The following is a 72,089-nucleotide window of genomic DNA, read 5'->3' as shown; positions in this document are numbered from 1 at the left end:
GAATAAAATAACATTTTTAATTCGCTTTTGGCCATTTGCATTTCCTTTTTGGAAAACTGTTCAAGTCTTTTGCCCAGTTTTTAATTGGGTTTCTTATCTTTTTTTTTCTTTTTGAGTTCTATGATCTTTTAAATGACATGGAAATCAAACCTTTATCAAATATATGGTTTCCAAATATTTTCTCCCATTGAGTAGACTGCCTTTTTACTTTCTGGACAAAGTCTTTTGAAGAACAATAGTGTTTAATTTTGAGGAGGTCCCATTTATCTATTTTTTCTTTTGTTGCTCGTGCTTTATGCTTTAGGTTTAAGAAGCTACCACCAACCACAAGTTTTGAAGATGTTTCCCTACATTTTCTTCTAGGAGTTTTATGGTTGTAGCTTTTATATTTAGGTCCTTGATCCATTTTGAGTTAATTGTTATATAAGGTGTGAGATAGGGATCCTATTTTTATTTATTTATTTTATTTGGATATGGATATCCGGTTCTTCCAGCTCCATTTCTTGAATAGCCTGTTTTGGCCCAGCTGGGTGGGTTTGACAGCCTTGTCAAAAATCACTTGACAGTAGGTGTGAGGGTCTATTTTTGAGGTCTCAGTTTGGTTCCATTGGTCAATTCATCTATCTTTATGCCAGGACCATATGTTTTAACCACTGTAGCTAAGTAATATGCTTTAAAGTCAGGAGGTGAGAGTCTTCCATCTTAGTTCTTCCTTTTAAAGACATTTTTGGCTACTGAAGGCCCTTTACCATTCCAAATAAATTTGATAATTTGCGTTTCCATTTCTGCAAGAAAGGCTGTTCAGATTTTAATTATCCATACCTCCTGGTTGTTTGCACTCACTGTCTGCTCCTGTGCCCATTCATTGTGTGCTTGTCTTCTTTTTGGGAGACACTGGGAACTGAATCTGGGACCTCCCATGTGGAAGGTAGGTGCCCAGTGGCTTGAGTGATCTCTGCTCCCTGCTTGTTGTGTTTCTTATTGTGTTCCCTCATTGTGTTTCTTTGTTGCATCATCTTTTGTTTCATTTTGTTGTGTCAGCTTGCCAGGCCAGCCCACTGCATCAGCTTTTTATCTTGCTTGTCTTCTTTAGGAGGCACCAGGAACTGAACCCAGGACCTCCCATATGGTAGGCAGTTGTCCAAATGCTTGAGCCACAACTCTTTCCCACACATACCTTTTGAAGGCTTGTTGGATACAGGGTCGAAAATATCACTGATATTGACTCCCTTTTAGAATATCAGAATCTAATAATAAATGGAATTCTAATCCAAATCCATCTCACAAAAGGTCCATTAGACAATGTGCATATCTGGTGGCCATTTTGCTAGTTCCTATATGTATATTCATAATGGTAGAACCCTCACATTTGTTCTTGACCTCTTAAATTGGTCTATTTTAACAGGAAAGGTCAAATAGAAGTCCTGAAACTGCCCTTCCCTACCCTTGTCATTATAGTAATTCAACATAATAATGCATTTTGGGGAAAATGACAGAGATTAGTGCCACTTTCAAAACTTAATGGATGCAGGAATTGTGGCTGCAATCATATCTCTGTTTGATTTACTTGTCTGATACTTGTAAAGACGGGATAGATCATAATAGATGTTAGTGGATTGCCACTAACTAAATAGTAGTCCCAGTTAAAGTCACTTGTATGCAATTTTTAGCTATCAAAATTTTAGATGTATTCTTTCCATACTCATCATGAAGAACATTGACCCATCCTGGTCAATGTTAATTCTTTCACCCTCTGCACAATATTGCCTGAAGGAAACTTAACAAGCTGGATATTCTGTAGAAATTACTTTTAGCCAATCTATTAATGGCAGTATGTTAATCAGAGCAGTATATTAAGCAGCAAGAAACTGCAAGTATTCAAAATGCCTTTGTATGATACATGTAATCCAAAGTAGAAGATATATTCCACAAAATTGAAAGGGCAGCCAAATTGGTAATGTTGTTAGGGATTCAGTGGTATGAAGCATGCTGAGACATCCCTTCCAAAGTAATGGACAAGGTATTGTACTCTGTGTGTCCTACCACTAAGAAAGAAGCAAAATGCCTAAGTTCTTTTGTTGTTGTTGTTGTTTGGTTTTTTAATGTAACACTTGGGAATATTGCTATGACAATTTGTCAGATAACATCTAGTTTTGAGTGGGATTCAGAGCAAGAGAAGACTGTAGCAAATCCAGGCTAGAGTGCAGACAGCTCTGTCACTTGGGTCATATAAACTATAGTATTGGAGGTACCATATGATACTGGAGGTACTGTGGTAGAAAAAGATGATAATAGAAAAGACCCAATAGAAGAGTTGCAGTTCAGAACCCTAGGATTCTGGAGCAAAGCTATGCAATTTTCAAGAATAGTACACCATTCATACAACAGCTCTTGGAATATCCTTGGGACACAGAGGAGACTGAGCATATGAGCATGGGAAATTAAGTGATCATGTAGTCAAAGTGGCCCATCATGACCTGGGAGACTGTCAGACCCTCCCATTCAGAAGGTTGGGCAGGTATAGGAACAATACATTGTCAGATGGAAGTAGTACTTTCTAGAGCCTTAAACAAGTCTGGAGGCATATATATGTTGCACTATTACTTAGGCACTTATATCTTAGCTCATCCCTATGTTGTACTCATGATGGATGCTTTAGGTTGCTAAAAGCAGCTGAAAGTAATATAACAGAAGTGAGTTGGCTTTTACAATAGGGGTTTATTGGCTTGCAAGGTTACAGTTTCTAGGCTAAAAAAAGTGTCCAAATCAAGGAATCATTAGGTGACACTCTGTCCCCAAACACCAGCTGTGGGTGATCCAGGACTTGTCTGTCACATGGGAAAACACATGGCAGTGTCTACTAGTCTTTGCTTTCTCCCCCAGGTTCCACTGCCTTCAGCTTCTGGCTACCCCATCTACGGCTTTCTCTCTCAGTTTCTATTGGTTCTTCTCTGAGATCCTGTGTCTTTTCTCTCTCTGTGTTTCTCTGTATTCATCCCATTTACAAAGGACTACAGTAAGAGGATTAAGACACCCTGGGCCATACCTTACTTAAATAATCTAATCAAAGACTCTTAACTGAAGTAATCTAATCAAAAGGTCCCACCTACAATAGGTTCATGCCCACAGAAATGGATTATCTCTAAGAACATTATCTTTTTTGGGGTCCACAAAAGCCTCAAACATGACATGGTTATGGAGGCTTTGAACTGTATATACCATAGAAAATCATATTCTTAAATTTGATCCATTCCTGTGGATATAAACCTATTGTAAGTAAGACCTTTTTTTTAAATTGATTTTTTTTATCCCCCTGCCTTGTGGCTTTTTTTGCTTGCTGTCTGCTCTCTGTGTCCTCTCGCTTCACACTTTTCTGTGTTTTTACTTGTCTCCCTTTTTTGTTGTGTCACCTTGCTGAGTTGGCTGACTGTGGCATCTGCAGGCTGGGCAGCTCTCTGCAGCATGTGGACAAGCCTGCCTTCACAAGGAGGTCCTGGGATGTGAACCCAGGGCCTCCCGTATGGTAGATGGGAGTCCAACTTATTGAACCACAGCTGCTTCCCATAAGTAAGGCCTTTTAATGAGGTTAATTCACATATGGCGTGGCCCACAGTTAGTCTTAATCTTCTTACTGGAGACTTTATAAACAGGATAAGCTGAGAAAAAGAGAAAGCCATGGAAACAAGAAGGTGAAAGCAACAAAACCAGAAAGAGAAGGTAGATAGGAGAGACCATCAGATACTGCCATGTGCCTTACCATGTGGCAGAGGAGCTGAGGATCACTGGCAGCCAATATTCAGGAAGAAAACATTCCCTGGATGATGCCTTGATTTAAAAATTCTCTTGGCCTCAAAACTGTAAGCTTATAAGCTAATAAATTCCCATTTTTAATGCCAACTCATTTTTATCATATCTTCTTTCAGCAGCCTAGCAAACTAAAATAATGGGCATTCCCTAGGACCAGCTAACAGAGGTAGAAAACTATCAGAACTTAGTTCACGGATCAATTGATTTGTCGTAATGGTACAAAATGAACTACTTTCATATAAAGGCACATTCAGGGATTACTCAGAAATATCCTAGTGAGGGGAACCTCCCAATGGGCATAACTTTAACTAGTATATCTGATCATCATCTTTGTGTGGGGAGACAAGAGCCCCAAGATATATATGGGCAGAGGCAAATGGCTTAGCTGATTGGACAGGGTCCTGGAAGGAGCAAGATTGGAATATTAGGGTCAAGGAAATAAGGGAAGAGACTTGTGGATAAACCTGTGGGAATGGACACAAAGTGTAAAAAAATTTTTAGGCACATCAGAGCACATTCACTTTCGAAGAGGACTAAAACATCAGGTAGACAGGATAATTTTGTTTTTGAGTGCTAAATGGACCACATATGCAATGCCTAAACTATTTGATTATTTTTCCAATTCAGGGAGTATAGTGGGGGAAAAATAAAAATGCATGTTGTAGTGATAAGGATATAGAGAACAGAAAACAGAATTTGAGATTTCTCAATACAGTGAACTTAGGCAGGGTAAGTTTTATTATTTTAGATGTCAGATTTAGACTGTGGTAAATTTCTAATTTTTTCCATATTTCAGTCAGAAGATTTCAAAGAGGTATTTAGGGTTGGTTTTCTGGCTTCTAGGTTCTAAGGATATATATTTTAAATATTACAATATTCTTAAGGCGATGTCAAAATCTTTCTTCATAATCTTTTCTAATCCTTGTAACTTTTAGGTCTGGTAGGAAACCACAGAGATCTAAACTGGACTTTACAGGATGTGATAGGCAGAGTAATTTCCCACCCCCACCCATTCTCTAGAGATGTTCAGGTCCTAATCCCCAGAATGTGTGAATATATTACTGTGACAGTTTGTTGTTGCATGGACCCCAGAAAATTATGTCTTTAGAGTTAATACATTCTCTTTTTTTTTTTTTGGGACTCCAATGAAATTTATTTGAAAGACTAAAAGTAAAAATAAATCATGAATTTACAGACTTAATTTTCCTTAAAATTCACATGAAACTAAAAAAGAAAACAATCCTAGGTTGAAAATGATCATTCTTGATGATACTGTAAAACCATTTGGGACATTACTGAAGCTCATTTGTTTGCACAACTTTGGGGATAACATTTTAGAATAAAACTACAAGGCAACAGACATTCAAGGGTTCAAAGGAATGAGTGTCTTATTCCAAAAGAAAGATGACAATAAAACTTAAACCATAGGGGAGTTTCTCTCTTCATTTCTCTTTCATTGATAAAGAAAAAATTTTTTAAATTACAAAGGTCAGAGTGTCCTAACTTTCATTTCTGCAGTGCTTATCTGAAACCTCCCCATGTGTATAAGGACATCCTTATGAAGTGAAAGACTGCCCAGAATCCAGGACCCAAGTTTGATTCTGCATCCTCTAGACTCCTGGACACAGAATTTAGGGAGCTTCCCATCAGATCTCTCTTCTCAAAACAGAGTGGTCTAAAAACACAAGCCCTTATGGCTGAGAACAACAAATAGGTATAAATTTCCATTGCTTTGAAGTGTGGAGTCACAGAATCTTTTCTGGTTTATGGCATCATCTCTAAATATGGGTGTGAACCTATTATGGATGAGAGTTTTCAGTTAATGGCCTTTTGATTAAATTACTTGGGTAAGGCATGACCTAGGGTAGGTCTTAATCCTCTTACTGGAGCCCTTTATAAACAGAATGAGTATAGATAGAGACACACAGAGAAAAAGCCAGAGGAGCAGAAAGAGAAAACCAGGAGAAAAAAGAGCTGAAATCAACAGAACGTGGAGACAAGAAGCCAAAAGCTGAAGCAACAAAATCGAGAAGAGAAGAGAGCAACCAACAGATGCCTCCATATGCTGGTCTTTTGGGAGAAAGCATTGCCTGATGATACCTTGATTTGAATACTTTTATGATCTTAGATCTGTGAGCTTCTAACCTAATAAATCCACATTGTAAAAGCCAACCCATTTCTCGTACATGATTTTGGCTGCCTTTAATAAACTAAACAGATTTTGGTTCCGGGAAATTTGGGTGCTATGATTGCAAATACCAAATATGTGGGGACTATTTTATAAATGGTAAGGTGAAGATTTGGGAAAAATTCTGAGATGCTTGATAGAAATGGCCTGAATTGCTTTGAATAGACTGTTGGTAGAACTATGATGCTAAAGGTACTTCCAGAGAGGTCTTAGACAGAAAGGATGAATGCATCATTGCAAACTGGAAGAAAGGTGATCCTTGTTTTAAAATTGCAGAGAACATGGCAAAATGATGTTCTAATAGCAGATGGAAGGCAGAATTTGAAAGTGATGATCCTGAATATATATATAGCTAAGGAGAATTCCAAAGTAAATGTGGAAAGTGCAGCCTGGCTTCTCCTTGCAGCTTATAGTAAAATGCAAGAGGAAAGGGATGAGCTGAAAACTGAACTCCTGGGCACAAAGAAACTAGAAATAGATGGTTTGGAAAATTCTAAGCTTCGAGAAAATGAGTCCCCAGAGAATAGTTCTTCATGTGAGGACTTACCTGAACGTGGAACCAGTAAGTCATTTCAATGCAAGTAAGGATTGGAAATGCAGTTATCCAGAAAGGATTTGTGGAAAATCCTATTGTCTGATAGTTGGGACCCCTGTGTGCTGCATGTGAAACTGACAAGATTTTTTTGTGAGATCTGTATGAATGAAGGAACCACTGCCAAACTGGACTAAAAGTGACAGTAAAGGGACAGAATGAGGCAAAAATGACTTCAAAGGCAGAACCATGGATGATGAGTTCTGGACCAAAGACATTTTCTGAGACCAAGAAAACAAGCCCACCCATGTGTGGAAAGGGTGATTAAGCCCTGGCAATTGAAGAGGGCAGGTCTTCTACCCTATTATTCAGGAAGAGTGCTGCTGTCCCAGTCTTCTAAGAAGGTGAAGCATATTCCCCAGGGATTGGGGAAAGTCTGGCCACCACCATATTTTTCTGAGGGGGTTGAGTCTAGGCCCCAGAGATTGGAGAGCATCTGACCAATCACCCCGGTGTTCTCAGAGGGTGGAGCCTAGAGTTTGAGTTTACCTGCCACCCAGATGCTTGATGAGGATGCGGCTAAGAACAGGGCCACTGAGCAAACCCTGGAAAAAGGTGGGGCTGCCACTCCATCAGGCCTCAAGGACAAGAAATCATGGTTCCATAGATGACTTTCAGATCTGGAAACCTAAAGGAGTATGTGCTGTAGGAGTCTGGAACGGTTGCAGGCCATGACCCCTGTTTTCCTTCCAATTTCTTCCTATGGCAGTGGAAACATTTATCTTGTGACTGCCTTCCTTTGTATATATTGGAAACAGATAACTTGCTTTCAGTTTCACAAGCCCACAGCCTGGGGGAATTTTGCCCCAGGGCAGACTATACCTAGAACTGATTTTGTTTTTTTCTTTGTTTGTTTTATATAACTGATTTTGATGAGACTCTGTACTTAATACTGGTAATGAAATGATTTAAGGCTTTTGAAATATAGTGATGGAGTGTGTGACATTTTGAATTTGGTGAATTGTCCCTGCCAAATATTATGTTTTTTAACTAATCCATTACTGTGGGTGTGAGATTCTTTGATTGCATTAGATTCGGTTAAGGAATCTTGATTAAATCATTTGATTAGATAACTATTGATTGGACTAAGTCAGTGAGGCTTGATTCAGGTTGTATCTCTACCTTCTTACTAGAGCCTTATATAAATGGAGAGGAACACACAGAGAAAGGAAGCTGTGACTTTGATCCTGCCATGTGAGAGAGAGGACTTCAGGAAGACAGAAAAGCACTGAGAGACTGAGAGAGGTCCCTGAGTCCAGAATCAGCAAAGCACAGAGGCACTGAAAGAGGCCTCTGAGGGACTGGGTCCATGGAGCAGCTCAAGGCTGAAGAGAGGAGCCATAAGCCATTGCTCACAGCTGGACTCAGGAGATGGTGAGCCCAGAGGGGAAGGCAGGGACCTTGGCAGAGACCGGCAGACCTGCCATCTTGCCTTGCCATGTGGCAGGATGCCAGGATCACCAGTAGCTGACTTTGCTAAGAAAGCATCTCTGATTGTGCCTTAATTTGGACATTTTTGCAGACTTGGAACTGTAAATTTTCACCCCTAATAAATTTCCCCTTATAAAAGCTAACATATTTCTGGTATTGTGCATTGATACCCTTTGGCAAACTAAGACAGAATGAATGTATTTTGCCTATGAAAAGAACATGTATTTGTAGGGTCTACAGGGTAGAGTGTGACAGTTTGATGCTGGATAGACCCCAGAAAGTCATGTCCTGAGAGATAAGCCATTCCTGTTGGTTTGAATCTATTGCAGGTGTGACCTTTCAATTAGGTTACTTCACTTAAGGCCCATTTGGTGAGATTACTTTGGTAAGGCATGATGTAGGGTGGGTCTTAATCCTCTTACTGGAATCCTTTATAAACAAGATGAATAGAGAGAGATACATAGAGAAAAAGTCACAGGAGCAGAAAAAGAAAGCTAGGAGAGCAAGGAACTGAAATCAGTGGAAACCAGGAGAGAGGAAGCCAGAAGCTGATGCATTGAAACCCAGAAGAGAAAGGAGAGACCAGCTGGTCTCAGGAAGAAAGCATCACCTGATGATGTCTTGATTTGAATGCTTTCATGGCCTCAGGTTTTAAGCTTGCATCCTAATAAATCCCCAGTGTAAAAGCCAACCCATTTCTGGTATATCACCTTTAGCAGCTTTTAGTAAACTACAACAGTTACCTTACATGGCAAAAGTAACTTTGCAGATCTGATTAAGATTACAGACATTGAGATGGGGAGAGTATCCTGTATTATATAGTTGGGTCCAATCTAATTACACATATCCTTAAAAACAGAGAAACTTTCATGGCTGTTGGTAGAGAGATGTGACAGAGAGAAGGCGAGATGTGAAGTGTGAGAGGGACTTGATCTGTCACTGCTGGCTTTGAAGATGGAGGAAGGGACCACAAATCAAAAATTGTGGATGGTCACATGGGCCATCAGTTGACAGTCAGCTAGAAAACAGGCATCTCAGTCTTCCAACTGCAAGTAGCTGAATTCTGCAAATAGACTGGGTGAGAAGGAAAATGGATCCTACTCTTGAACCTCTAGAAAGGAACACAGCCCTGCCAACACCTTAATTTTCGCTTGGTATGACTATGTCAGATTTCTGACCTACTGAAATGTAAAACAATAAACGTAGCTGTTTAAGCTGCTAACATTGTGGTAATTTGTGATGGCAGCTATAGAAAATGAATACACTGGACTTCCCAAACCTTAATCTCCTCATCTGCAAAATAGGAATACTATCTTCCTCTGAGGACAAAATGAGACGCTACAAGGGATAATGCCTGGAAAACTTTAAAATGCTGTACAAACAATAGATTTAGGATTAGATTTAGAACCAGTTGATAGGGTACTCTCGGATGGTCTTATTGAGACAAACAACCAATCACTCTGGTTGTTTTCAATGCTTGAAAATGCAATAAAGTAAAGAAAATACCATTATTTCACATTTTATTTTGGGACATTAACATTTGACAATTCCTTAACCTAACGAGGTCACAAGAGTAAAGTAAACTTTAGTGGAGATTAAATACAAGTCACAACAGGAATAGGAGACAGAAGGAAAAAGCAAATGTTATTTTAATATAAACTCTTGGCCTGACAGAATGAAAAGTTAATTAACATATGCCACCCAAAAAACAAATAGCAGATTCCATTTTAGTTTGAGTTTGATTTGATTATACTGACTCTCAAGTACAAAAATTTGCTCAGTTTTATCAGTCCCTTGGACCTGATTTCTTGATCAGTGGAGCAATACAATATAGCTGCTTATTTCTTGCACATTGTCAATTATGTTAAATCACTTATTTTGTAAGGGACCATAAAGCTTACTTAGGTAATTGGCAGGGCTAACTATTTGCTTTAGGGGATAATCACTTCCAAAGAAAGCTTTTTAAATTTAGGCTAGCTTGATCTGATTTAAAAAAAAAACACACACACACAACTTCTTTTTTGGGCAATCAAAACTAAGTGGTTGAGCATCATACTTAGGGAATATATTTATTGCAAGGAAGCTATGGTAGTCAAGCTAGCTCCAGTGAAGGCAGTTAATTTTAAGGGCTCAGTAGGCAAACTTGGAGTATTAAAATAGAAATAAAGATAGGCTTGTGAAAGCAGGAATTGGGAAACCAGGCACCAAGTCTTCTTAATCCACATTTTATGAAGATTTTGGTCTTTTGTTTCTGCTTGTCTATTTTTGCTTCATCCTACTTTTACTCATTACAGACTACTTTTCTGTTTACTTGTCAACATGCATATAGCTAAAAATGACTATCTCAGACCTCCCTCTATGTACATTAAATTCAGTTGCTCATATCACTTTTTCCCCCATACTGTATGTCTCAGGTTAAATGAAAGACAGAGAATGTGATTGATCACTGACTGGTTGAAGAATCAGATACTATCAATTTGTTGCACAACCTTGGTTAGATGAGCTGTGATGTTGAGGTCACATGGGAACAACTTGGCTGTGGAGGTCTGCATCTTCAACAGGCAATTGTCAGAAGTCTGTGAGGAGGCAAACACCTCAGTGTAAATCTCTTTATTTAGTCAATTTCCTATTAGGTTTTTTACTGTATCTATTTAACTTTAAAGCATTAAATTTTGCTCTTTTTATATAAAGCAAGTAACTGAACAAAGTATCTTGTCTGCAACAAATACACCATATGTATTGTTGAAAGTAAAATTCTTGTCCTTTGGTAGTGTATAATCAGTCTTTCCAAAAGATTTAGTGATATAATTTTGAGCCTGGGTATATTAAACAAGATCACAAAGGGCCTTGTCCAGGATCAAAGACTGACAAAAATGACCAACACCAACTTGTTTGAAGTTTCTTTCACTATGGTTTATTTCTGAATCAGTGAACAGGTTAAATGACATCAAGGATAAAAATGAGTGAGTTGTTGTAGCTCTTCACAGTCTCGTTAATTCTCCATGAAGTTTGCCCTGCTGTTTAGTACTTATGGTAGGCAGTGTGGACTGAGCAATACATGAAGTCAGAAAATAAAAGAAACTGTATTGTTGCCTTTTTTAAAAAAACTTTTTGTTTGGGGAAAAGTCTAATATAAGTCTTTGCTTTATGTTACTATGGTTATATAATCCCATGTTCTATTTCCTACATGTCACAAGGACTATGGTATACCTAAGCCTACAATGTTATACAATTTTTTTTTTCCATTTTCACTTCAGGAATTGAGGTCATGAACAAATCCAAAACACTTATTGTCAGGCTCTCCATTAGACCACAAACTCTGCAACCAGAGTGAAGGAAATCAGGTCTTGGTTCTGCAAAACTGTTGGAGATTTGGCAATTTACTAAACCCTCTCTGGGTCTCAGCTTCCTCAATTTTAAAATTGAAATAATAGGGCTTTTTATTCCAATTTGACCAGAGTGGGTATCAGACATATACTCCCACAATAAACAAATACAATATTGGAAAAATTTATCAAGTCCCTGTTTTCAGGCATTGGACAAAAGACAGTGGAGGGTTATATGTTAGAGAAGGAAAACACATGAGGTATTTCCCCTCAGCTTTCTTCTTGGGGCCCTTTCCAAATTGTGGTAATAGTAAGTTTAGCCCAAACAGAAACCAGCAGTCTAGTTAGTCAGGAGAAAACAGTTGCTGAGATGACTGGAATTTGTAGGGCATAATATTAGAAGGGAAGGAGCTATGCATACAAGAATCTCCATAAATATGCATAAGGATTTCCATGAATATTTGACTGAACACTATGTAAAGCATCTGGAAAAATGCAGCTGTTGGGTGGCTGTTAGATGGGTGACAGATTCTGGATATTGCATTGTACTGGGAGACAATGGGTTTGGAGTGTAGGTATCTCATTAGACATCCTGAACATTTAGTTGATATCACAGAAAAGCAACACCTTAGGAATATGGATAATCTAATCTTAAAGGGAGGTCTATTAATGATACTTTAACAAAGCCAAAAGAAATCAAGTCTTGGTAGGCTCAATCTTATTCATCCTATATGCCAGAAAAAATTCTAACACTCTTCAAAGTAAGTCAACAAATTCAGAGTGTCAACAATGTATCATTCAAAATGTTTTATGTATAATGAAAATATAATGAAATTAGTAGATGTGAAGAAGTAAGATTCTCCTAATATCCAACCCACAACTAGGAGAATAGATGATCAATAGAGATAGATTCAAGATAACACCGATGTTGGAGTTATCATACAGGACTTTATAATAGCTATTAAAATATCTCTGAGGATTTAAAAGAAAAGCTGGTCATAATGAATGAATAGATAGGGAATCTCAGCAGAGAAATGGATACTATAGAATAAACTGAATGGAAATTATTGAAAAGAAAAATACAAAATCTGAAAAGAATATTTCCTGGATTTCCTTTCTATGTCATATATAGACATTAGAGAAAAAAATTATCATGAGATTTGAAGAAAAGTTAATAGAAACTATTCAAACTGAATTACGGAGGAAAAAAAATGAAAAGAAACTCACACATCTGTGGGGAATTATGAAGTGTAATTATATAAATGAAACTTGAGTCCCAGAAAAAGAAGAGGGAGAGATTAAGGCCAATTTTTTTTTGAAAAAAATGACCAAAATTCTCCATATTTGATGAAAAATATCAGTGAAGACACCTCGGGCACATAACAAATCCTAAGCAGGATAAATACAAGAAAAATCACACATGGACACATCAGAGTCAAATTGTTGAAAATCAAAGATGAAGGGGAAATCTTAGAAGTCACAGAAAAGACATATTACATATAGGAAAACAACAATAAGAGTTATCGCTTACTTCCCATCAGAAACTGTGCAAGCCAGAAGACAATGGAGCTATATCCCTAATATTTTGAAAACAGCAAACATTAAACCCAAACCTATCATTGTAAAATAGTGATAAACAAATACATCAATGGAACAGAATAGAAAACATTGAAATAGGGACACAATTAAATGGTCAGTTGATTTTTTACAAAATTATGCAAGTTATTCAATGCGGAAGGGGAAAAAATTACTATATGTTGCTAGACTAATTGAACCTTCCCTAAAAGAAAAAATGATAAATTGGATCTCATCAAAATTAAAAGCATCTCCTCATTAAAATAGGCCATCAAGATAATGAATAGCTGAGCTATGCATTGGAAGAAAACATCCAAATTACATTTCTCTAACAAAGAACATATATCCAGAATATATTAAAAATCCTTACCATTCAATAATAAAAATGGACAAAGGACTTTAACAGGCAGTTCACAGTGAAAGAATACAAATGATCAGAAAGAAAATGAAGACATGTTCAACAATGCTATAAATCAGGCAAAAAACAAAAAAAAAAGCCAAAATGTGATACCATTATACACCTAGAAGAATGCTAAAATTATAAAAGGAAGACAAAACAAAATGTTGGTGAAGATGCAGATCATTCAGAACTATATATAATACATTGTTGCTGGGAATATTAAATGATAAAACTACTTTGGGAAAATTTCTTCGGTTTTTCACAAAACAAAACGTATACATAATCTATGACCCAACATGTCCAATCTTATTCTAAGAGAAAGGAAAACATGTTCACATCTATTCCACATGAAGATTTGTTGAAGAGGCAACCTCAAGGGTCTTAATATGAGAATATTGTTAGTAGCTTAATTCATAATGGCCCCAAACTGGAAATAACCCAAATGTCCATCAATAGGAAAATGAAAAAAATTAAGTATAGGACAGCCTTGTAGTGGCTTATTATTGCCACAGGCTACAAAATGGATGAATCTCAAAACCATTAATCTGAGTAAAGGAAACCAGACACGAATGTATACTTATTCTCTGATTCCATTTATATGAAGTTCCATAACAGGGTGAATGAAAGTACAGTGATAGAAGTAAGAATAGTGGATAGTGGGTAATTCTGGGTGTGGTGGTTTGGTAAAGGAAACTTTTCTGGAATGGGGAATGAGGGAACTTTTTAGGATGATGGAATCTTTTATGCATTTGCCCAAACTCATTGAACTGTACACTTAAGATCTGTATATTTTCCTGTATATATATTATATCTAAATTTAAATGAGAGAAAATTTAGATAACAATAGTGCCTATTTTATGAATAATATGGAACTTTAGTTTTATATATATAAAATACTTAAAATAGGGTCTGAAAAAATAGTAAGTAAAATATAAACACTACAAATTACTACTATAACTCATGTTGTTATTTTGTATGCTCCATTCATTTAATGTACTTCTATGTAGTTTTACAAAAATATTGAAGTTGTTGAATATATTTAAGAATGCTAGAAATAATACATTGTATGGAATGAAACTTTTCTGCTATCATTCTGTTCTACTAATAAGGCATTACAGCTGTTTCTACTCATGAAACCTCTTGACGCCTCCTTCTCACCCCAATTCCCATCTGTGGTTTCCCTGCCAGCTGACTTCTAAATGGCTGCAAGTTTTCCTTTCCACTCAATTATTTAGAATTTTAAATAAAAGTAAGTAATCCTTTGATCAAATAGTATAGAATTAGACTGCTTTGATTGTTCTCTCCCCTCAGGGGACCCTAAAATCACATATAGCATTCAAAGCACATTTAAACAGAACATAGGGTGGTTTAGAAAATTGTTTTGTGGTAATACCCTCAAAATCCACCGTCCAAAGCAGTCTTCTGATGAAATCAAACAGAAATAATCTTTCTTCTGAATTTTGTAGGTAACTGTTTCATCTACACAGTGCAGAAGTCCAATATTTCAGCTAAATGGTAGGGTGAAAATACCAGAGTTAACTTCTTCAAGTGAACAAACAGAAACCAAAACAGTGTTAATGATACTAAATACCAGGCATAATTTTTTTAACCCTCTGACAGGGGAAGAAAATGTTCACTAACAGATGCTGAAGAAAGAATTGTAATGGTGAAATTTTAGAATTTGTTGACTCTTACAGCCTGTCATTGACAATGATGATTAGCCTCAGCTTAAAATAATTTCTTGGGTCTTATCTGTTTTCATGAGGTTTTCAAAGATGTTTCAAAGTTGAAAATGTTCTATCCCCTGTGTGGTGCTGGCGCAATTTTGGGACAGAGCCTGTAACAGACCGTAGCTCAGAACAAATATCACAGGACAATAAAAGACCAAAATAATTTATTAAGTAAGCAAAAATGAAGTCAAATTTTAACTCTAATTTGCTTTAGTACAACAATTCCCCTTTCTTTGAAAACTACATGTAATAAAATGCCCAGCAGTTGGCTTGCAGTAGCCTCATTACCCCAATTCCACATAATTGCAATGTCTGATCAAGCAAGGCTAAACAACAGCTTGCCCAAATATTGGTCTGTGCTCCCATTTCAGATGAAGAAGTTTGCAGGCTGCATTAGTGTTCTTTTTTTATTCCCTGCTGACTGAACATGAGCACTCTAGTCTGTATTTGTGGTCAAAAGTCTTTTGAAGTTAGTCACAATCTCAGATAAATAGTCATGCTATGAAACATGATGTCAAACTTCAGGGTTAGCAGAGTATCTCACCATTGTGACTTTTAGTACTTGGAAATATTCTTTGTAAAGAAGAGATTTAACAGAAGTGGACAAAGAAGAACACACAACAAAATAGACACAGAGAACAGACAACTGGGGTGAAGGGGAGAGAAAAATAAATAAATAAATGAATTTTCCCTAGTAGATCCAAATGGTTGAATGAAACCTGTCTTAATTTTCCCTGGAACTATAGTACTTCTCATGAGAAAACTCCTAATGAGAAAATTCCTTATATGCCTGAGTTCTATAAGGTTATAAACATCTGATTCTTCTGAAGACCAGCTATAGAGATATTAATAGGGATGCTTACTGCATCCTAAAAATGAAGGGAAGATTGGAAAATTAATGCATAAAATCAACTTGATCTTAAAAAATTTTATCTGTCCATTTTTATATTCACTAGGAAAAAAAGTGTTTGTTTTGGAATGCTTTTGGTGGCAAGTTGCCTTTTCATACATAAAATCATTTCAGGCAAGAATTTATCAGATCCTTTTACTGTTCAATTAAGGGTATTTATAGAAATTCTTCCCTCAAAATGCCACATCAAATTGGTTCATTCAAAGTATTCTTGTAAACTCAGAGACTGATTTCAGGAATATCAACTATTAGCCCTCAAACTCCCAGTAACCCATTCATCCAATAAAACTACATACATGGTCATCAACCTTTCAAATAAAAAAAAACACAACTTTTTACTTTGAAGTACTTTCAAGCTTACATGACAGTTACAGAATTAATACAAACCTGATACATAGAACTCCAATATAGCCCATCCATCCCGCTCTACCCAGATCTACCAATTTTAAATTTTTTTCACATTTAACCTATTCTTTCTATCATCTCTCTGTCTCTTATCTATCATCATCATCATCATCTCTATCAATCCATCCATCCAGTTACCTGTCTGTTGGTCCATCTACCACTCTATTTATTAATCCATTTCCTAAATACTTGAGAGTAGATTGCATACATCATGCTCCTTGAACTCTTAACACTTTTGTGTGTATTTCCTAAGGACAAGGATGTTCACTGATGTAGTCACCTTAAGTACAGTTACATATTTTAAGAAATTTGATATATAGCTTTTAGTCTATATTCCTTTTTCATTTGTCCTGAATAATGTCTCTGAGCCTTTATTCCTCTCTTGCTAGATCCCATCCAGAATTATGCATTGCATTTAATTGTCATTTTCTCTTTAGATGCTCTTTTTATTTAATTGTGGCACTTTTGTACAACATAAACTTGTTTTTTATGAGGTGGATCTCAACCATTTCCAAGCATAACATTCAGTGGGATTAATTACATTCACAATGTTGTAGTACCCACATTACTGAAGCTTTCCCATCTCTTTTTAAACAGAAACCCTACACCCATTATGCATTAACTGCCTATTCCCCTTACCCCTTTCCCTTGATAACTTCTACTCTAATTTCTATTTCTATGAGCTTGTACATTCTCCAGTGTTTCCTCTGAGGCTACCAAGGGGTTTAAATTTAACATTCTAAATCTATAATAATCTTCTTGCTTTAATACTAACTTAACTTCAATAGGCTATACAAACTATGTTCCTATATCACTCCATCTCTACCTAGTTTTTAGCACAAATTACATGTTAATGCATTATGAGTCCAAAAACACTGATACATCATTGCATTTTATACATCTGCCTTTTAAAAATTGTGGGAAGCAAAAAGTGGAGTGACAAACCAAAAATATAATTCTGGCATTTATATTCACCCTACACACATCATTACTCTCAACAGAGAACTTAATTTTTTTATGCAGCTTAGATCTATTGTCTATTGGCCTTTCTTTTCAACCTGCATAATTCTCTTTAGCATCTCTTGTAGGGACTGTCTAGTGGTGATGAACTCCCTCAGCATTTGTTTATCTGGAAATGTTTACATCTCTTCCTCATTTTTGAACACATAGAATTTTTGGTCGGCAATTTTTTTACTTTAAGCACTTTATTATGTGACCTCATTATCTTCTTGCCTCCATGGTTTCCAATAAGTAATTGGCACTTAATCTTATTGAGACTACCTCATAAGTGACATATTGCTTTTCTCTGTGACTATCTTTGACATGTGACAGTTTGATTGTAATGCTGTAGTGTTAGCTGTTTGGATTTTTCCTGTTTGGAGTTCATTGAGCATCTTCAATGCATATAATCATGTCTTTTGTTAAATTTGGGAAGATTTCTGCCATTATTTCTTTGAGTGTTCTCTCTGCCCCTTTTTTCTTTTGGGACTCCCTTGTGTGTATTAGTATGCTTGATGGTGTCCCACAGGTTCCTCAGATTTTGTTCACTTTTCATCATTCTTCTTTCCACTCCTCCTCAGATTGAATGATTTCAACTGTCTTATCTTCAAGTTCTCCAATTCTTTCTTCTGCAAATTCCAATCTGCTATCGTACCCCTCTAGGGAATTTATAGTTCTGTTACTGTGGTCTTCAGTTCTTTTTGGTTTCTTTTCATAATTTCCATCTCTCCATTGATATTCTCTTTGTGTTCATCTATCATTTTCTTAATTTTTCCTTAGTTCTTTGTCCATGTTTTGCTTTAGTAATTTGAGCATATTTATGACCATTTTACAAAAGTTTTCATCTGTTATATTTCCAGTATGGTCCTCCTCATAGATGGTTTAGTTTTCTCCTTTGCCTGGAACATCACTTCCTGTTCCTTTGCACATTTTGCAAACTTTTGTTGAGACCTGGACATTTTGATATTTAATCTATCTCTGGAATTTAGACCTGAGGCATCTGTTCCTTAAGCTTGTTTCCAACTATATAACAGAGATTGCCTTGATTGGCAAGAGCTAACATAAAAAGAAAAAGGAAAAAAAAAAAAACCTTCCTAGTCTTTTCAGAACCTGTGCATGGGCTTTCCTTCAGGGCCTGTTCAAAGAGTAGGAGCCTCCCTCATCCTTTCTGACCATGTATCTTGTTTTTGACATACACATGTGGCCCTAGAAATTCCCCCATTTACATGGATCTGAATGTCCTTCCTTATGAAACAGTTTCCTCACAATCCTGGGCAGGGCACTGTATGTCCTACATCCTGCTGTTCCTTGACCTGTGCAGCACAATTTGATTTCTCTATCTTAGCATTCTGTGGAAAAGTTCGGTGAGCTGTCTTCTAGACACAGGGCAAATTCTCATTAATCTTTCAGGCAACCACCAGACAGATTGGGATATAACTTGCTCCCAGTATGTGCTTGAGGGTTACTCTGCTTCCTCTGGAACTGGGGCCAGAGAGCCACCCTGGGAACGTGCATTGGTTTAACTCCAAGCCAGTGCAGAGTGGGGGAAGGGCCAGCTAGGGCACCACAAGATCCTACTGCTTTTAAATAGTTTCCCCTTTTTGATTTGGTGCTTCTGCACTCCTTTAAATGCTTTGAGAAAAATGTTTATGCCAGTTCTTGCTGGTTGTTCAAAGCTTCTGTGGGAAGATGGAGCCAGAAGCATATATTCCATCATCTGGAATAAAGCAGGCTCAAAATTTCGACTTTTTAAAAAGCCAATTGCTGCTATGTCTAACATTAGATTGTATTAAAACTATTTAGGCAAATAATAAAACAATTAGAAAATATCCCTCGAACAAATACCCCCAAACAAATTTGTTCTTATTTCTTTTTCTAAAATTCCAATTCAAGAAGGATGGTTTTTAAGTGCAACTAACTTTTACGTGAAAAATTGAACACCAAACAAATACTGTTTTGGAGTATGCAGATGTGTTTTCAGTGTCTAGAAATTGTAATAAACACTTTTTTGTTTGCCAAATATGAGTTAAGTATCTAATAAATTTATAAATGGCATACATCTATGAAAACCTTCTAATCCTATGGATTAGAAACACCATCATGACCAGAATTTACAGTAAAGTGTATTTTAATATTTAGCTGGGTTGGGAGGCTATGACTAATTGCAGTCTCCCTTCTTTATATTTATATATTTATTATTAATTACAACATATATTACAATTGATGAACCAATATTGAAGCACTGTTGCTAACCAAGGTCTATAGTTACATTATGATTTACACTTTGTACTGTACAGTTTTATAGGTTTTGACAAAATGTACAATGGCCTGTATCTGTCACAGCAATATCATGCAGAACAATTCCAATGCCTTAAAAATCCCTGTGTTCTACCTATTCTTCCTTTCTCTACCCTCAGAAGCTCTGTTAACCACCGTCTTTATATCAATATTACAAATTCTTCCATTACTTCCATGACAATGAGTCTACTTTGGTCCAAGGTTGCATTTCCCCCTTACATTTGTTCATTCCTCGATCTTGAGGATTTGGGGATGAAGATGACATTCTGCTTCAGATCAAAAGGGGGCTCAGATCTTATGGGGCAGATGGAAGGAACTATTTTGCTTGCAGTTGTAGATACTCTTTGTTTCTTTGGGATGTGGGTTGTCAATCATCATCATTTTGTTAGTTGTCCTGGGTGAGTCCAATGAAATGGAGAGTAGGTGTTGGCTGCAACTCTTCTGAGTTTCAGGGTTCAAATGACATAAGAACAGAATGAAGATTTAACTCCCTGGGACATACATTTAATGGGTATATGCAGTTTTTTTTTTTCCTTTCAGCACTTTAACTATTCCATTCCACTGCCTTCTTGCCTTCATGGTTTTGGATGAGAAATAAGTACTTAATTTTATTGAGCTTCACTTTATGAGTGAGGGATCCCTTTACTTTTGCTACTTTTAGAATTCTGTCTTTGTCTTGGGTATTTGACAATCTGATTAGTATGTGTCTCAGGGTAGGTATGCTAGGATTCATTCAGTTTGGAGTACACTATACTTCTTGGACATGTACATCCATGTCCCTTGTAAGAGTTGGGAAATTTTCAGCCATTATTTTCTCTAACTCTCCTTTTACCTCCTTTCCTTTCTCACATAATGCATATGTTTGCATGTTTAATTTTGTAATTTAACTTTCTGAGTTCCTGCAGAATTTTTTTGCATTTTTTTGTCTATCTGTTCTACCGTCTGTGAGGTTTTGAATGTCCTATCTTTGATATCACTAATTATTTCTTCTGTCTGTTAAAATCTGCTGTTATATGATTCTAGTGTATTTTTAATTTCTTCCATTGTGCCTTTCATTACCATAAGATCTGTTATCTTTTTATGTATGTTTACAATTTCTTTTGCATGTCCCCCCAGTGTCTTCTTAATATCCTTTATTTCTTCCCTCATCTCGTTGAGTTGATTAAGGGTATTTGTTTGGGCATCCTTGATTGGTTGTTCCATGTTCTGCATCTCCTCCTGCATTTTAGATTTTTCATTAGACTGGGCCATGATTTCCTGTTTTTTAGTATGACTTATAATTTACTGCTGATGTCTAGGTATCTGTTTATCTTGATGTGAGTATTCAGTTGGTTAGTTCCTTTCTATTCTAGGCTTTTATTGTTGTCTGGCTTTGTGTCAAAGGTCCTCTTTGACACTTGGTTCCTCTTAATCTATATCTTTGTAGTTGTCCATGTTTAACTGAAAAAATATTAAATCTATAATAAAGAAGAGAAAAAGGAAAAAAGAAGGAAGAAAAGAAAAAGCAGAAAAAATTAAAAATAAAGATGGAAAAGTAATAAAAATAAAAAGTAATAAAAGTAAAAAGAGGAGAAAAAGAAATGAAAAATAATAGAATAAAAGATCAGAAAAATGCTAGAGAAGAAAGAAATGAAGACGAAACAGGTGAAGGTAGAAAAATGAAAAAGGAAGAGGGGAAAAAAGAAAGAAATAAAAAGAGTAAGAAAAAAGAAAAATAACAAACCTCCCTCTCAGGTCATCAGCAACCAACTAGATGCCACCACTCTCAGCTTCCTGTGCCCATCAATCAATCACCCCTATGGCCTGCTTCTCCACAGGAACTCTTCCTTACCCAGAAAGAAGGAAAAACCCTTTTGTCTAGTTCCCCCTCATGAGCCTGCTTGCCCTGGGATCTGGCTGGATGCTAGTAGGCACACCTGTTTGCCTGGTGGCTATCATCTTCCTGGAGCTGACATTGGGATGCACATTTGTGGCTCTCCTCTATCTCAGAGCCAGCTGGGTGCCAGTCACCCTCCCTATCACCTTTCTGGGTCACCCTTCAGGTGGAGCCAAAGACACCTGTGAGCTGACACACACACACCAGATTGCCTGGCCACTCTCCTCTCCCCTGGAGCCAGGTGTGTGCCAGCCTGCACACCCAATTGCCCCATGGATCCCCTTCCCACAAGAGTTGTCTGGGCACCAGCATGCACACCTGATAGCCCAGTGGCTCTCCTCTTCCTTGGAGCTGGCTGGGCACTGGCATGCAAACCTGAATGCTTGGTGGCTCTCCTCTCTCTGGGAGCCAGTGGGACACTGGTCTGTCCACCTGATCATCTCCTGTGTCCCTCTGTCCCCTGGCACTGGAGCCAACTGTGTGCCAGCATGCACATATCTGACTGCCCAGCAGCTCTCCTGTCCCCCAAAGCTAACTGGGTCCTGGCCTACCCACCCTATCAATCATGGCTTCCTTTTCCCTCTGTATGAACTGGGCCACTCTCTCTAGTCCCTCTCTCTGATCGTCCCTGCAGTTCCATGGATTCCCTTATGTCAAGCAAGTCTGCCTATCTTCTCTCTACGAACATTGCCTTTATTTGCACTTTTTGCAATTATTATGGGTAATCAAGGATTAAGTTTCCTAATATGTTTACTCTTCTTTTTCCCCTGTGGTTTATTAGAAGTTTTACTGAATATTTACCTTGAAGAGCACTTGGTACACTATTAGTATCAAAGTAGAAGTTCTGCTTAGGGGATGGTAATAGGCCCCTTTTATTTTTTCAGATCTCTGGGTTTCTGCTCATAATTTTTATAATAAATGTATAGAACAATTCAAAGCACTGGGTGGCCTGACTTGTAAGGAGATTCTGTATATCTTCATAATGTGGAAGAAAATCTAAAGTAGTAGTCCTTCACAGGACTGCACGTGTTTTGGATGGATGAAGGCCACTGACAATCTCCAATTCTTGAGCACTCTAGTGACCTTAATACACAATATCTAGATTGTAAGTGAGGCATCTTACGTGCCCGTTTCTAGAGCTATCTTTTTCTTTTTGAGATACCTGCAATATTTATCTTCAGTACCATTGTGTTGTGTTTATTTTATGCATTTGTTTTTGTTGTATTTATATGCTCTGCTTCTTGAGGGCTCCTCAAGAGAAGAGTGTCTTATGAATCTGTACCATTGTGTCCAGAAAAGAAAGAAGAACCAGATTGCAAGATTTCTGCCTTCAGCTCTAGTATTCTTTGGTTTAATACAATGGGTATCTATGTCATTGTAGGTGATGAGGATAAAGTGCATGATGAAGATTCATGCAGTTTTTAAACACTGGACTAGAAATACAATATTTAGAATTTTGTCTTAGAACATTACCATAAGTTTTCTACTGCAAAGAAATTTAGACACTAAAGGAAATAGAGCAATTGCTTTAGGAATCTTAGTACCATTTATTTTGGAAGCAAAAGAGATACTATTCCTACTCCTGGAAACTTCTTTATTTTCTTCACTCTGAGATCTGGCTTAAAATATCAGATGGCAATAATAATAACACTAAAACTTCCCTCCTCTAAAACTATAAATAAATACATATATATGTATATATATGCTACTTATATTACATAAGAAATATTATGATAAAGCATGTATACACTCAGGGATTCCATTAAGCCATTGCTTCTTCTGTCTCTTTATAAAACTAACATGTATTATTATCTATATGTGATTGGAGCATAGACTGGAAATTCTGTTTAGTTGATCTCCTCTGTACTCTTCATCTGATATGATCTTGGTTAATGATCCAGTCATAATTCCATTTTCCCATACGTAAAATGGAAGGAGATAAATGTCTATGGGTTTGCAAAAAGATGCTCATGTATATGTATATGTGTGTGAGAGTGTATGTGTGTGTGTGTGTGTGTATCAGGAATGGATCATCTATTCTGGTTCCCATGAAAATTAATATAGGTCTTTCAGGACTCTACTTTGGATTTTAAATCATTTAGGTAATCAGCCTAAATAGACTGGATGGACATTACTTAGGTATCTATAATAGATTAATGCAAAATGGACAATTAGAAACAGCTCCTTCTTTTTAATGACAAATAGAGGCATGAATAACAATTCCCTTAGAAAAACTGGAAATGAACAAAATTAGCTTCTTCTTAGCCAGTACACTTTGTGGATGCTTTTTAAAAATCATAGTGAAATTGTGGTGATACCATTTCTTTAAAAATTAATTTTTATATATCTAAAGTAATATATTCATTGAAAGAAGAAAAAACAATTAAAAAATTTATAAAGAAAAAAATCAACATTTCTGCCCCCATCTCATATCTAGCTATACCTCTTTGAATTGTGTTTGTCTTTATAAACAGTATGATTTGTATCTTTCCCCACCTTTCACAATGTTTATATAAACACATGATACGTAGGGTAATTTTTCTTTCTGCTCCCCCTTTTAAAACCATAATTGGTATAGTCTATATGTCTTACTCAGAAATTTGATTTTTTTTCAATCAAATACACTCTTTTTAACAGTTGCATGTTATTATATACTATGTGGAGGTACTGAAATTTATTCAACAATCTCTATTGATATTCACATTGTTTCCAGATTTTGCCACTAATAAACAACACTGCAACAATATATGTTATTTCATATCCTTATATACTGATGTTTTAAGTGGTAGAGGTTTCCAAAAGTGAGCATGCTTTGTCAAAAGTCTTATGAATGTTAAACTTTAATGTGTTATGCCAAATTACTTTACAAAAAATAAGATGTAACATTATATTCCCATCTGCAATTTTCAGAATGTTCATTGCCCCTTATGTGGTGGGTTGGAACTATATGAATCCTAGAAAATAATGTTCTTAAAGCTATTCTGTCCCTGTAGGTGAAAACCTATAGTAAGTACATTTTAATGATGTTACTTCAGTGATGGGGTGATGCAGGGTGGGTCTTAATCTTCTAACTGGAGTCCTTTATAAATGGGATGAAGGACAGAGAGAGAGAAAGAAAGCCACTGAAGGAGGAAGCGGAAAACAATGAAACTGGGAAGAGAAGGGAGAGATCAGTTACCATGTACCTTGCCATGTGCCTTGCCAGGTGGCAGAGGACCCAAAGATTGCTGGTAGCCAATTCTTGGGGAGAAATCATCACCTTGATGATGCCTTGATTTGGACATTCTCTCAGCCTCAAACTATAAGTTAATAAAGTCCCTTTGTTAAAAACCAACCCATTTCATGGTATCTGCTTTGAGCAACCTTGGAAACTAAAACACTTCACCAGCACTAGATAAGTTTGCTCTTTTTAATTTGAGGGTGAGGTGGAAAATATATTTCACTTTAATTTTAAATCTCTGATATCTAGTTTGGGTTGAGAATTTTTTCCCCACATTTATTGGCCACTTGAATTTCCTCATTAATGAATTGCCTGTTTGTACCCTTTGCTCATTTTAATATGAGTTTTTTTGTGATTTTCTTATAATTTTATAGGAGCTTTGGGTATATTAAGGATAGTAACCCTTTGTTTTTTACATGTTCTACAAATACTTTTTTCCAAACCTATTGCTTATCTTTGGAGGTTGCCTATGGCCTCTTTTGCCATGTAAAACTTTCCATTTTCATGTAGTCAAAGTAAAGTGTAGTGCTTGGAATTCCTGCCCTGTTCAAGAACACTTCTCCACCTTAAATTTATTTTCCAAATTTTCTTCAAGTTTATTTTTACACTTAAATCTCTAATCTATTGGTAATTTATTTTTATATGTGATATAAAATGGGTGTTTAACTTTGCTTTCTTCCAGACAGAGAGGCTGATTATGCCAGCATCATTAGGTATTACATAAAACATCTTTTGCCTCTAAATTGATAGATCATATTTGAATTCCCATATATAATTGTATCTATTTCTAGATTCCTGCTCTGTTGTATGTAGCTATTTCTCTCTAGTTTTGCTATGCTATATTTAGTACAGTGGAGTGACAAATTTGTAACTGCCAACCTAACATCTTATCTTCCTTTCTTCCTTGCTAACAGAATTCCAGTTTTACCTGGGATGGCAAAGAGCCCAGTAGAAAATTACATTTTATTCCTCTCTTTCAAATATGTGTGGCTTAGATATGGTCAATGAAATGCAAATGGAAATTGGTGGGTAAAATTTTTGTAGAGTTTTAAAAAATCTATAGATTGCTAAGAGAGATCTCTTTGCCCCTTGCCTTTTCCTTTCTTGCATGGAACCATGGGGTCTAAATACTATCTTGCAGCTTCCATATTAACTTGGGATGACCTACTCTGGAATTATTTTAGGTGAGGGAACAAATCCCTAAGTCAACTCACTATAATTGACTGACACAATCCTAATAGATACATGTGATATTGAAAAAATTTTAATATCTGGAAAAAGAAATATCTCCTTCACTATTCTGTTTCTTACATTTCTCAACTATTTCCAGAAGTTTTTGTTTACATAGTGCTTCAAAATGATCTTAGTGCAAAAGAGCCCGAGTAAGAGTTCTGGGAATATGGCATCAGAGTAGGTTGGCAGGGCTTAGCTATCTGGCAAAAAAGAGTGGAAGAGGGACATAAGCAGTCCAAAGGAGGAGTGTTGTGGATCTGCAGAACAGGACAGTGCTGCACACATTGTTCAGGATAGAGTGGGGACAGAAAAATGATGAGGCAGAAAGGAAAACTGAGTTACTCTTATCTGCATCTGGAAACTGCACCCATCCCCCATCCTTGAGGCAAACAGCTTTGGTAAAACCCCAGGTTGACAGCAGCCAACTGAGAAGGGAATGGGCTTATTCCTGCCTGGAAAGAGGGAGGGTGAGAGGGTGAAGAGGGCTGAGTGTCCTTTGTCTTCAGTGAGTTAAAACTACAGGGCCTTGACATGAACTGTGGCTATACCCAGCTCAGAAACAATAGTCAGTGAAATGTAAAAGACCCACCTCTGTGGAAAAGGCTTGCCAAAGAGTGCCATCTTCTGGCAGGGAGTGAAGTGAAGGGAGACAAGGCTTTGCATTATCTCTTGTTTCTATCCCCAGGTACACCATTACAGGGTCCCTGGCCCTGTTTTGATAACTTAAATGGGGCAATTTAAAATTTTAGAATAAATTGAACCAAAAGTCAAAGAAGAGCAAAGAAACAAAATCATTTTAGACAAGAGAAATTGACGATTAGAGTAAACTCACAAACAATCAGTTGCCTAGACATCAGCAAAAAATTACAAGAAAAAGGAACATATGGCCCAGATTGCTGCATTCAGCTAACAATAGGTTGGCTTGAAGGGAAAGCAATGCAGAAATAAAGGTAGAGACACAGAGGGAAAACAAACCTGGGACCAGGGGACTCACAGCTTCTGGAACTGAGTTTTTCCCATCGCATTTATTGGAAAACTACCAAGCAGCTGTTTGCTATTTGAACTGCAACATCATTTACAATAACAGGGAACAACTGCAACATCTAACAACAGCTACATTTAACAGGTGTAACATTTACAATAACAAACAGGTAAGCCAGTTTCCCAAACACCAGACAAAGAAATACAGGATTTAAAACAACTAGTCAATGATGTTTACACAAATCTCCTAAATCAAATCAAGGAGTTGAAGGAAAATATGGCTAGAGATAAAGAATACTAAGAAGACACTGGGTGAGCATAAAAAAATGATTTGAAAGCTTGGAAAGAAAAGTAACAGATATTATGGGAAAGAAAGACATAATGGATGAAATTAAAAATTTATTAGAGACATATAACTGCAGATTTTAATTGGCTGAGGAATGAATAAGTGAATTGGAAGACAGAGCATTTGAACTTGAGAAGACAGAAGAAAATTAAGAGAAAAGAATGGAAAAAATTGAATTGGGTTTCAGAGAACTGAAATGACAGTATGAAACACATAAGCACATATTTTGTGAGTGTCCTGAAAAAAGGAGAGAATGGAAAAGTGGCAGAAAGAATATTTGAAGAAATAATGGCCCCAAATTTCCCCAACCTTATGAAAGATAAATATCAATATCCAAGAAGGACAACATATCCCAAACAAAGTAAATCCAAACAGACCTACTCCGAGACACCTACTGTATTAGTCAGCCAAAGAAGTGCTGATGCAAAATACCAGAAATTGGTTGGCTTTTATAAAGGGTATTTATTTGGGGTAGAAGCTTACAGATATCAGGCCATAAGGCATAAGTTACTTCCCTAACCAAAGTCTATTTTCACATGTTGGAACAAGATGGATTCTGACATCTGTGAGGGTTCAGGGCTCCTGGGTTTCTCCCTTCCTGGGGCTGGCCTCTCTTTCCTCTGTGTGCTTACTTCCTTGGGCTCCAGCTTCAGGAATCAGCATCAAACTCTAACATCAAAACTTCAACATCAAAAACCCTTAACTCTGTCCTTTGTCATGCCTTTTATCTGTGAGCCCTCACCCACCAAGGGGTGGGGACTTAACTCCCTATTGGCACAAGAGGTTTACATAATTACTTAATCAAGTAAACCTCTGAATCCAATATAATCTAATATGCCCAGAGGAAAAGATCAGTTTACAAGCATAATCCAATATTTCTTTTTGGAATTCATCAATAATATCAAACTACCACACCTACTATTCAAAATATCACATTCCAGAGATATGGAAAGAATTCCAAAAGCAGCAAGAGAAAAACAATTCAGCATATACAAGATATGCTTAATAAGGCTAAATGCCAATTTCTCATTAGAAACCATGGTGGAAATTAGGTAGTGGTATGATATGATATATTTAAGGTACTGAGAGAGAAAAACTGCCAGCCAAGAATTCTTTATTGGAAAAAACTGTCTCAGAAATAAGGGTGAGTGTAAAGTAAGTCTTCACAGATAAACAAAAAAAGTTTGTCACCAAGAGACTAGACTTACAAAAGATGCCAAAGAGACTGCTGCAGTCTGACAGGAAAAGACAGGAGAGAGAGGTATGAGGAGAAGTGTAGAAACTGTAGAAATTAAGATTATTAGTAAGGGTAACTAAAAGGGTAAAAAAGAAAGACAATAGTAAGATATGACATAGGAAACTGCAGAGATAAAATGGACAAAGTAAGTAATGCCCGTATAGCAATAACATTGAATGTTAATGGACCCAACTCCCCAATGAAAAGACACACATTGGCAGAATGGATTAAAAAATATGAGCCATCTATATGCTGTCTAGAGGAGACTCACTTTAGATGCATAGGTTAGAAAAAGATATTCCACACAAATAGAAACCATAACCAAAAAAGATCTGGAGTAGTTACACTAATATGAGACAAACTATATTTTAAATGCAAAACTGTTAAAAGAGATGAAGAAGGACATTATATGTTAATAAAAGGGGAATTCACCAAGAAGAAATAATAATCATAAATATTTATACATATAGCCAGGGTTCCCCAAAATACATGAGGCACACACTGCAAAACTGAAGGAAAAAATAGACATCTCTACAATCATAGTTGGAGACCTCAATATACCACTCTAAGCATTGGATAGACCATCTAGGCAGAGGATCAACAAGGAAACAGAGAGATTGAATATTCTGATAAATGAACTAGGCCTAATAGACCTTTATAGAACATTATACCCTGTATTACTCACCCAAAGGGGTGTTGAAGCAAAATACCAGAAATTGTTTGGTTTTTATAAAGAGTTTTTATTTGGGGTGGGAGCTTACAGATACCAGGCCATAAAACGTAAGTTATTTCCCTCACCAAAACCTATTTTCATGTGTTGGAGCAAGATGGCTGCTGATGTCTGCTAGGGTTCAGGGTTCCTGGGTTCCTCCCTTCCAGGGTCTTGCTTCTCTCTGGGTTTAAGGTTCCTTTCTTCCCAGAGCTTGCCTCTTCCTGGGCTCAGATTTCCTCTCTTCCTGGGGCTGGCTTCTCTTTTCTCTGTGAGGTTACTTCCTGGGGCTCCAGGTTAAGGCTTCAGCATCAGACTCCAACATCAAAAACCTAGGTACATAGCAGATTATAAACATAATCCAATATCTATTTTTGGAACTCATAATGATAACAAACTACTACATACCTCCAAGGAGCAGGATATACGTTCTTCTCAAGTGTTCATCGATCTTTCTCTAGGTTACACCATATGTTGGGTCACAAAACAGATCTCGGTAAACTTAAAAAGATTTAAATTTTCTCTTATCCTAATGGAATGAAGCTGGAAATCAGTAGCAGGGAGAAAAAGAAAAAGTTCACAAATATAAGGAAAGTAAGCAACACACTCATGAACAATTAATGGGTCAATGAAAGAATTGCAAGAGAAATCAGTAAATATCTTGAAGTGAATGAAAATGAGTACACAACATATCAGAACCTATGGAATGCAGCAAAGGCAGTGCTGAGAGGGAAATACATAGCCCTCAATGCTTACATTGAAACAGAAGAAAGAACTAAAATCAAAGGCCTAATGGCACACCCGGGGGAATGAGAAAACATATAGCAAACCAAGCAGAAGGAAAGAAATAACAAAGATTAGACCAGGCATAAATGAAAGTGAGAAGTAAAAACATTAGAGAGCCCCAACAAATCACAAGGTGGTTCTTTGAGAAATTCAACAAAATCGACATACCCTTACCTAGACTAACAAAGAAAAAAGAGAGAAGATGCAAATAAATAAAATCAGAAATGAGAAGGGGGAGGACATTGCTACTCATCCCACAGAAATAAAAGAAATCATAAGAGGATACTATGAACAACTATGCACAACAAAACTAGACAACATAGATGAAATGGAAAAAATCCTAGAAACACATAAACAACCTCCACTGACCCTAGAAGAAATAGAAGACCTCAACAAACCAATCACAAGTACAGAGAATGACACAGTCATCAAAAACTTCCCCCCAAATTAAAATACCATGATCAGATGGCTTCACAGGTGAATGCTACCAATCATTAAGATATTTAATACCAATCTTTCTCAAAATCTTCCAAAAAATTGGATAGGACAGAACACTACCAAACTCATTCTATAAAGCCAAAATTACCCTAATTCCAAAGCCAGATAAAGATACTACAAACAAGAAAATTACAGACCAATTGCTCTAATGATTATAGGTGGAAAAATCCTTAACAAAATGGTTACTATCAAATCCAAAATCATATTAATAGAACTATACATCATGATCAACTGCATTTTAACTCAGGTGTACAAGGGTGGTTCAACACAAAGAGTAAATCAATATAATGCACTGCATTAATAAATTGAAGAAGAAAAATCACATGATCTCTTTGACTGTTGCAGAAAGGGCATTTTATAAAACATTGCATCCTTTCTTGATAAAAACCCTCCAAAAGTTAGGAATAGAAGAAAACTTTCTCAACATGATGAAGTTCATATATGAAAAACCTACAGCTAACATTGTACTTGTCAGTGAAAGACTGCAAGTTTTCCCACTGAGATTGGGAATAAAACAAGGATGCCCACTGTCTCCATTGCTATTTAATATTGTGCTAGAAATTCTAGCTAGAGCAATTAGGAAAGAAAAGGAAATAAAAGGCACCAGAATCAGAAAGGAAGAAGTAAAGCATTTGCTATTTACTGATGATATGATCCTGTACCTAGAAAATTCTGAAAAAATCCACAACAAAGCCAGTAATAAACAAGTTCAGCAAAGTGATGGGATACAAGATTAATATGCAAAAAAAAAAAATCAGTAGTGTTTCTATACACTAAAAATGAGCAATTTGAGGAGGATGTCAGGAAAAAAAATTCCATTTAAAATAGAGGTTAAAAGAATTAAATAGCCAAAAATATCTTTAAAAAGAATGAAGTTGGAGCTTCCCACTTCCTAATGTTAAAGCATATTATGTAGCTACAGTGGTAAAAACAGCATGATATTGGCATAAAAATAGACATATTGACCAATGGAATCAAAGTGAGAGTTCAGAAATAGACCCTTACATCTATGGCCAAGTGATTTTTGACAATGCTGCAAACTCTGCCCCACCACTGGACCAAAACATTCTATTCAACAAATGTTGCTGGGTGAACTGGGTATCCATAGCCAAAGGAAAGAACAAGGGCACCTACCTAATATCTTATACACATATTAATTCAGAATGGATCAAGGACCTAAATATAAAAGCTAGAACCATGAAACTCCTGGAAGAAAATGTAGTTAACCATCTTCAAGATCTTGTGGTAGCTTGTAGTTTCTTTAACTTTTCACCCAAAGCATGAGCAACAAAATTGAAAATAGATAAATGAAACTGCCTCAAAATTAAATGCTTTTGTATTTCAAAGGACTTTTTCAGTGTAAAGGCAGCTACTTAGTGGGAGAAAATATATGCAAATCACATATCTGGTAACTGTTTGATTTCCATATTATATAAAAAGCTCATGCAACTCAATGATAAAAAGACAAGCAACATAATTAAAAAATGGGCAATAAATTTGAATGGACATTTCTCCAAAGAGGAAATATAAATGGCTGAAAAACAAATGAAAAGGTGTTCAACCTCACTAGTTATTAGGGAAATACAGATCACAACTACAATGAGATATCATTTTATGCCTTACAGAATGCCTATTATTAAAACAACAGAAAAGTATAGGTGCTGGAGAAGATGTGGAGAAATAGGAACTCTACCTTACTGTTGGTGGGAATGTGGAATGCTGTAGCCTCCGTGAAAGCCATTTTGATGGTTCCTAGGAAAGTAAATAGAGAACTGCCATATGATCCAGCAATCCTGCTATTAGGAATATATTCAGAAGAACTGAAAGCAAGGACACTAACAGTCATTTGCATACATGTGTTCATAATGGCATTATCCATAATTACTAAAAGATAGAAACAACCCACGTATCCATCCATCGATGAATGGATACACAAAACGTTGTATAAATGTAAAATGGAATACTATTCAGCTGTAAGAATAAATGAAATTGTAATACATATGACAACATTGATAAACCTTGAAGACATTATGTTCAGTGAAATTCTCCAGACACAAAAGGACAAATATTTTATGGCTTCACTAATACGAACTAAATATGATGAGTTAACTGGAATTGAACTATAGAGTATAGATTACTGAGAGAGAATGTGTTTTGAGAAAGGCGAGCTGATGCATAATGTATGTAAAGTTTTTAATAAGGTTGATTGTGACATGTCTAGAAATGGATAGAGTTGATGAGAACACATTATAGTGAGTGAAACTAACATTGCTGATTTTTAAATGTGATTGTGGCTTAAAGGGGTAGTCTGGGAGGTAAATATCAATGGAAAGAAAGCTAGAGGATAATCTAGGCACTGTATAACAGTGATTTCAGTGGCAGGTGGGGATTGTGGTTAATTATAAATACAAAAATTGTCTTCTATTAATATTACAAGGTGTTAAGAATATGGTGATAACACGGGGAAAATACAACTAATGTAACTTGTGCACTATAGTTAACAGTAATTTTGTAATATTTTTGCAGCAATGGCAAAGAAGGTACTACATCAACTGTAAAGGGTCAACAATAGTGGGTGTCTGTGGGTATGGGATTTTTCCCTTTGGAATAATGAAAATGTTCTAAAACTGACTCAGGCGAGGACAGCACAACTGAAAGCCACCGAGTGTACACTTTGGATGGATTATACAAGGCATGGGACTGTGTAACACAGTGAACCCCATGGTGGATGATAGATTGTGGTTAATAGTACAAATATTAGAATGTTGTCTCATGAACTGTAACAAATATACAATACTAATGCATGGTGTTAATAATAGGATGATTTGTGGGAAAAATATGCCAAATGTAAGCTATGAACTATAATTAGCAATAATATTTTGATGATGTTATTTCATCATTTTTAACAAAAGTTCCATAACAATGCAAGATATTGGTGGTGGGTCAATGTATCGTAAGCAAGATTGTTTTGTAAGCTGACAACTGCTCTAATTAAAAAAAAAAGAAGAGCCTGAGTGGTTAGACAACTGGGGTTTCAGACTGTGAGATCCAAATCTGTCCAGACCCTACCTGTGACTGAGGCCTCCTGGTGAAGGTTGCCCATTATATTCCGGGCCATGGGGCTGGCAGAAAATCCAGGAATCTCTTGATTCCATCAGCTTGATGACAGGAAGCATGCTAGAGGAGAGCACTAGCAGTGTGATATATTGCCCTCCACTTCTACAGATAGTGTAAGAACAGAGGAAAGACTAAGTCCATCACCACTTGCACTAAAATTTTAAATAGTTATTTTTAGTGAAGAGTAAATCTATTGATTTTTTGTTCATTTATTTTATATCCAACCACCTACCAAATTATCTTAAAACTCTAGTAGTTTATATTTTTAAGAACCACTTGTGTCTTGTGTTTTTCCTAGCACTTATAATGTCATCTGCCATTAAATATACATTTACCTTTTTTTTCTTACGTGAATTAATGATTTCAGTTATGGTCTTATTGCTTTAGCTGGAACATCCAATACTACAAGGGAAAAAAACAGTGTCAATGAGTTTATCTCTGTGCTTTGTTTCTGATTTTAATGGACATGGTTTCAGCATTTTGTTTTTAGTATGATGTTAACTCTTGGATTTTGGTAAGTAGATACATTTTAACTTTTTTTTGGAGGCCCAAATAACTTTTAAAAATATACAGAATTAAATAGTTTTCTCCTATTGCTATTGAGCTTTAATGCCTATTGCTATTGAGCAAATGCCTTTTCAATAGTTAAGTTTGTGGATTTTCTCCTTTGTTGATTTAATGAATTACTAGATTTCCTGATGTTGATTCAACTTTACATTCCTGGCTCATTTTTCTTTTAATGCACAGTTGTATGTTGATGTAATGAATTATACTGATGGACATAATAAACCTTTTTGCATGGTATTTTATGGTTTTTGTTTTTTTTTTTACTCATGGATTTGATTTGCTAAGATTTTATCCAGAATTTTTGTATCAAAATTTATAAGTAAAATTGATATTAATTTTTATATTGGAAATATATAGATAATAATTATCATCAACCTTGTAGGTACCACCTAGCTTAAGAAATAATTTAATACATCTTCATTTGAAGTTCTATATGTACTGAGTCGCTTTCTCCTACCTTTCTCAGAGGTAACCATCACCGTGACATTAATGTTTGCAACCCCATCTTGTGTTTGTGTAATAAAAAATATAGAATTGTTTTGGATGTTTTAAGAGATTATACATATAGTCTTCTCCTCTACATATTCTACAACTATTTTAGCTCCATATTATGTCTTTGAGATTTTTTCATATCAACATGTACATAGCTTATTAATTTTCACTGTTACATTGTATTTCATTTTATGAATACACTAGTTTACTTAATGTCCTATTGATAGACGTTTATGTGGTATCCAATTTTTCACCATTACAAATAATACTGTAAAGCACATTATTGTATGTGCCTTTTGCTGTACAACTGTGAGTGTTTCTCTAAGGTTTATTCCTGGGAGAGGATTTGCTAAGTTGTAGGGTGTACCTGTTCAACTTTATCAGAAATTGCTAAATTACTTCTCCAAATTAACGTAAAAATATACATTTCTACCAGCAGTACAGCACTATATGAAGGTTCCTGCTACTCCATATCTGATATGTTCAGCTCTTTAATTTTTACCAGTTAGAAATAATATCCCGTTGTGGCTTTAAATTGTATTTCCTTGACTACTGGGGAGGTTGCGTTTAGGTGTACATTTCTGTGAGTTTTCTGTTCATATCTACTTTTATATTGAATTGTTTCGTTTTGTCTTATTGATTTGAAGTTCTTTAAATTGCGGACAATAATTTTTATTGATTGTGTGTGATGCAAATATCTCCTGCTAGTTAGTGAGTTATCTTTTTTACTTATTACGCCTTTTGATTTTCAGAAATTTTAATTTTAGTGTAGTCAATGTATAATTTTTTTCCTTTGTTCATGATTTTTCTATCTTGTTTCAAACTTTGAGGTAATAGAGTCACTTTTATGTTTTTAAAAAAGATCTATGGACCATCTGACCCATCCTCCCAACCCTAGCCCCGTCAAGCCTGCAAAGCCCAACCTAATAGTATCCCTATACCTCCATCCTAACCCTTCACTGCACAACTACTTACATCCACTTTATCATAGATTTCACCCCTGTGGGCATTGGCTCAAAACTTTCTTCTCCTCCCTGCCCCCCCCCCCAATTTCCTATAAGCCTATCTTCCAGTCTCTAGCTCTCTGAGATGGCTTGATTTGCTTAATTCATATCAGAGAGGTCATGTAGTATTTGTCCTTTAATGTCTGGCTTGCTTCACTCAACATAAAGTCCTCCAGATTCGTCCATGTCATCCTGTGTTTTAGTACTGTATTCCTTCTTACAGCTGTGTACCATTCCATTGTATGGATATACCACTCTATTTATCCATTCATCTGTTGATGGGCATTTGTGTTGATTCCAACTTTTGGCAATAGTGAATAATGCTGCTATGAACATTGGTGTGCATATATTAGTTCATGTCCTTGTTTTCAGTTCTTCTGAAAATGGGTGAAATCTATGATACCCAGCAGTAGAATTGCTGGGTCATATGGCAAATGGTGGCATTTTTGGGACTTGGGGTTTTCCTGAATGATATTGCAGGGACAGATGCAGAACATTATATATCCTACCATAACCCACTGAATGAACTGCGAGAGAGTGTAAACTACAACATACACTACAGTCCATGCTGTGTAGCAGTGCTCCAAAATGTATTCATCAAATGCAATGATGTACACACTAATGAAAAAAGTTGTTGATGTGGGAGGAGTGGGGTGTGTGGGGAGTGGGGTATATGGGAACCTCTTGTATTCTTTAATGTAACATTTTGTGTGATCTATGTATCTTTTTTTAAAAAAAGTACTAAAAAGGTAAAAAAAAAGATTGGGATATTAAAAAGTAATGAAAAATATTTTTTAAAAAGTCCTAAAGTTTTGTTTTTCACATCTAAATCATTAAGCCACTTAGAATAAACTTTAGCATATGATTTAGGTAGTTACATTATTGTTCTTGTAATTATTGTTATAACTATTTGGTTAATCTTTTTTGGACCCATTGCTGATTTGTTCATTCTTTCCCCATTGATTTATAATTCTGCCTTTGCTTCAAATAAACTTCCCATATTTTCGTGGTCTGTTTCTGGGTTTTCTAATCTCCATTAATCTACTTGTTTATCTCTGTACTGATACTACACTTTAAAAATCACTATTTCTTTATAATAAATCTAAATATCTTATAGGTAAATTCCCACCTCATTATTTTCTTCTTGACTCTGTTTCTTTTCCATATTTTAGAATCAGTTTACTACATTTCATGAGAAAACCTAACGGGATTTGATTAGAATTAATTTATGGATTGAACATTGTATGCCCTTCAGATTATAGAGGTTTTATATATTATCTTTTGATAAAGTTTCACAATTTCTTCATGTTGGGGATTGAATCATGTTTCCCACAAAAGGCATGTTCAGATTCTAATCCCTTGGCCTGTGGGTTGAACCCATTTGTAAGTAAAATGTTTGGAGATGGTATTTTAGTTCAGGTGTGGCCCAAGAGAATGAGGGTAAACCTTAATGGAATTACTAGAGTCCCTTATAAATAGAGGAAACTCAGATAAAGAAAGCTATGGGGATGAAGCTGGAAGTCCACAGACTTCTTTCTCTGGAAGAGAAAGAAGAGGACATCACCACTTGTTGGGAAATCTAAGGAGCCACACAGATCCTGGCAACCAGCCCCAGAAGTCTGCCAATCCTGGGAGAAAGCAAGTCTTGCCAGTGTGCTTTGATTTGGACTTCTTCTGGCTCAAAACCATGAGCCAATAAATTCCTGTTGTGTAAGCCAACTGTTAGAGGCTTGCAATAATTAACAAGCTGTAGTTCAGTTTCCCCTGATATGCACTGGGGAAAGGCTAACCCCATCCCCAATAAACCTATGTGCCTAGGAGCATGGCACTTCCCCACAGGTTAAACAAAGAAACCACATAGAGACGGGAGTAAAGGGACATGGAAACCTTTCCTACCTACATATCAGAGGTAGATAAAATCTCCACAGATCAAAGAAACATCTGCTTCTGCAGTATTCCAAGAAACCATAACTCCCTAGCTCACTATCTTCTAGTCATTATCAGGGAAAATTTTCACCTCTAGGGCTTCCTATTGGTCCTTGCACCTCACTCGGACCCTCAACTTCCACTCACTATCATTTCTCCTCCTAGAAAAGTTCTGTATGAATTCAAATCCCCTCTTCCAGGAGTGGGCTGAAGTCTCTCTTCAGACTTCCACCATGCTGGTGGGGGGACTGAAGTCTATTCTTCAGACCCCCTCCTTTGGGAGAGTTTCTCACTAAATTCTTTCTCTGCTTGTGGTCATATCAGTCTCTGTGTCCCAGTAAGCACCATTTTTCTCCAACACCAACCTAAGGCAAAACTAAGACACTTCATAAGTCTTACACATCTTTTTAAAGGTTCATTCCTTGAATAAATGACTGAGTAAATGAATAAGTAATATTTGCTGCTAAATATATTTTTATAAATTGCCTTTTTCAACTCTTTGTCAGTGTATAGTAATGCAAATGATATTGGTTCATTGATTTTATGCCCAGAATCTTTGATGAACTCTCTTATAAATTCCAATAATATTCAAATTCTTTGGATTTTTCTCCTACAACTGTCACATCTTCCACAAATGATGACAGGTTTCTTCTCTCTTTTCAGTCATTATGGATTTGTTTTCTTTTTCTTAACTTTTTAAAAGGTCTCTACCTTTTGGCCATAAAACCAACTGAACTGTCCATTCTATAGATGTGAGTTCTGTCTTGAGTCTGAAACTTCATAAAGATTTTCTGGGGTTTCCTTTCTCCATTCTCTACTCACAGTGATTACCAACCCCCTGCCAACCCTCCCCACACTCCCCAACCTCTGGCTCTCTGGGGCTCTTTGTTCTGGTAGTCTGGCTGAAAAGCTGGGGTTTTATCTTCATACAATCTCATATACTTCCTGTGATTAGGTCCATGTTGAGGAGAAAGTTGCAGAAGAAAAGGAAGAGGTGAAAAGAGGATTTCTCCCCATACTCTTTGGAATTCTCAGTTTTTCTCAGATTTTTCTCTCAGATTTATAGGTACTTGGGAGACCAGGGCTGCCATGGGTGTGCAGCTTCATGACTGGGGCTTGCCTGTGGCAAAAATGGGAGAATAAAAGAGGGTGTGAGGTAGGTAGGGAATCCAAGTATTCTTCCCAGAGCCTCTGCCTTGCTGTGAAGTCTTCCCTTAGTGATCCTTGGGCCAGCAAAAGATGGTTTCTTTAGAGCTTTCTCTATCCACACCCATAGTGCAGTTTCAGGATTCTGGTTACCCTAGATTCTAAGCTTGGAAGCATGGGGATAAGAGAACAGGGGAGGGAATAGGGAAGGAAGCCCAGGAAAATCTCTGTCATATTGATCATTCATCGAGTTTTGAGTTTTCCTCCCCAGTCCACCTGCTATTTACTTTTCAGAGTTCTCCAATAGCTGATTTATGAATTCTGTCCAGGGTTTTTGGCTGTAATCGGTGAGAGAGATGGGTCAAACGTGTCTATTACATCCTAGCTCGGTGGGAACCTCCACATCCAACTGCCTAATATGACTGGCAGGGGACAGCTCTGTCTCCATCACTACATCCTTCTGTTCAGAAGCCTGCAGGTTAGAGAATTTTGCATCAACTTATTTGTTTAATCATTATTTCTCCATCTATTATCATTTCTCCTTCAGAGTCTTTCATTACTAAATTATTTGCTCTTCTAGGATGTCATGTTTTTCTTCATAATTTATATGTCTTTGTGTTTTCTGTAGATTGAGAGACTTTTTTCACTTTGTCTTCTAGAATACAAATTCGGTTCTCATCAGTGAACATTCTCTTGTTTAACTTATCTACTGACTTTTTATTGTTGCTGCTTTCCATGATTCATTTACTAAAGTGAGGCAGGTGAGATATAGCTGAGAGAGAAGAGCCCTTGTTTTCCTTTAGAGGAGCCAGTTGTATCATGAATGCTTGTAAATTTTCCAAAATGGCCATCTATTTCTTGGCAAGCTATGTTTGTCCATCTTGTTCTGACATGTATTTTTCCTAAGCATTCCTTGGGCTTGCGGTCTGCTTTTGAGAGCAGCTTTGCTGTCTGGATGCATAGGAAAGCAGTTGGTGGGGAATTTTCTTGATGATTAACATAGCTAGGGAAGGGTTTGGCTTGACAAAGAGACTTGGCACTACCTTCCTCTTTGTTTTCCCTCTTAGTAGGATGACTAGTGTGCTGCTCCATCTGAATGCTAATAGTATGGTGCCTGTGGCTTTAATTGAAAACCTCAGCCCCAGCACCCCTATAGTTGGTACAAATGCCTATTGACTTTTGAATTAAAACATCATAATTTTAATTTTTAGAAAACCTCTATTGTATTCTAAATTATCTTCTTGCGCATTCTTCTTATTTTTTTAAAAAAAGTTTTTTTCCATCAATTCTGATCCTGTGGGACTCACCTCTTCTAGATGGTTAGTTTGATCTTCCTCCATCAAATTTCAAATTTCCTTCAATGAATTTTAATTTTCATTGCCTGCTAAAGAATTTCTGAATGTAATTTAGGCAGGTGGCATCTCTAGAGTCAGGAAAAATATCCTAGTAAGGAGTGTGTGTGTAGGAAGAGCAACCTTCAGCCATCCCTCAAAACTGAGCCTGGAACCTATTCCACCCACCATTGCAGGTATCCTTTAGGTCTGCCAAACATCACTTCCAGGTCTATACACAAACAGCAGGTGGAAGTGCAACTTCTTTCTATAGGTATACATAGGCTTCTATCAGCTGAACAGCTCAAGGCATCCATAAAATTCTTTTTACTCTTTACCCTCTCGCCTTTTCTCTTCTTTCTCTTACCAGCTCTGATTTTTGCTCTTCCTTGTAGATAATGAATTTTCATTGGCCCCAGGTGACCTTTTTAGACTATCAGCTAACTCATCTAGTTTTTATGGCTTACCATAGAGGAAGTTAGGAAAAAGAGAGTCAGAAGTGAACTGCAAAGCCCTCTATCTTCCCAGAAAGCTCCATACTTCTATTCTTATTCCTTAACTTCAACTGAAGATCATCGATCTAGTGAATTTTGTTGGTGCTGATTTAGCATTAATAAACTTGGCTTATTTCATTTTGCCACATTATCTTATCTAGTTACTTTCTTAATTTTGTCACAGACTCCTATTAAGTGTTGATAAGGTGTTATCCTATAAAGGTTTACCCTCCAATTCTCTGAATATATCATTGAAAACATACAAATTGGGATACTGGTTATGTTCACATGCATAGGTTTCTTGGATTGTTTTGCTTCTTTTAATTCTTAAGGGAGAATTAAAATAAGGCAAGTTGCTGAAAAATGATCTTTTTAAATCCCAGACTCATTCCTTATATGTAAGCCTGACATTTTTCCAATTCCAAGGAGCAGTGACTCTAGAACAATTGCTGATTTTTCTCTTTAAGAGATTATGGGAAGCAAAGCCTTTACTTTATGGATGAGACACTGAGACCAGCATTGAAAACAACTTGCCTGGTCATAACATTACACAGTTGTAGAGCTGAGACCCAGGCCTTTATATTCTTCTTCCTACATTGCTATACTGGAACAATGAAAGGATTTGGGTGTATACACTGTTGATAGTTTCAGACAAGAGAGGAGAAAAACTGAAAGGGAATTGAGAGAAACTGTGAGCTACCTTTCATTACAGATCATTAATTCCTCCTCTGTGGTGTTATTTTGTTATTTCTGTGCTTTGAAGAAGATGGTGCTCTATATGTGTGGCTATTTTGTGAGTATATCTTTGTGGGAAATGATATCCTGAGAGCTGGTATTGCTGAACGTATGTCTGAAAAGGCCAATTTATCACTTCAGATATAGCCGACTTGTCATACAGCAACTAAAGAGTCTTAAGATATTGTGACATTCTGAAGTTTTGTGAATCCCAGAAAAGATCATGTTCTTTGAACGAATCCACTCCTGTGGGGGTGAGACCCTTCAATTGCAATGGATTTTTTAAGGGACCTTTAATTAGATCACGTTTCAATAGATCACCTTAGGACTTTGATTGGACTATATCGTTGAGGTGTTACCTGGGTTAGGTCTCCACCCTCTTCTGGATTCTTACATAAACTGAAAACTGAAAGCAGAAACATGTGGAGAAAGACAGTCGCCATTTTGATTCTGCCATGTGAGGAGGAGGACTGCAGGGAGAAAGAGAAACACTGAGAAGCTGAAAGAGAGGCTGGAGGCTGGAATCAATGGAGCAGGCCTAAGCTAGGGGAAGCTGCCATTTTGCCTTGCCACATGACAGGAGCCCAGGATCCGATCAGCAGCCGACCTTTGGTAAGAAAGCATCTCTGAAGATGCCTTGATTTGGACATTTTTGTAGCCTCAGAACTGTAAGCTTTTACCTTAATAAATCCCCGTTGTAAAAGCCAACATATTTCTGGTATTTCTGCACAGGCAGCCTTACCAGACTAAAACAGATACTTTGACAAAGGAACAATCTTATGCATTAAAATAAGTGAAGTTAATAAACTTTGTCTTTAGTTTCCTAAGTCTCTCTTGTAATTTATAATAACATTTCCTTAAATTTGTATCTATATTTTATAAAGTTCTCTTACATTCATTATCTTTGATTTTCCATTGGCTCTTATCTTTTATCAATCCACTTCCACCAATAGCCAGGATCACACATACGGAAGTTCACAGAGGTTGATTTTATTTTTCAACTTCTTTGGCAACAGAAAAACCTGCGTTCGGAATTTGCTCTTTAAAAAAAAAAAAATTAGAGGAGAATGAGAGTGGAAAGAGAGGATGAAGGACTCCTTATACTCTCTTCATTATCAAAACATGTTCTCAGTAGAGGCACTTTTACTTTTGTGAATTTAAGCTAACATGTCACCTTTCTTGAGGATATTTGCCATGAAGTCTTATGCTTAGTTGTGGAAGAAAGAATTTGTTTCTATTGATCTTATTTATGGCAGAAGGCAATAAGTGGAGCAGCTATTTTGGGGAATACCTAGTGGATTGATTGTATTCTGCCCTATTTATATGAACCCAGAGAAAAGATAAACAGTAGCTGGAGGTATCATTACATTTGTAATTTCTTAAGTGTAGATTCTTGTAGCCTCATGCTGTGATTACTAAACTAGCTAAGGGAGAACCCACAGTCTTCAATGGGATTTGCATATTGAATGACAGCACCTTTTTCCTTAGATATATGAGCCAATTCTGAAATCATATATTCATGTTTTCCATCGATGTGTTTGCTCTTAACAGTGTAAATCAAATGTTTATAAGAATAACTATCATTGTTGGTGAAAGGTTGTGCCTATGATAATTGCATAGCCTAATTTCACTGGATCATATAACTACCTTTGTTGATGGTTGCACTTTAGGACCAATTTTATGCTTCAATGAAGACATGATTTATCTATCAGGAATTACTTTTAAAAAATATCAACCCTAGTGTCTTGAGTTCATTGCGATTTTATGAGAGTTGAACTAGTTGGGTGGTTTATATTTCATACCAATCAGAATTCAAAGACTGTGTACTATAGTTTTATTCTAACCTGGTTGGAAAACAGATTCTTACACAAGTATTTCTCCTGATAATGGTTCTGTTTAGTGACGCAAATTGGCCATAAGTAGATTGACATCCCAGACTGATTTCATTAAGAGATACTCCTTCATATGTTTGAGGAATAGTGAGGAGGCAATTGGGTCCCTTTTGAAGGTGTTCAGAATTCTTGAAAGCAATACTTAAAGTAGTTTCACACAAAACTGGAAGCAGTTCTATTGTAGTCTCTCCACCTATAGCTAACCATGGCATTTATTCATTCATTCAACAAATATTCATTGAGTGCATGCTATGTGTCCAGCACTATTGTAGATGTTGGCAATACAGCAGTAAACCAAACAAAACAAAATTCTGTCTTTATGGAGCCTATTTCTATCAGGGATATGGAATATCAACAAGACAAATAATATGTTAGATACTGACCAAGAGTTAAGGAGAAAAGTAAAGCTGAAAGGTGTTGGGGAAAGAGATTGTAATTTATATTATATATGTATAATATTATATATATAATATAATTTATATTATATGAGAAGATGACTTTTGAGCAAAGCCATGTCAGAAAAAAAGAGAAACAATCAGGTAGATAGCTAGAAGAGGATTATTTCTGGCAGAGAGAACAGCAAATAAAAAGACCCAAGGAAGGAGCATGCCTTGTATGTTTGAGGAATTGTGAAGAGGAGGTCAGTGGTGCTGGAAGGGAACAAAGGAGGACAAGATTACGAGATGAGATAATACAGGGGGGTAGATCAAGTAGGGCCATATAGACCATGGTTCAGCCTTTTTTTTTCCAATTCAAATGGATCACTACCTAGGGGAAATAAGAAATTAAATTTGCTCTTTCAATATATATGACTGATGCACGGAACATTTCCTGGGTACCTAGAACCAAGACACACTTCTTTCTATTTGTACTGGAGGATACCTTGCTTTTTTTTTCTTAATGGAAACAAAGATAAATATTGGATTGGTGGTCTCTCTATATTTCCTGGGAAGATTCATTATTAAGCAGTTTTAATTTCCTTGCTTCTGTTACTCCTTTCAGTCCCACAAAGCAGAAAGCCTTTCCTCCTTCCTCCTGGAAGTATTGTATAAGTAATTATTGTTATTCCTATATTATGTTGTTACTCTTTTGACAAACCATTGAAATGTTAACCAACTGCCTGAGAGTGAGGGATTATGGTTTTGATTAACTTAATCTCAGTTCGACCTTTGAGATCGTTCACATCCTGATACTCAATAAATTTCATGGCAATGAGTAGAATTAATTCAATTCTGGGTATAGATGACATTACCCATTACCTACTCTTACAGTTAACTTGAAGATCAAATATATAGTGACTGCTCAAGCAATTCCTATAATTTATGGATTCATGGGGAGGATGTTTCTGAAGTGAAAACTATAGAAGGAAAGATTCTACCTGGTCTCTTTTTAAAAGATGCTCAACTCCTGAATTCTCCCTATCATTACTTAATTACTATATTTCTTAGAGATGTGGTTTCCTGCTAAAACATAAGCCCCACAAAGATATGAAGCATTTAAAGACGTCATTCTATCCCCAGTGCTCAAAATGGTACCAGGTTAATTGTAGACACTCAAAGTATTTATTAAATGAATTAATCAATGAATTTAAATATAATGCATTCTCTTTGATTTCCTCTGATACAACTGGAAACTTCTCACCCTGGGAACTCAATTTAGGATGCTCCACTTCTTCAGAAAATTAGGTAACTCTTAAAAAAGTGTAAGCCTGGTATAAATTAGGAATTGGTGGTGATTTGTGGTCTCCGGAGACATCACATGAAGGGAGTAGAATCAGACATCTTCCGAGACTAATCTCCTACCATGTGGCTTGGAAAAACAAAAACAAAAACAAAAAGCAACAACAAAAACCTTGCAAGGACCTTGTACCTTAGAATATAATGTATTTTTTAGTACCTAAAACTGTCTTTCCAACCATTGCTTAAAGCAGAGGCCCAATTTCACCCGTTCCTCCTTCTTTGCTTGGCGTGGATAGAAGCAGCATGGATTTGGTGTCAAATGGAACTTGCCTTGAATTTCTGTCTCACCAATCAAGCCTCAGTTTATTCACTTATAAAAGTGTATTCAGCCTGCGGGAGGAACAGCCGCGGCGGGAGGTGGAAGGCCTCGTTCCCGCGCGGCGGTGGGGAGCTGTCAGGTGGGACTGCTCGGCGGAGGGCGTGAGGAGAGAGCCCCTCTACCCGCGGGCTTTCTTTCCTAACGTGCGGGGAGGACTTGGGTTTCTGCGCCGCCCCCGTTAGTTCATCGTCTCCTCAGGGGACGCGCAGGAGACGTGTTTGCCCAGAGCCCCCGCTCACTGAGGCCGCCAGCTCGAGCCGGGCGTGCTGTCGGGCGTGTGCGGGTTCAGGACGCTTGCTGGAGACAATCCTGACGGAGCTTCAGAGAGGAAGGACGTCTACAGCCCTGAAAGGGGCTATCCAGTGTCCTGAGGGGATTCATTGTGAGAAAAGTGTCAGTCACAGTTTTAAGACCTTACTTTGAAAGGAATTAAGGAGAAAGCAAACTGGAAGGTTACAGGACTGTAACGCAATCAACTGCATACAAGAAGAGTCCTTCATGAAAATGGTCCTTTTTCTACAGTGAGAAAGGAACTCTTAGTACTGGACTGAGGATGAAAGCCTCATCAGTGTCGTTTTCCTTACATGTTTGATTTGTTTGGATTCTGGTGCTACAGGGAACACCTCACATTTGCTGGGTTTTCCCATCCTCCACTGCCTCATTTCTGTGTGAATTGATTTAGGCTACCTACACTATCCCCCTTCCCCTGCATCTTGATATCCACTATCATCTACTGTCTCTCCTATATTCCACCCCCCACCTCCCGTTCTTTGATCCACAAAGTGTCTAACTCTTAATTTCTAATACCTTTGTTCTGTTTTCTGTCTATTATCCACTCTTGAAACTATTACCTTTCTTTTCTTTTTCCCTCTCTCATGAAAACAATAGCTGTGTAGTTCATACCATATTCCTCCCAAATTCAGTCATCAACTTCATAAAAGGTACTCTACCTACAGCTATAACTCTATACAATCTACATGAATCTAACCTCCATCCTTCCAGATCTCATATTCCTGCTTTATTAACATACATCACCAATACAACTTTACACTTTTCCCTTGCTTACACAATTGCCTTTCCCCAACACTAATACTTTCCTCTAAAGTGAACTTAACCAACAACAAGTAACTAGAATAAGAAGAAAAAAGTGACAAAGAGAAGATATAACACCTGTGCAAAAATAACAACTAATTAACCTCCAAGAGCAGACAAAGAAGCTAAGGAACTGATTAAATTCGTCAATATAAAGAGATGACCAGAAAGCAACAAAAATCTACGAACCAAACCAATAATCAGGAAAACATGGCTGAATCCAATCAACAAACCAATAATCACGAAGGGGAGCAAAACTTGGCACAAGCAATGAAAGATCTCAGAACATTTATCACCGACAAATTTGATGCAGTAATGAAAGAGGTTAACAACATGAAGACATCACTTGGAGGGGAAATTGCAGACATACGCAAAAACATAACAGATATGATGGGAATGAACACCACAGTTCAAGAAATCAAAAATACACTTGCAGCAAATATCAGCAGACTAGAAGAGACAGAGCAGAGAATTAGTGATGTGGAAGACAGTACATCAGAAATCAAACAGATAGTAGAAGGGGTCAATAAGAAGATAGAAAAAATCCAATTAGGATTTAGGGACCTGAATGACAATGCAAAACGCTCAAACATACGTATTATAGGCATTCCAGAAGGTGAAGAGAAGGGAAAGGGGTCAGAAAGAGTGTTGCAGGAAATAATGGCTGAAAACTTCCCAAATCTACTGAAAGAGACAGATGTACATATCCAAGAAGCACAGCGCACTCCACAAGTCATAAACCCCAACAGGCCCACCCCAAGACATATACTTGTCAAATTATCCAATGCTCAAGACAAAGAGAAAATCCTAAAAGCAGCAAGAGAAAAGAAAACCATCACATACAAGGGAAGCTCAATTAGATTAAGTGCTGATTTCTCTTCTGAAACCATGGAGGCAAGAAAACAGTGGTATGATATAGTCAAGGTACTAAAGGAAAGAAATTTCCAACCAAGAATACTTTATCCAGCTAAACTAGCATTCAAATATGATGGAGAGTTCAAAATATTTGCAGACAAACAGAAACTGAAAGAGTATACCAACAAGAAACCTCCCCTTCAAGAAATTCTAAAGGGAGTGCTGCAGGAAGAAAGGAAAAAACAGGAAAGGCAAAGTTGGAGGAGAGTATAAGACCAACAACAACAACAAAAAAGACAAAAAAAAATATACAAACAAAATATGACAAACACAAATCCAATCAAAGTATGGCTAACACAAATAATTCCTTGATAGTAATAACACTGAATGTCAACGGATTAAACTCACCTATCAAAAGATTCAGACTGGGACATTGGATAAGGAAATATGACCCATCCATATGCTGTCTACAAGAGACACATCTTAGACCCAGAGACGCATGGAGATTGAAAGTGAAAGGCTGGAAAACAATCATACAAGCTAACAATAACCAAAAAAAGGCAGGAGTAGCTATATTAATATCAGACAAAATAGACTTTAAATGTGAAACAATTGTGAGAGACAAAGAAGGATACTACATTTTAGTCAAAGGGAAAATCTGTCAAGAAGATCGAACAATCATAAATATCTATGCCCCTAACAAGGGTGCCTCTAAATACGTCAGGCAAACGCTGGAAAAACTAAGTGAAAGAATAGATACATCTACAATTACAGTGGGGGATTTTAATACACCACTATCAACTCTGGACAGAACATCTCAAAAGAGAATCACCAAAGAAACAAAACATCTGAATAGTATATTAGAGGAGCTCGATCTAATAGACATATATAGATCGCTACACCCAAACACAGCAGGATATACATTTTTCTCAAGCGCACATGGATCATTCTCCAAGATAGATCATATGCTAGGCCACAAAGAAAGGCTGAACGAATTCAGAAAGATTGAAATCATACAAAACATTATCTCTGACCACAGTGGAGTCAAGCTGGAGATTTGCAAGGGAAAGAAGCCCAGATTTCACACCACGATTTGGAAATTAAACAACACACTCTTAGAAAAACAGTGGGTCAAAGAGGAAATCTCAAAAGAAATCAATGACTACCTTGAAACAAATGATAATGATAACACAACATACCAAAATTTATGGGATGCAGCAAAAGCAGTACTGAGAGGGAAGTTTATAGCCATAAATTCATATATCAAAAAAGAAGAAAGAGCAAAAATTGAAGAACTAACTGCACATTTGAAGGAATTAGAAAAACAACAACAAAGTAACCCAACAGGAAGAAGAAGGAAGGAAATAACAAAGATAAGAGCAGAACTAAATGAAATAGAAAATAAGAAAGCACTTGAACAGATAAACAAGACCAAGAGCTGGTTCTTTGAGAAGATTAACAAAATTGACAAACCTTTAGCAACACTAACAAAGAAAAAAAGAGAGAAGATGCAAATACACAAAATAAGAAATGAGAAAGGCGATATCACCACTGACCCCACAGAAATAAAGACTATCATAAGAGGATATTTTGAAAAACTATATTCCAACAAAAATGACAATCTAGAGGAAATGGACAAATTCCTAGAAACACATAAGCAGCCCATATTGACAAAAGAAGAAATTGATGATCTTAACAAACCAATCACAAGCAGAGAGATAGAATCAGTTATTAAAAATCTCCCAACTAAGAAGAGCCCAGGGCCAGATGGCTTCACAGGTGAATTCTATAAAACATTCCGGAAAGAACTGACACCAATCCTGCTGAAACTATTCCAAACCATCGAAACAGAAAGAACATTACCCAACTCCTTCTATGATGCCAACATTACCCTAGTACCAAAGCCAAACAAAGACATCACAAGAAAGGAAAATTACAGACCAATTTCTCTAATGAACCTAGACGCAAAAATACTTAACAAAATACTTGCTAATCGTATTCAACAACACATTAAACGAATTATACACCACGACCAAGTGGGATTCATCCCAGGTATGCAAGGATGGTTCAACATAAGAAAATCAATCAATGTAATACACCATATAAACAGATTGAAGGAAAAAAATCACATGATTATATCTATTGATGCAGAAAAAGCATTTGACAAAATACAGCACCCTTTCTTGATAAAAACACTCCAAATGATTGGAATACAAGGAAATTTTTTGAACATGGTAAAGAGTATATATGAAAAACCTAAAGCCAATATTGTTTACAATGGAGAAATCCTAGACTCCTTCCCTCTAAACTCAGGAACAAGACAAGGATGCCCACTGTCGCCGCTCCTATTTAACATTGTCTTAGAAGTACTTGCTCGAGCACTGAGGCAAGAACCAGAAATAAAAGGCATTCAAATTGGAAAGGAAGAAGTCAAAATTTCATTATTTGCAGATGACATGATCCTATACATAGAAAACCCTGAGAGATCTACAACGAAGATTCTAGAACTCATAAATGAGTTTAGTAAAGTCGCAGGTTATAAGATCAATGCGCAAAAATCAGTAGCATTTCTGTACACCAATAATGAGCAAGATCAGGAGGAAATCAAGAAACAAATACCATTCACAATAGTAAATAAAAAAATCAAATACTTAGGAATAAATTTAACTAAAGAGGTAAAGAACTTATACACTGAGAACTATACAAGATTGTTCAAGGAAATCAAAGAAGACCTAAATAAATGGAAGACTATTCCTTGTTCATGGATAGGAAGACTGAACATTATTAAGATGTCTATCCTACCAAAATTGATCTACACATTCAATGCAATCCCAATAAAAATCAATGCAGCCTTCTTTAAGGAACTAGAAAAACTAACTATGAAATTTATTTGGAAAGGAAAGAGACCCCGAATAGCCAAAGACATACTGAAAAAGAGAAACGAAATTGGAGGAATCACACTACCTGACTTCAAAACATACTATAAAGCTACGGTGGTGAAAACAGCATGGTATTGGCATAAGGAGAGACATATAGACCAATGGAATCGAATTGAAAGCTCTGATATAGAACCTCACATATACAACCACATAATATTCGATAAAGCCACCAAACCCTCTCAACTGGGAGAGAGTGGCCTATTCAACAAATGGTGTCTGGAGAACTGGATAGCCATATGTAGAAGAATGAAAGAGGATTACCATCTCACACCTTATACAAAGATCAACTCAAGATGGATCAAAGACCTAAATATAAGAGCCAAGACCATAAAAACCTTAGAAAGCAGTGTAGGGAAACATCTACAGGACCTTGTAATAGGTAATGGATTTATGAATATCTCACCAAAAGCACGAGCAGCAAAAGAACTAATAGATAAATGGGACTTCCTCAAAATTAAAGCCTTCTGCACCTCAAAGGAGTTTGTCAAGAAAGTAAAAAGGGAGCCCACACAGTGGGAGAAAATATTTGGCAATCATATATCTGATAAGAAACTTATAACTTGCATATATAAAGAACTCCTACATCTTGAAAATAAAAAGATAAACAATCCATTTAAAAAATGGGAAAAAGACTTAAACAGACACTTCTCCGAAGAAGAAATACAAATGGCAAGAAAGCACATGAAAAAATGTTCCAAATCTCTAGCTATCAGGGAAATGCAAATCAAAACCACAATGAGATACCATCTTACACCCATAAGATTGGCAGCTATGAAAAAAACAGAAGAATACAAGTGCTGGAGAGGATGTGAAGGAAGGGGAACACTCATCCACTGCTGGTGGGAATGCAGAAGGATCCAACCATTCTGGAGAACAGTATGGTGGTTTCTCAAAAAACTAGCTATAGATTTGCCATATGACCCAGCAATACCACTGCTGGGAATATACCCAGCAGAACTGAAAACAAGAACACAAACCAATATATGTACACCAATGTTCATAGCAGCATTGTTCACTATTGCCAAAAGTTGGAATCAACCCAAATGCCCATCAACAGACGAGTGGATCAATAAAATGTGGTATATACACACAATGGAATACTACTCGGCTGTAAGAACAAACACACTACAAACACATGTGATAACATGGATGAATCTTGAGAACCTTATGTTGAGTGAAGCAACCCAGACATTGAAGGACAAATACTACATGACCTCAATGATATGAAATAAACAAGCTGCCCTAGATAGCAAGAGACTGAACGATAGGCTTGCAGGAAATCGGAGGGTGGAGGAAGGATATGAGCCGATGTCTGCAGGGGTGGAATTTAAGACGAGATGGTGGTAAGTATGAACACAAAGAAGAGATAAAAGGGGGGCAAGGGGTTGCCTTTGCTTGGGGCTTTGCGGGTTTGAGGGTGGCTGGGGAGGGACGGGTGGGTAACGTTGCCCAAAAGTGGGGGGAGGGAGGGGTAGCATACGAACCAGGAGAGGGTCAGGTGTTGGTGGAGAGTAAAATGCCGAGAAAATCATATCAAAATATAATAAAGAGGGTTACCTGTTTAGAATGCTCGGAGGGGAGGGTCTGATGCAGGACGGGCTCCTGGGGAATGTCTAAATGCTCATTCTGCCAGAGTGGGTGACACCATGGGGTAGAAACCCAAGTAGTGAGAGTGGGGGTGGACCCACATCCTGGGGAGGACTAATGCCATCCAATAGAGGGAACTGTATCCCTCGAGAGAAAGGGTGGCTCCCAGGGCATTGGGGCAGTTGAGCAAGTTAGGCCCTGAACACTATTCCATCTATCTCTGGAAGTGGCTCCTCAGGAAACGGAGGTTGGCTATCACTGAGGGCACCAAGGTGGAAGGGAAAATGGACGTTAAATGTGTGGAACCAAAGTAAATGGGGGGTAAGAGAGGAGTTTCTTGAGAGTACACAAGGATGGATATAAAACATGTAATATTACACCATAACATATAGGAGATGACAGACTGATAATGTAAACCATAATGTAAAACATAGGATAACTAAAAATGTAAAGAACTGTGTATCCTAAAGTATGCACCATAATGTAAGCACAGATGTCACCTTGTTAGAAAGCTAATGTCTCAGACTCTGTACATCACTTTAAGTAAATATGATATGAATAGGGCGTAAGAGTATCACTGTGGAAGGGAAAAGGTTTTCTGGTGGATGTGTGGGAGTGCTGTATATTATATATATACATTGCTGTGGTCTAGGACTCCTGTGAAGAAAAGCTGAATAATTAGGGGGGGGGGGGGAAGAAAAAGAAAAAGAAAAAGATAGGATGTGGAATTTTTTCAAGTCAACATTCTTTATCTAAGTTCTTTATCTAACTTTATCCAAGTTCTTTATCTATCCTTTAAACTCATCGCTATATGCCATTCCCTAGTAAGGGACCATGACATTATATTGGGCTTCAAATTTCGGGGAGTTCTGGATCACAGAGTGTTTCAACAATGGCAATGGAGGGATACTGGTATGGGATACCAATGACAGGTGATATATGACTGACACGGAGCTGTACAGAACATATGTCCAGGGTGCATGGTAATGTTTGGATATACTCATAGTGGCAACAATTAAAAACCACAGTAGGGGGGGGTACTGGGTTCCTGGCCAGTGGTGCTCTGTCGTGGTCCCTAGGGGAGCAGCGACACTCTCCCAGGTACAGTGGTGGGGACCGGGAGGGAGTGAGGGTTCAACAGTGAGCCCCTGATACTAATGACTATGCTTGTGAGCTGATAAACCCAAAATAAGAACAAGGCCTAGAGCAACTTTGTGCCTGGGAATTTCCTTCTGTCAGCCTTCATGTTACTCAAATGTGGCCAGTCTCGAAGCCAAACTCAGCATGTAAATGCAATGCCTTCCCCCCAGCGTGGGACATGACACCCGGGGATGAGCCTCCCTGGCAACGAGGGACCACTATCAACTACCAACTGATGATGCAACTGGAAAAGGACCTTATACGGAAGGTTCAATGCGGATCAGCAGAATATCCATGTCTACATAAAATACCATGACTTTAAAATGCTGTTTGACCTAAAGTAAGGGGGAAATGGAAAGGAGAAATGAGTTTATATGGCTACGAGTTTCTAAAAAAGAGTCTGGAGGCTGGCAGAAGGTTTGCCCTCATGGACAACTGAGCAGAGTCAGAGAGACAGATAAAGCAGATACAACCCCCAGATATTGGTTCCTTTGAGGGCTAAAGAGACCCATGGGAGTTATGGTCATGGCCGATGGGGTTAACTACCAGGGCAGATGGCCCCTCTTTGGAAATGGTGTTTATGTGTGATGAATCTGGACTCAGATGGGATCTCCCTTCATAAGACTTTCATGCTAATGTGCTGGAGGTGCAGTTAATGTTGGGGTTTAAGATATATTTAGGGGATTTGAATCTCTGGACTGACAATGTGATAGCCAGATCCTGAGCCTCAACAGACTCCAGCACCTACAATCTGATTTATTGGACTTACCACACTCAGCTAAGATGGAGGTGAAGAAGGACAACCACCACACCATGGAGCCTAGAGTGATTACAACTGAAAATGGGAGGATTGCATCCAGCATCCAGGTGGAATCTGAGCCTCCTCTTGACATAAAGGTGCAATGGACACAACCAATCCAGTGTCCACATAGAAGAGGTGGCATTGGATTGGGAAAAGTGGACATAATGGACAAAGGGTATGGGGAAAGGCAGGAAGAGTTGAGAGGTGGAGGCGTCTTCGGGACATGGAGCTGCCCTGGATGGTGCTTCAGAGGTAATCACCGGACATTGTAAATCCTCACAGGGCCTACTTGATGGAATAGAGGAGAGTATGGGCCATGATGTGAACCAATGTATATGAGGTGCAGAGGTGCCCAAAGATGTACTTACCAAATCCAATGGATGTGTCATGATGATGGGAACGAGTGTTGTTGGGGGGGGGGGGAGAGGGGGGGTGGGGGGGTGGGGTTGAATGGGACCTCACATATATATTTTTAATGTAATATTATTACAAAGTCAATAAAAAATAAAAAAATTAAAAAAAAAATAAAAAATAAAAAAAAATAAAAGTGTATTCAGGAGTCCCGAACTCATAGGCTTGTTAAGATTAAGTGAAAAATATGCATTAAGTGACAACTTAGAATTTCGTATGTAGAATCCTCTTGATAAAACTGTTCCCTCTATCTTCAAATGGTAGTCCAGAGGTCATGAGTGACCTTTATTCCTTCTTTACTATCATTACCTGGACCATATGTATCCACTGGACACTTATCATTGAAACGCTCAGAGTTTATTCAGAAGCAAGTGGGACATGGAGATCAGGGAAGGAAATAAAGGAAGAGAGACAGACTTGGAGAGAGAGGGGGCAAAGAGGAAAGAACAAAGTGAGAAACAACAGAATTCTCTCATAGGATCTCCATGACTCAAGCATGGTAGGATGATTTAAATAACTTCCTAATGTATCTTCTTGCCAGTAATCTTTTATGTTTTTTAGTTCAATCTTCACACCACAACCCGAGTTATTTTATTCATTAATTCCTGCTATTTCCCAACTTCTTATCCCCAAGTCCAATCCACCTTTATATCCTTTTTCACAATTCCTTTGCTCTCTAATTTTACCGAATTTCTTAGTATTTCCTAAAAATACCACAAACTTTCCTGCCCTTATTAATTTGAGAATGCTCTTGCCCTGTTAAAATCCTATTCAGCCTTTGAGTCTTAGCTCAAGATATCAGTTTTTTTCATTATGCAGGCTCATTTTTCCCAGGCAGAATACAAAGCTCTTTCTTGCTTGATTCTATTAAGCTTGGTATACCCTATCATACTTATTTTATTCTCATTTGCACAGAGGGCATGTTTATTTCTCATTTTCATTCATGACATTATGAGGCTGTATAAAGAAACAAAAGCAATAAAATGAAAATATTCACTAATTATGTGATGATTTATATTAATCCTAACTCAAATACTTCTCACCACTTACCATAAACTATATCCCCCCATCATCATGATATCTTTGAGATTTTTTCTCTGGTTGCTATGCTATAAAAATTCCATATTACAATTCTGATACAATGTGAATGAATTGCCATGAAATGTTGAGAATTACATGAAATCAGGAAATCATGGAGTCCAGGTAAATGAAAAATCACTCATACAACTATTAACAAGATAAGAAACAGAGAAAATTGACAAGCATAGTGACTAGAGTATCAAAAGAGAATAATATGTTGTATATCTGAGCATTAGGAAAATTGATGAAGATAGCTAATATTTTTACAAAGATGATCTTTTGTAAAAAAAAAAAAGATAGTACAATTATTCTAGCAATGGAAGACATTTTTTCATTGAAGTGGAGTCAGTGGTCACTGGAAGTTCTGAGGGGAGGAAGAGGGAAAAACAGGTTTAATTTTTCGGACATTGGAATTGTCCTGCATGATGTAGCAATGATGGATATAGGCCATTATATATTTTGTCGTAACTTACAAAATTGTGCAGGACAGAGTGTAAACTATAATGTAAACTATAATCCACAGTTAGTGGCAATGCTTCAATATGTGTTCATAAATTGTAACAAATGTACCACACCATTTAAGGATGTTGTTAAGGTGGGAAAGTGTGGGAGGGGTAGAGAGTGGGGCATATGGGATCCCCTATATTTTTTAGTAACATTTATATAATGTATTTTAAAAATAAAAATTTTTAAAAGTAAAAAAAAATCCAATAGGAAATGAATGTTGTCATATTGTGTATTTTGTAGGAAAAAAATTACATACAAAAACCGAACACAGGGAGGGCATTGATTATGTAATCTAAAGTATATTAAAAATAAAAATTGTAAAAAGTAAAAAAAATCAAATAGGTAAATGAAGGTTGTCATATTGAGCATTTTGTAGAACAAAATTACACATAAAAACCCAACACAGGGAGGGGCAAGATGGCATTGGATTAAGTGCACCCACATCATCTCTCCTACAAAAGATGGCTGAGTGGGGTAAAAATCCTGCCTGAGTGAGCTGTTTTGGGGAGCCCACAAAGCAGGAGGCTTCAGGGCATTGATCTGGAGAAAATGCAACAAAAAGAATGATTACTCAAGGTAAAACCATGAGTTCTGGCACTTGAGGCTGGAGCTGTGGTATGACTAAGCCCCTCCCTAAGGGCAGGAAGCTGTTTCATTCCGTGACCCTTGTCGGTCACCCAGCTAGGGAAGACAAACTCTGAGAGTGGGAGGATTCTGGTGAAGGATGGAGAGGGACCCCCTGAGTGTGGGTTCAATTGTCTGGACCCCCTTTTTTGAGCTTTAAGGAGCATACCAACTGGCTTGAGTAGAAACCAGGAAGAGGGGAGAGGAGAATCTGCTAAGGCAGCCTGATTTACCTAATCGCCCTTGGGTAGGGAAAATTGGTCTGGGAGAAGGTGGAGTTAGGCAATTAACTAGTCCTGTGCAACTCACCTAAGGGAAGGGGACAGTAGGAAGTGCTTAATAAGCCTCCAAGAACATAGTTAGGGCTCCCAGCAAGGTGTGGGTGCTCTCTCTCAAAGAGACTGACAGTCATTTTCTTCTGTGATGAATTAAGTCACCAGGGTCCCATTTGAATTTCAAAAGGGAAGTCTCACACAGGCTATTGCGTCCTGATGCCCTGGGAGAGCAAGTATTTAGGAAAAAATTGTGTGTGTGTGTGTGGGGGGGGGGGAGGGTTGCGGGCGGGAAGGACAGATTCCTAATCAACAGTTTATCCAATTGCAAAAAGCCAATCCTGCCCCAGGGAAAGGAACTCTTTCTGAAGAGCTAATCAACCACACAAGAAAGTTTAGCTAAGTGGAGGAGTTTCTGTCTTGAATATATAACATCTCTAGTTCAATTCCTGACTCCTCTTAGAGTATTGACCCACTGTGATATTAAACATCTAGCTGATACTTTAGGACAGGGAAAACATAGACATTATCCTTGTATTAGCTTCCCTTGGGTCTTTTATTTTTCCTAAAAAAAAAAAAAAAGGTTACTTTTGTTATATAATTTAATTTAGACTCACTAAAACCCACTTCAAAATCTTCAGCGAGAAAGTTGCAGGGTAATTGATTGATAAACACAGGCAACCTGACAAGCTCCACAGGGTCTTAAGACTTAAGAAGGAAGTCTACTTTTTCTTAGTGTTTGGTTGACTCCTTACTTGTCAGTTTGTCTGTTTTTTTTTCCTTGTCTTTCCTTCTTCTTTACCCAACCCCCCCCCCTTTTTTTTTATTAGGTTCTGCTGGCTTGTATCCTGTTTGCTGTGTTTCCTCTTCCTTGATTTCCTCTTTTCTTTGTGTACTGATTTTGTCTACCAACTCTATCTCTTTTCCTTCCTGCATCTTTCTATCTTCCCCCTTCTGTTGTTGCTCTTACATTCCACCTCTCTTTGTTTAACCCTCAATTTTTCTGACTTTTTATTTCTAATACTTTATTCTATTTTCTATCTTTTATTAACTCATTCTGTTTTGTCCTTTATTTTTTCTTTCCCTCTCTCCTGATCACACTGGTCTTTTAATTCATACTATATTCTTCTCCATATTCAGTTTCACATTATAGGTACTCCACTTTTTTATTCCTATAACTCTACACTGCTTACATGAGTTTAATATTCATTTTCCTAGGTCTTATACAGTTCTTCTGCTAATTTTTACTATCAATAATCCTATTATACTTTTTATTTTCTTACCTCTTTTACTTTCCTAGCCCTACATTTTTTTCCTTCAGGGGTACTTAGACAACAAAGAAATATAATAAGAAAAACAAAGTGTCAAAGAGAAAACTTAACACTCACACAAAAACAGAAACTAAATAAAATCCAAGACTAGAGGAAGAGGCTAATCAACTGAACAAACCCATCAAGATGAAATTAAGACCAGACTGCAACAAAAAATTACAACCCATATCAATAAACAGGAAGACATGACCCAGTTCAATGAATAAACTAAAAGCCAGGAAAAGGAGCAGAACATTGAACAACTAACCAAAGCTGTCCAAACAAATATCATGGACCAACTTAATGATGTGAAGGAAGAGATTAAGGATATTAAGAAAACACTTGGAGAGCATACTGAAGAAATTGTAAACATACTAAAAAAGAAAACAGATATGATGACCATGAATGGCAAAATCCAAGAAATCAAAAATACACTCTTAACAAATAACAGCAGATTTGAGCAGGCAGAGGAAAGAATTAGTTGTGAAGACAGTATATCTGAAATCAAATAGATAGTAGAATTGATCAATAAAAAGATAGAAAAAATCCAGCAGGCACTTAGGGATTTGAATGACAACACAAAATGCACAAACATATGCATTATAGGCATCCCAGAAGGAGAAGAGAAGGGAAAGGGACAGAAGGGGTGTTGGAGGAAATAAGGGCAGAAAACCTCCCAAACCTATTGAGGGAGATGGATGTACATGTCCAGGAAGTGCAGCACACCCAAAACAGCATAAATCTCAACAGGCCTACTCCAAGACATATACTTGTCAAATTATCCAATGCTCAAGACAAAGACAAAATATTGAAGGCAGCAAAAGAATAGAGAACCATCACATACAAGGGAAACTCAATAAGGTTAAGTGTTGATTTCTCATCTGAAACCATGGAGGAGAGAAGGCAGTGATATGACACAGTTAAGATACTAAAAGAAAAAAAACTCCAACCAAGAATACTCTCTCCAGCAAAGCTGGCATTCAAAAATGATGGAGAGTTCAAAATATTCATAGATAAACAGAAACTAAGAGAGTATGCCATAGTAAACCTGCCCTTCAAGAAATACTAAAGGGAGTTCTGCAGGTTGAAAGGAAAAAACAGGAGAGACAGAGTTGGAGAAGAGTGTAAGAACAATAAAAAGGCAAAAAGAGAAATAAAAACAACATAAGATATATATAAATCCAAAGAAAATGTGGCTAATATAAGTAATTCATTGAGAGTAATAACACTGAATGTTAAGAGATTAAACTCACTAGTCAAGAGACACAGATTGGCAGAAAGGATAAAGAAATACGACCCATCTATATGCTGTCTACAAGAAACCCACTTTAGACCCAGGGATTTAAGGAGGTTGAAAGTGAATGGCTGGAAGATAATCTTACAAGCAAACAAATAACCAAAAGAGGGCAGGAGTAAGTATACTAATATTGGACAAAATAGACTTTAAAGGCGAAACTATTTTGAGAGATAAAGATGGACACTATATATTGGTAAAAGGGGTAATCTTTCAAGAAGAAAGAACAATCATAAACATTTATGCACCTAACCAGGGTGCCTCAAAATATATGAGGCAAAACTGGAAAAACTAACTGGAGGAATAGATACCTCTACAATTATCACGGGGGATTTTAATACACCATTATCACCATTAGACAGAACATCTCAACAGAGAATCAATAAAGAAATAAAGGCTTCAAATAACATATTAGGGGATCTGGACCTCATAGACATATAGAGAAAACTATACCCAAATACATTAGGATATACATTCTTCTCAAGTGCACATGGATCATTTCCAAGATAGACCACAAGTTATGCCACAGAGAAATTCTAAATGAATTCAGAAGGATCGAAATCATACAAAATAATTTCTCTGACCATGTTGGAATGAAGCTGGAAATCTGCAAGGGCCAGAGAACCAGATTTGGCACAAAGATATGGAAGTTAACCAACACACTCTTAGACAAACAGTGGGTCAAGGAGGAAATCTCAAAAGAAATCAGTAACTACATTGAAACTAATGGAAATGACAACACAACATATCAAAACTTATGGGATGCAGTAAAAGCTGTACTGAGAGGGAAATTCATAGCCGCAAATTAATATATCAAAAAAGAAGAAAGGGCTTAAATCAAAGACCTAACTGCACACTTGGAGGAATTAGTAAAAAGACAACAAACTAACCCCAAAGGAAGAAGAAAGAAAGAAGGAAAGAAAAAATATCAGAGCAGAAGTAAATGAAATAGAAAATAAGAAAGCAATAGAAAAAATAAAACAAAGATTTGGTTCTTTGAGAAGATCAATAAAATTGACAAACCCTTGGCTAGACTAACAAAAAAAAAAAAAAGAAAGAAGATGAAAATACACAAAATAAGAAATGAGAAAGAGGATATCAACAGTGACTTCACCAAAATAAAGAGTATCAAAAGAGGATACTTTGAAAAACGATATGCCAACAAGAAGTTCAATTTAGAGGAAATGCACAAATTCCTAGAAACACATAAGCAGCATACATTGATGAAAGAAGAAATACATGATCTCAACAAACCAATCACAGGTAAAGAGACAGAATCAATCATTAAAAACCTCCCAACTAAGTAAAGCTCAGGGCCAGATGACTTCACAGATGAATTCTACCAAACATCCTGGAAAGAACTAAAACCAATCTTGCCTAAACTCTTCCAAAAAATTGAAATAGAAGGAACATTGCCTAACTCATTCTATGATGCCAACATTACCCCAATACCACAGCCAAACAAAGACAGCACAAGAAAGGAAAATTACAGACCAATCACTCTAATGAACTCAGATACTAAAATCCTCAAGAAAATACTTGCTAATTATATTCAGCAGCACATCAAATGAATTATGCACCATGACCAAGTGGGTTTCATCCCTGGTATGCAAGGATGGTTCAACATAAGAAAATCAATCAATGTAATACACCACATAAACAGATTGAAAGAAAAAAAAAAAAGCACATGATCATATCTATAGATGAAGAAAAAACATTCAACAAAATACAATACCCTTTCCAGATAAAAACACTGCAAAAGATAGGAATAGAAGGAAAGTTTCTGAACAAGATAAAACCCACATCTAATATCTTATACAATGGTGAAATTCTGAAATCCTTCCCTCTAAGATTAGGAACAAGACACAGATGCCCACTACTTTTCTTTTTTGTAATGGTTTTTTTTTTTAATTTTTTTATTCATTTTTAAAAAATATTACATTCAAAAAATATGAGGTCCCATTCAACCCCACCCCCCCCCACCCCACCACTCCCCCCACAGCAACACTTTCTCCCATCATCATGACACATCCATTGCATTTGGTGAGTACATCTCTGGGCATCTCTGCACCTCATGGTCAATGGTCCACATCATAGCCCATACTCTCCCATGTTCCATCCAGTGGGCCATGGGAGGATCTATAATGTCTGGTAATTGTCCCTGAAGCACCACCCAGGACAACTCCAAGTCCTGAAAACGCCTCCGCATCTCATCTCTTCCTCCCATTCCCCATACCCAGCAGCCACCATGGCCACTTTTCCCACACCAATGCCACATTTTCTCTGTGGACCTTGGATTGGTTGTGTCCATTGTACATCTATGTCAAGAGGAGGCTTAGATTCCACATGGATACTGGATGCAATCCTCCTGCTTTCAGTTGTAGGCACTCTACACTCCATGGTGTGGTGGTTGACATTCTTCAACTCCATGTTAGCTGAGTGGGGTAAGTCCAATAAATCAGAGTGTAGGAGTTGAAGTCTGTTGAGGCTCAGGGCCTGGCTATCATATTGTCAGTCCAGAGATTCAAATCCCCTAGATATATCTTAAACCCCAGCAACAACTACAATTCCAGTAAAGTAGCATGAAAGTCTTGTGAAAAGAGATCCCATCTGTGTCCAGCTCCATCACGCAGAAACACCAGCTCCAAAGAAGGGCCAACTGACATGGCAGTGAACCCCATCTGCCATGACCATAGAACCTGTGGGTCTCTTTAGCCCTCAAAAGAACCAATACCTGGGGTTGTATCTACTTTGTCTGTCTCTGAGATTCTGCTCAGGTGTGCATAAGGGCAATCCTTCTGACAACCTCCAGACTTTTTTTTAGAGACTCATAGCCATATAAACTCATTTTTCCTTTCCACATCCCCCTTACTTTAGGTCAAACAGCATTTTTAACTCCTGTTATTATATGTAGACAGGGATATTCTGCTGGTCCACATTGAACCTTTAATTCAAGGTCATTTTCTAGTTGCATCATCAGCTGGTACTTGGTAGTGATCCCTCGGTGCCAGGGAGGCTCATCCCAGGTGTCATGTCCCACACTGGGGGGAATGCATTGCATTTACATGCTGAGTTTGGCTTCGAGACTGGCCACATTTGAGTAACATGAGGGCTGTCAGGAGGAAATTCCTGGGCACAGTGCTGCTCTAGGCCTTGTTCTTATTTCAGGCGTATAGGCTCACAAGCATAGTCATTAGTATCAGGGGCTCACTGTTGGACCCTCATTCCTTCCTGGTCCTTACTGTTGCACCTGGGGAACTGCTGCTGCTCCCCTAGGGACCACAACAGAGCACCCCCAGCCAGGAACCCAGTACCCCCCCCAGCTGTTGTTTTTCATTGTTGCCACTATGAGTATATCCAAACATTACCATGCACCCTGGACATATGCCCTGTATAACTCCCTGTCAACCATATATCACCTGTCAATAAATCCCATACCAGTATTCCTCCACTGCCATTTTTGAACCACTCTGTGATCCAAAACTTCCTGAAAAGTGAAGCCCAATATAATGTCAGGATCCCTTACTAGTAAAATGGAATATAGCGATGGGTTTAAAGGTTAGATATAGAATACATATTGATTTGGAAAAATTCTACATCCTATCTTTTTCTTTTCTTTTTTCCTAATTATTGAGCTTCTCTCTTCACAAGAGCCTTAGATCACAGTAATTCATATATACAATATACAGTACTCCCACACATCCACCATAAAACCTTTTCCCTTCCACAGCGATATTCTTATAACTTATTCATATCATATTTACTCAAACTGATGTACAGACTCTGAGACAATAGCTTTCAAACAAGGTGACATCTGTGCTTACATTGTGGTCCATACTTTAGGATATACAGTTTTCTAAATTTTTAGTTATCCTATGTTTTACATTATGGTTTACATTATTAGTCTGTCTTCCCCTATATGTTTTTGGTGTAATATAACATGTTTTATATCCATCCTTGTGTACTCTTGCGAAACTCCTCTCTTGCCTCCACATTTACCTTGGTTCCATTCATTCAACATCCATTTTCCCCTCCCCTTGGAGCCCACAGTGACAGCCAATCTCCATTTCCCAAGGAGCCACGTCCAGAGATACTTGCAACAGTGTTCAGGGCCTGACTTGCTCAACTGCCTGAATGCCCTGGGAGCCATCCTTTCTCTCGAGAGATACAGTTCCCTCTTTTTTGATGGCATTAGTCCTCCCCAGGATGTGGGTCCACTCCCACTCTCACTTCTTGGGTCTCTATCCAATGGTACAACCCACCCTGGCAAAGTGAGCATTCAGACATTTCCCAGGAGTCCATCCCATGTCAGACCATCCCCTTGGAGCCTCCTAAACAGGTAACCCTCTTAATTATATTTTGATAAGATTTTCTCAGCATTTTACTCTCAACCAACACCTGACACTCTCCTATGTTTGTATGTTGCCCCTCCCTCCCCCCAATTTTTTGGGCACTATTACCTATCCGTCCATCCCCAGCCCCCCTCAAACCCGCAAAGCCCCACCCAAAGGCAACCCCTTGCCCCCATTTTATCTCTTCTTTGTGCTCATACTTATCACCAGCTCATCATAGAGTCAACCCCTGTAGACATCGGCTCACATCCTTTCTCCATCCCCCGATTTCCTGTAAGCCTATCTTCCAGTCTCTAGCTCTCTGAGGCAGCTTGCTTATTTCATATCATTGAGGTCATGTAGTATTTGTCCTTCAATACCTGGGTTGCTTCACTCAACATAAGGTTCTCAAGATTCATCCATGTTATCACGTGTTTGTAGTGTATTTGTTCTTACAGCCGAGTAGTATTCCATTGTATGTATATACCACATTTTATTGATCAACTCATCTTTTGATGGGCATTTGGGTTGATTCCAACTTTTGGCAATAGTAAACAATGCTGCTATGAACATTGGTGTACATATATTGGTTTGTGTCCTTGTTTTCAGTTCTGCTGGGTATATACCCAGCAGTGGTATTGCTGGGTCATATGGCAAATCTATGGTTAGTTTTTTGAGAAACCGCCAAACTGTCCTCCAGAATGGTTGAATCCTTCTGCATTCCCACCAGCAGTGGATGAGTGTTCCCATTTCTTCACATCCTCTCCAGCATTTGTATTCTTCTGTTTTTTTCATAGCTGCCAATCTTATGGGAGTAAGATGGTATCTCATTGTAGTTTTGATTTGCATTTCCCTGATAGCTAGAGATTTGGAGCATTTTTTCATGTGCTCTTTAGCCATTTGTATTTTTTCTTTGGAGAAGTGTCTTTTTAAATCTTTTTCCCATTTTTTAAATGGGTTGTTTATCTTTTTATTTTCAAGATATATGAGTTCTTTATATATGCAAGTTATAAGTCTCTTATCCGATATATTGTTGCCAAATATTTTCTCCCATTGTGTGGGTTCCCTTTTTACTTTCTTGACAAACTCCTTTGAGGTGCAAAAGGCTTTAATTTTGAGGAAGTCCCATTTATCTATTTGTTCTTTTGCTGCTCATGCTTTTGGTGTGATATTCATGAAGCCATTTCCTATTACAAGTTTCTGTAGATGTTTCCCTAAACTGCTTTCCAAGGTCTTTATGGTCTTGGCTCTTATATTTAGGTCTTTGATCCATCTTGAGTTGATCTTTGTATAAGGTGTGAGATGGTAATCCTCTTTCATTCTTCTACATATGGATATCCAGTTCTCCAGGCACCATTTGTTGAATAGGCCATTCTCTCCCAGTTGAGAGGATTTGGTGGCTTTATTGAATATTATGTGGCTCTATATATGAGGTTCTATATAAGAACTTTCAATTCAATTCCATTGGTCTGTGTGTCTCTTCTTATGCCAATACCATGCTGTTTTCACTACTGTAGCTTTGTAGTATGTTTTGAAGTCAGGTAGTGTGATTCCTCCAATTTCGTTTTTCTTTTTCAATATGTCTTTGGCTATTCGGGGCCTCTTTCCTTTCCAAATAAATTTCATAGTTATTTTTTCTAGTCCCTTAAAGAAGGCTGTGTTGATTTTTATTGGGATTGCATTGAATGTGTAGATCAGTTTTGGTAGGATAGACATCTTAATAATATTTAGTCTTCCTATCCATGAACAAGGAATATTCTTCCATTTATTTAGGTCTTCTTTGATTTCCTTGAACAGTCTTGTATATTTCTCAGTGTATAAGTTTTTTACATCTTTAGTTAAATTTATCTCTAAATATTTGATTTTTTATTAACTATTGTAAATGGTATTTGTTTCTTGATTTCCTCCTGATCTTGCTCATTATTGATGTACAGAAATGCTACTGATTTTTGCGCATTGATCTTATAACCTGCGACTTTACTAAACTCATTTATGAGTTCTAGAAGCTTTGTTGTAGATCTCTCAGGGTTTTCTATGTATAGGATCATGTCATCTGCAAATAATGAAATTTTGACTTCTTCCTTTCCAATCTCAATGCCTTTTATATCTGGTGTTTGCCTCTGTGCTCGAGCAAGTACTTCTAAGACAATGTTAAATAGAAGGGGAGACAATGGGCATCCTTGTCTTGTTCCTGACTTTAGAGGGAAGGATTTTAGGATTTCTCCATTGTAGACAATGTTGGCTGTAGGTTTTTCATATATACTTTTTATCATGTTCAAAAATTTTCTTGTATTCCGATCTTTTGGAGTGTTTTTATCAAGAAAGGGTGCTGTATTTTGTCAAATGCTTGTTCTGCATCTATAATCATGTGATTTTTTTTCCTTCAATCTGTTTATATGGTATATTACATTGATTGATTTTCTTATGTTGAACCATCCTTGCATACCTGGAATGAATCCTACTTGGTCGTGGTGTATAATTCATTTAATGTGTTGTTGAATACAATTAGCAAGTATTTTGTTAAGTATTTTTGCGTCTAGGTTCATTAGAGAAATTGGTCTATAATTTTCCTTTCTTGTGGTGTCTTTGTTTGGCTTTGGTACTAGGGTAATGTTGGCATCATAGAAGGAGTTAGGCAATGTTCCTTCTGTTTCGATTTTTTGGAATAGTTTCAGCAGGATTTGATGTTAGTTCTTTCCGGAATGTTTTGTAGAATTCACCTGTGAAGCCATCTGGCCCTGGGCTCTTCTTAGTTGGGAGGTTCTTAATGCCTGATTCTATCTCTTTACTTGTGATTGGTTTGTTGAGATCATCAATTTCTTCTTTCGTCAATATGGGCTGCTTATGTGTTTCTAGGAATTTGTCCATTTCCTCTGAATTGTCATTTTTGTTGGAATATAGTTTTTCAAAGTATCTTCTTATGATAGTCTTTATTTCTGTAGGGTCAGTGGTGATATCTCCTTTCTCATTCCTTATTTTGTGTATTTGCATCTTCTCTCTTTTTTTCTTTGTTAGTCTCACTAAAGGTCTGTCAATTTTGCTGATCTTCTCAAAAAACCAGCTCTTGGTCTTGTTTATCTTTTCAAGTGCTTTCTTATTTTCTATTTCATTTAGTTCTGCTCTTATCTTTGTTATTTCCTTCCTTCTTCTTCCTGTTGGATTACTTTGTTGTTTTTTTTCTAATTCCTCCAAATGTGCAGTTAGTTCTTCAATTTTTGCTCTTTCTTCTTTTATGATATATGAATTTATGGCTATAAATTTCCCTCTCAGTACTGCTTTTGCTGCATCCCATAAATTTTGGTATGTTGTGTTATCATTATCATTTGTTTCAAGGTAGTCGTTGATTTCTTTTGAGATTTCCTCTTTGACCCACTGTTTTTCTAAGAGTGTGCTGTTTAATTTCCAAATCATGGTGTGAAATCTGGGCCGCTGACCCTTGCAAATTTCCAGCTTCACTCCACTGTGGTCAAAGATATTATTTTGTATGATTTCAATCTTTCTGAATTCATTAAGCCTTTCTTTGTGGCCTAGCATATGGTCTATCTTGGAGAATGATCCATGTGCGCTTGAGAAAAATGTATATCCTGCTTTGTTTGGGTGTAATGATCTATATATTTCTATTAGATCCAGCTCCTCTAATATACTGTTCAAATGTTTTGTTTCTTTAGTGATTCTCTTTTGAGATGTTCTGTCCAGAGTTGATAGTGGTGTATTAAAATCCCCCATTATAATCGTAGATGCATCTATTCTTTCACTTTAGTTTTTCCAGCATTTGCCTCACGTATTTAGAGGTGCCCTTATTAGGAGTATAAATATTTATGATTGTTCGAGCTTCTTGACAGATTGTCCCTTTCACTAAAATGTAGTATCCTTCTTTGTCTCTCACAATTGTTTCACATTTAAAGTCTATTTTGTCTGATATTAATATAGCTACTCCTGCCTTTTTTTGGTTATTGTTTGCTTGTATGGTTGTTTTCCAACCATTCACTTTCAACCTCCATGAGTCTCTGGATCTAAAATGTGTCTCTTGCAGACAGCATATAGATGGGTCATATTTCCTTATCCAATGTCCCAGTCTGAATCTTATGATAGGTGAGTTTAATCCATTGACATTCAGTGTTATTACTTTCAAGGAATTATTTGTGTTAGCCATATTTTGATTGGACTTGTGTTTGTCATATTTTGTTTGCTTTTTTTTCCTCCTTCTCTTTTTGTCTTTTTTATTGCTCTTACACTCTCCTCCAACTCTGCCTGTCCTGTTTTTTCCTTTCTTCCTGCAGAACTCCCTTTAGAATTTCTTGAAGGGGAGGTTTCTTGTTGGCATACTCTTTCAGTTTCTGTTTATCTGTGAATATTTTGAACTCTCCATCATTTTTGAATGCTAGTTTAGCTGGATAGAGTATTCTTGTTTGGAAATTTTTTTCTTTTAGTACCTTGACTATATCATATTACTGCCTTCTTGCCTCCATGGTTTCAGATGAGAAATCAGCATTTAATCTTATGGAGCTTCCCTTGTATGTGATGGTTTTCTTTTCTCTTGCTGCTTTTAGAATTTTCTCTTTGTCTTGAGCATTGGATAATTTGACAAGTATATGTCTTGGGGTGGGCCTGTTGGGGTTTATGACGATTGGGGTGTGCTGTGCTTCTTGGATATGTACATCTGTCTCTTTCAGTAGATTTGGGAAGTTTTCAGCCATTATTTCCTGCAACACTCTTTCTGACCCCTTTCCCTTCTCTTCTCCTTCTGGAATGCCTATAATATGTATGTTTGAGAGTTTTGCATTATATTCAGGTCCCTAAGTCCTAGCTCGATTTTTTTCTATCTTTTTATCGATCAATTCTACTATCTGTTTGATTTCCAATGTACTGTCTTCCACATCACTAATTCTCTGCTCTGCCTCTTCTAGTCTGCTGATATTTGCTGCAAGTGTATTTTTGATTTCTTGAACTTTGGTGTTCATTCCCATCATATCTGTTATCTTTTTGCATATGTCTGCAATTTCCCCTCCAAGTGTTGTCTTCATGTTGTTAACCTCTTCCTTTACTTCATTAATTTTGTCGGTGATAAATGTTCTGAGATCTTTCATTACTTGTGCAAAGTTCTGCTCCCCTTCTTGGTTTTTAGTTTGTTCATTAGATTCAGCCATGTTTTCCTGATTACTGGTTTGGTTTGTAGATTTTTGTTGCTGTCTGGTCATCATTTTATCTTGACGGTTTTAATCAATTCCTTAGCTTCTTTGTCTAGTGTTGGGGATTAATTAGCTGTTGTTTTTGCATAAGTGTTATATCTTCTCTTTGTCACTTTGTTCTTCTTATTCTAATTTCTTATTGCTGGTTGAGTTCACTTCCCACCAAATCGATGTCCAGACACCTTCTGCCCTGCAAAAATCCTGAAACAGCCTGATCCTGAAGAACCTTCAATGCTGCCCAGTCACTTCTTTGCAGGAGATATTATCAGGTATGCTCACTCAGCCACCATCTTGCCCCACTACAGATGCCCACTATTACCCTTCCTGTTTAACATTGTGTTAGAAGTACTTCCTTCAGCACTGAGGCAACAAACAGATACAAAAGGCATGCATATTGGAAAGGAAGGAGTCAAATTTTCACTATTCACAGAAAACTTGATTTTATACATAGAAAACTCTGAGAAATCTACAACAAAGCTTCTAGAAACTTATAAATGAGTTCAATAATGTCTCAGGTTATAAGATCAATGAGCAAAAAACAGTAGCATTTTTATACACCAATAACATGCAATCTGAAGGAAGAAATCAAGAAAAAAATCCCATTTACAATAGTAAATAAAAAAATCAAATACCTAGGAATAAATTTAACTAAAGATGTGAAAGACTTATATACAGAAAACTACACAACATTGTTAATTGAAATCAAAGAAGACTTAAATAAATGGAAGATATTCCCTGTTCATGGATAGGAAGACTAAATATCATTAAGATGTCTATCCTACTAAAACTGATCTACAGATTTAATGAAATCCCAATAAAAATCAACACAGCATTTTTCACTGAACTGGAAAAACTAAGTATGAAATTTATTTGGAAGGGAAAGAGGCCACAAATTGCCTAAGACATATTGAAAAAGAAAAATGAAATTGGAGGAATCACACTATCTGATTTTAAAACATACTACAAAGCTATAGTGGTCAGAATGGCATGGTATTGGCACATGGATGGACATACTGACCAATGGAACCAAACTGAGAGTTCTGATATAAATCCTCATATTTACAGTTATCTGATATTCAACAAGGCCATGAAGTCCACTCAACTGGGAGAGAATGGCTTCTTCAACAAATAGTGCTTGGAGAACTGGGTATCCATATGCAAAAGAATGAGAGAGAGATAATATCTCACTCCTTATACTAAAATCAACTCAAGATGGATCAAAGATCTAAATATAAAAGTCAAGGGAAGTGGACTTGGCCCAATGGATAGGGCGTCTTCCTACCACATGGGAGGTCTGCAGTTCAAACCCCGGGCCTCCTTGACCTGTGTGGAGCTGGCCCATGTGCAGTTCTGATGTACACAAGGTGTGCCGTGCCACACAGGGGTGTGCCTCGCATAGGGAAGCCCCATGCGCAAGGAGTGAAACCTGTAAGGAGAGCCACCCAGTGCAAAAGAAAGTGCAGCCAGAACAAGAATGGTGCTGCACACATGGAGAGCTGACACAACAAGATGACGCAACATAAAGAAACACAGATTCCCGGTGCCGCTGAAAGGATAGAAATGGTCACAGAAGAACACACAGTGAAAAGAAAAAGAGAGCAGACAACTGGGGGAAGGGGAGAGAAATAAATAAAAAAATAAAATCTTTAAAAAGTATATAAAAGTCAAGACCATAAAGACCTCAGAAGATAATGTAAAGAAGCATCTATAGGACCTTGTGACAGGAAATGGCTCCATGAACATCACACCCAAAGCATGAGCAGCAAAAGAAAAAATAGATAAATGAGGCCTCAAAATTAGAGCCTTTCATACCTCAAAGGAATTTATCAAGAAAGTGAAAAGACAGCCTACCCAGTGGGAGAAAATACTTGGTAAACATTTATCTGATAGGAGCCTATTATCCAGCATATATAAAGAAATCCTATATCTCAAAAATAAAAAGGACGCATTTAAAAAACAGACAAGAGATCTGAAGAGAAGCTTCTCCAAAGAAGAAATACAAATTGCTAAAAAAGCACATGAGAAGATGCTCAACATCACTGGCTATTAGGGAAATGTAAATCAAAACTACAATGAGATACCATCTTATTCCCATTAGATCAGCAGCTATTAAAAAAACAGAGGACTACAAATGTTGGAGAGAATGTGGAGGAATGGGAATCCTCATCCCCTGCTGATGGGATTGTAGAAGGATCCAGCCATTGTGGAGGACAGTTTGGCAGTTCCTCAAAAAACTAGCTATAGATTTACCATATAATCCAGCAATTCCACTGCTGGGTATATACCCAGAAGAACTGAAAACAAAAACACGAATCAAATTATGCACACCAATGTTCATAGTGGCATTATTCACTATTGTCCAAAGTTGGAATCAACCCAAATGCCCATCAACAGATGAATGGATAAACAAAATGTGGTATATACATAAAATGGAATACTACTCAGCTATAAGAAGGAATACAATAGTAACATACGGGATAACATGGATGAATCTTGGGGACCTTATGTTGAGTGATGCAAACCAGGCATTGAAGGACAAATACTACATAGCTTCTCTGATATGAATTAAGGAAATCAAGCTGTCTCAGAGAACTGGAGACTGGAAGATAGGCTTATAGGAAATAAGGGGAAAGAGGAAGGCTGTGAGCCAACACCCACATGGGCAAAATCTATGATAAAGTGGAGGTAAGTAATTGTGCAGTGAAGAGATAAGACAGGGGAGAAGGGATATTATTGGGTTGGACTTCGCAGGCTCTAGGGGCTAGGGTTGGGAGGAGGGGTCAGATGGTCCATGGAATTGGGGGAAGGTTTGGGGGGTAGCAGGTGAACATGGGAGATTTTCAGGTACATGGTTGAAACTATAATGTTGAGAAAACTCTTTAGAAAATATAATAAGGAAGGGTTACTTGTTTAAGGTGTTTGATGGGAGGCTTTGGCACAGGGTGAACCTGAGGCAGGTTTCTAGGGAGTGTGTGAGTGCTCTTTTTGTCATAGTGTGTTATATCAGTGGGTTGAGACCCATACAATGAGCAGGAAAGTGATGTACTCCTAACCTGGGGAGGCCCGATGTTCTCAAACAGAGGGGAGGGTGTCTCTCAAGAGTATGGTGGCTCCCAGTGGGCAAGGATAGACTAGTGTGTCAAGCCCTCAGCATTGTTGCAAATATTTATGAATCTTGTACTTTAAGCAGTGAAGCTTGGGTGTCACTATGGGCCCCAAGGGGAGGGGAAGAGAGAAGTAGAGTAGATGGAAGAAGGGGTACCTGGGGGGCAATGGAAGTGTTCTGCATGATCATGCAATGATGGATACAGGTCGTGTTAAATTTCACCAAAAATTTATAAAAGTGT

The sequence above is a fragment of the Dasypus novemcinctus genome, chromosome 2, assembly GCF_030445035.2.
Source record: "Dasypus novemcinctus isolate mDasNov1 chromosome 2, mDasNov1.1.hap2, whole genome shotgun sequence".
Classification (NCBI taxonomy): domain Eukaryota; kingdom Metazoa; phylum Chordata; class Mammalia; order Cingulata; family Dasypodidae; genus Dasypus; species Dasypus novemcinctus.
The sequence above is the reverse complement of the archived record's forward strand: the minus strand, read 5'-3'. Positions refer to the sequence as shown.